The 72,089-nt window shown below is 36.5% G+C and overlaps 1 protein-coding gene across 1 annotated transcript; it reads right to left on the bottom strand.

Annotated features, from left to right (window-relative positions):
- Nucleotides 1-36,343: 36,343 nt before the first annotated feature.
- On the bottom strand, nucleotides 36,344-42,473 carry LOC115994090. Its single transcript, XM_031118117.1, has 5 exons — nucleotides 42,370-42,473; nucleotides 41,436-42,150; nucleotides 39,388-40,871; nucleotides 37,420-37,484; nucleotides 36,344-36,693 (listed from the first exon to the last, which is right to left on the bottom strand). The coding sequence occupies exons 2-4, from the start codon at nucleotides 42,025-42,027 to the stop codon at nucleotides 37,425-37,427; spliced, it is 2,136 nt and encodes a 711-aa protein (XP_030973977.1). The 5' UTR covers nucleotides 42,028-42,150; nucleotides 42,370-42,473; the 3' UTR covers nucleotides 36,344-36,693; nucleotides 37,420-37,424.
- Between the last annotated feature and the right edge of the window lie 29,616 nt (nucleotides 42,474-72,089).

Genomic DNA, 72,089 nt, shown 5'->3' with positions numbered 1-72,089 from the left:
TTATTAGAGATGGAGGTGAGAAAAATGGGCTGAGCCAAAGCTAAAGCAAAAGGACTTTCTTGTCCCCCAGAACCCCTAAAGCTTTATACTCCTACATTGAACGAAAAGTTTGTCAAAGCTAGAGATAGTCAATGCTATTGGGGATTCCCCAAACCAAGATTTGATCCTGTGACAAGGACAATGATGCTTGGGTTCGAAATACTACTTGATTACAACAACAAGGTTCCAGAACTGAAAAAGGAAGATACAACTTGGGTTCCTACTGATTGGGCTGATTACATGGACCTTGATGCCATAACTACACTCCTTAAAGATGCAATCTACAATATAGAAGGAGAAGAATATTGGGAGGCTTGCTAGCATGCATTGAAGAGCCCGTATGAACTAAGAGTTAATGATGAAGATGAGAAAGGGGGAACAGCCCCTAGTAATGATGATGAAGGAAGTGATGCCAAGAGTGATAGTAGTAGTGACAACAGCAGTAGTGACAGTGGACATAGTGATGATGACAGCAATAATGATAGTGAGAGCAACAACAGTGAAGACTATGATAGCCAATACAGTGGCAATGATTGGGGTGAACCCTCTAGTGATAGAGAAGATGAAGATGTAGAGCTTTACTATGAAGAATATTATGATGATGTAGACTACTACGATGAAGATATTGAAGATGATGTCGAAGCTAATAGGTGGAGTGACACTGATAGTGACCAATACAGGCTGATAAATGTATTAGAAGATGCAAAAGAGGAGGTTGAACAAGCCAATTATGTGGACTATAACGACTACCCCTTTGGGCGCCCCTCAGATTGGAGTTGTATCATTAATGTTAGCTCAAGGTCTAGTCCTTGATATGACAAGCATGTAAAGGAGATTCCAGAGTTAAGGTTATATTATGATTTAGAACCTGGCTCATTGACCCCATATACCGAAGAAGAGGATGATGTAGATGCTAGATTGGCCGCTTTAGACCAAAAATTAATAATCCACAGTCTCAGAATCCTAACACTTGAGAATGCTAGAGGTAATAATGAGAGGATGGAAGGAGAAGAGTCAGAGCATCTCCCTTAACACACCTACTTGGGCAACAAAGGGAAGCACGATTTGTTTAATGAATGGATGGACAGTATAGAGCGCCTGGATGTTTTTGTGACCAACAAGCCCACAGATATGGAGATTGATGATGAAGCCACAGATTATATGGATGAAGATCCCGCAATACTGATGCTGAGGGAAGAAGGAACTTACTGGGAGCCACCTGCCATCACTGAAGCCACCTGCCATCATTGAAGCCAGGACTGAGTTGAAGAATTGGGCATGGGAGGGAGCCGCCCACCCCATGGAGGACTCCGTAAAGAAGATCAAGACCTTCAAGTCAGTCACTCTTGCCAAGAAGATCAAGACCATTGAGCTAGTCACCCTCGCCAAAATCATTGTTTCTGTCCCTATTAAGTCTATTTCTGTTAGTATTTCTATTCTTGCTAAGTCTGTTTGTGATAGTATTTTAGTTGAGTCTATTGAGTCTATTGAGTCTGCTGAGTCTATTAAGAACTCTTTTCCTTATAATATGATTGCTAATTCTACTTATTTGTTGGCTTTGAATGTTTTTATTTCTAAAATTTGGTTTAAAAAAAAACTCTTAATAATAAGGAATTAAAACAAGGACATCTAGAACCCATAAAAGAAGAAACCCAGCCCATTAACCTGGGAATTGATGATGAACCTAAAATGATACAAGTGGACAATACCCCAACCATTTCTGAGAAAGATGCATTAGTGGCACTGCTGACAGAGTTCAATGATGTTTTTGTGTGGTCATACAAAGACATGCTTGGGATTGATACAGATATAGTATAGCATTGCATTCCAATAGATCCAACCATGAAGCTAGTCAAGTAGAAATTGAGAAGGATAAAGCCAGAGTGGACTCTCAAGATCAAGGAAGAGGTTGAGAAACAATATAATGTAGGATTCTTGAGGGTGGTCAATTATCCAGAGTGGTTAGCTAATATGGTTTTGGTACCAAAGAAGGATGGGAAGGTCAGAATGTGTAAGACTTTCGAGATCCGAATAAGGCCAACCCAAAAGATGAATTTCCTTTGCCTCACATTGATATCTTGGTTGACAATACAGTATGACATGCCTTGTAATCATTTATGGATGGATTTTCAAGATATAATTAGATTAAGATGGCTCTAGAAGATATGGAGAAAACCTCCTTTACTACTTCATAGGGGACGTATTGCTACAAGGTCTTGCCATTTGGCCTTAAAAATGCCGGTGCTACTTACCAACGTGCAGCCACCACTTTGTTGCATGACTTGATCCGTAAAGAAGTAGAGGTTTATGTTGACGATATGATAGTGAAGTCCAAAGACCATGAAAGACATTTGCCAGCTTTACAGAAGTTCTTTGAAAGGATCTGGGTCAACAAGTTGCGGTTGAATCCAAAGAAGTGCACTTTTGGTGTAACATCCGGAAAGCTATTGGGGTTTATGGTAAGCCGAAGAGGAATTGAAGTCGATCCAAAAAAAATCAAGGCAATTATAGAGATGAAATCTCCAAGAACTGAAAAGGAGATCCAAGGATTTCTAGGGAGGATACAGTACATTAATAGGTTCATAGCTCAGCTTACCATGACATGTGAACCAATCTTCCGACTACTCAAGAAGGAAGTTCCTACAATGTGGAATGAACAATGCCAAGAAGCCTTTGAAAAGATTAAGAATTATCTGATGAAACCACCAATACTCGACTTACCGGTACCAAAAAAGCCATTGTTGTTGTATCTCACCACTACAAATACAACAATAAGGGCTTTACTTGCTTAATACCTAAAGGAGACTAGAAAAGAGAATGCAATCTCCTACATCAGAAAGAATATTTTGCCTTATGAAGAAAAGTATTCACCACTAGAGAAGACATGCATAGTACTTGTATAGGCAACCCACAAACTCAAATATTATATGCTTGCCTACAAGGTTTTGTTGATTGCAAGAATAGATCATTTAAAGTACTTAATGGAAAAGCCTGTGCAAGATAGGAAGACAACTAAATGCGTTTTTCTTTTGTCAGAATTTGATATTAAATATGTGACTCAAAAATATGTAAAGGGGAGAGCAATTGTTGATCATTTAGCCCATTGTTCACCAGAAGAAGCTGAAGAGATCCAAGGAGACTTTCTAGGTGAAGATATCATGGGGATTGAGATAGAATCATGGAATATGTACTTTAATGGAGCAACAAATCAAAATGGGAGTGGTGTTGGAGTTCTCTTAATTTCTCCAAAAGGGACACATATCCCATTTTCTAGTGGACTCAACTTTCCTGCCACCAACAATGCCACTGAATATGAAGCTTGTATTATGGGGTTACAAGCAACCTTAAGCCTTAGAGTGAAGGAGTTAGAGGTGTATGGAGACTCAGCCTTGATCATCTCCCAAACTCAGCCTTATCATGAATGTCTTCAAAAGTGGGCCTCAAAATTTAGTAAGATCCAATACCAATATGTGCCAAGGATGCAGAACCAGATTGCATATGCTTTAGCAACCATGGCATTCAGACATTTTACAATACCTTAAGGATGGGACATACCCACCACCTGCAGACAAGAATGACCAACTAACCATCAGGAGGCTGTCTACTAATTACATTATTTGTGGTGAAAGGCTTTACAGAAGATAATATGATAGAATTCATCTTCTTTGTGTAACTGCTAAGGAATCATAAGTCAAGCTATAGGCCACATATGAATGCACACATGCTATCAAGGAAGGTAATGAGACAAGGCTATTACTGGACTACTATGGAAGCCGACTGTGCGGCTTATGTTCGAAAATGCCATTAATGCCAAGTCCATGGAGATCTGAAGCACATGCCACCCATGTTGCTACATACCATGACATCACCCTGGCCATTCTCTACATGGGGGATAGACATTATTGGGAAGATTCACCCAACAGCATCCAATGGCCATGAATTCATACTCGTAGTCATTGATTACTTCATTAAATAGGTAGAAGCTACCTCATACCAGGTTTTGAATTCAAATAAAGTTTCTTAATTCATCCAGACTAATATCATCTACAAATATGGGGTACCACATGAAATTATCTCTAACAATAGGCTGCATTTCAAGGGAGAAATGGAGAAGCTGCTACAACAGTTCAACATTTAGCACCACAAGTCTTCACCTTACCGTCCTCAGACTAATGGAGCAGTTGAGGCCGCTAATAAAAATATAGGGCAAATCTTGAAGAAGAGCATAAAAAATTACAAGAGCCACTCCTTATTCATTGGTGTATAGGATGGAAGCAGTCCTTCCCATTGAAATGGGTGTCCGTTCACTAAAGACAATATTGGAAAGTGAAATCCCAGAAGCAGATTGGTTGCAAAGTAGGTATTACCAGTTATGCATGTTGGATGAAAAGAGACTCAAAGCCTTGTGTCATATTCAAGGTTACCAAATGAGGCTTAGGAAAGCTTTGGACAAGAAAGTAAGAACCAGAGATTTGAGGTTGGGGGATTTAGTGTTGAAAGAGATTCGAGTCCTGGTTCAAGATGCAAATGGGAAGTTTAAGCAAAATTGGGCAGGCATACATTATCATGCAGATATACTCTAGTGGAGCAGTAAGATTGATGGATTTAGATGCAAACCCTTTTACCAAGCCAACCAACATGGATCAATTGAAAAACTACCACGTCTGAGGTGGTAGTCTAAAAACACCACGTCTGAAGTGGTTGTAAATTATGTTATTTCCCTTCCTAGGTTTGTCAAAGCAAAAAAAAAAAAAAAAAAAAGGAGTGTGAGAGAGCCTGCTAGGTTGAAAACCCAAAAGGGCAGCCTAGGCAAAAGTTAAGGCAAACAAAAAATAAATGAACTACGTGATGACCTAATCCTTCTACAAAGGGGGTATGTAGGAAACCATGCATTAGTTCGGTCACAATTTCCCAAAACCACCATTTGCCCATTAAACAAAATTTTCCAAAATTCAACCATTCCATTAAACCATGTCATTACACAAAATCAAAGAACCCAAACCTTAAATCAAACCAATTAAAAAAACAAACAAACAAACAAACCCAAGAACCCAAACCATAAAATAAATAAAAACCAAACCTCAAAAACCCAAACCCTAAGCCAAACCACAAAGAACCAAACCCCAAAAACATGAACCTTAAACAGAATCCTTAACCTGCAAATCCTAAATAATTCCTAAACATAAGAGTTTCATATCAACTTTTAAAATAAACGTGTTCAAAGCCAAAAATAAGGTCATTTTGTCTTTAGACTTTTCTCTTTTGGTTGATCATTGATTTCTTTTATGCTAGGTACCTTGTCATCTTTGTCTCTTCTTTTAAATTCATAGTTGTCATCATCATGTCTTTCCCGGTTGTCTCTGAGAAACTGCTTTCTCATAGCAACCATGTCAACTTCCTTGTCAACAATCTTGTCCACCAACCAGTTAAAGTTGTTAGGACATATGTGTTTCACTTGTTAGGAACATATGTCACTACTTTATGTAATTGGCTTATCTTTTGACAAAACGCATTTTACTTGTATTTGGGTAGATTTAGGATGTGTTTAAATACTTCAAGAAATCATGTTTCAAGATCAAGTGTTGAAGCCTTCAAGTCTGTCCAAGAAAACAAGTTTGTCCAAGAAAACAAGTTGATAGTGCAAATTCATTAAAGCTCGATAGCTGGCTCGACAGCTGCATCTATCGAGCTTAAGAAAGCTGTTTCAAAGACTGGTGTGCTCGACACCTGCTCGACACCTCCTATCTGTCGAGGTTTAAGGAATTCATAATTCTAAAATGATTTTCTTGGGATCCGTGAATATGTCTTTGAGCTTTCTTTTCTCTTAACCCTAGACATATAAAAGGATTGTTTTAAGGGCCTTCAAACAGTTCACAAGTTGCACAAGCATTGAGCAAACTCTGTTCAAGAAAATTGTGACCGGAAATGAAGTTCTTGCCCTAGTTCATCTCTTTCTCTTGAAGAAGTTGTTGTGTATGTGCACCGTAGGGTTTTGTGACCAAGCATCTTCTTGATCTTCATCGTGTGGATGAACTGAAGAACTTTGCAACCAACAACCTTCTTAGTTGGTGATTGAAGTCGCGTACTAGGATCCGCACAATTGGTTAGTCACGTACTTGGGAGTTGTGCATCAGAAAGGGGAACTGTCACTACAGAACAATTCCAATTGGATATTGGGGTAAGGGTTCAACTGTAGGTTGGTAAGGTACTTGGGATTCCTTTACTTGTAACCGCTTGTTGTAATAATAGTGGAGTTTCAGGAGTGGTGACCTGAAAATCACCCGGTGGGGCTTTTGTCGTTAGGTTTTCCCCATTCGTAAACAAATCACCGTGTTATTTATTTTCTGCTGCATAATTAGTTTATTAGTGATTTGTTTGTGCTACCACGTTTTTGCATGATAAATTGATTAATTAATAACTTGGCTAATTAATTAATTAATTTCTATCACAAGGGGTCATTCAGTTTGTGGCCTATCAAAAGTATTCTTTAGTCATCCTATGAAAGTGAACCTTGACAAAAGACTGATCCACTCAGTTAGCCATCTCCAAGCCCAACAACATGTTCCTTATAGAAGAAGGATTTGTGTCCACAATAGTAAAAGGAATTCTTCTTTTTCCACCAAGTATTCCTTGCTCATATTGGAACTGCCTCAAGAGTCTATTAGCCTTGTAAAAAGTCACTTCCGCCAATAACAATTTGATGAATGGAGGCACTTGATTTCTTGTTCAAGAATTTCACCTCGCTCTCAATTTGGCACTCAATTTTGATGAAAGTCCTACTAAGAAAACTACTAGGGCCATAATTACCAGCTGGGCCTGGTAATCATATCCAGTCGTTCCATCAGCCATATCTGTAAAGCTAAGGGACTCCCAAGAAAGTTTTAAGACTCTCCACCATGAAATACAGTGTCCAGTCCTAGAAGAGTTTCTGCCAAGATTAGAGAAACAAGATTATCACCATCCTTAATTTGACTCACAACACTTATGGCTCGAGCATCCGTAAAATCGTGCCTTCTAGAGCAAAGCAAAAATTCTCCCACGAAGTATAGGGCCAAGCCAAATTTTTTCTGCATATTGTCGGTCACTCCATAAGTACGTTTGTTAATCAGCCTCAAAATAATTGCACGAAGATTTACCATATGTCCTTCAACCATACTACTAGTGATGGAAGTAGGAAGACCGAGAGCATCAAACAAAGATTCCCTACGCCTAGGATCACAGGAAACTGCTACGGATTTCTTGCTTGGATCATAGCCCAGAATAGAGGAAAAATCTTCAATTGTGGTACAGAGTTCAGCAGTTTTAAACAGGAACACATGATCTTTAGGATCCCAGAATTTCACAATAGCACGAAGGAAGTCCCACTTGATTTTGACGTTCCTTAAAGCCTTATTTCCCTCTAGTTTGTAGGCTGTAAAATTGGTCTTGGTACTAAAATCAAAGCTACAAACGCATCTGTTGATATCATGAATTGTTGAATGAGAAAAATTTTGTTTGTTTGCCATAGATGACTCTTGCTTGTGATTATTGTGTTTTGCTATCCTTGATGCAGAGATTTGTTGTAGGGATGTATGCTACATCAATTCCTAATTAGGTTTTAAATAGGTTTCGAAGAGTTTGTAGCCGAGTAGGAAAGTGTTTCATGGTCACACACGAAGAAAATATTTTTCAAAAAACTTGAAAACGCAAAACACGTGTCCAAAAAGTGTGAGGAGTCGGCCCACCATGGCCTAAGCAAGGTGGTGAGACCAAGTGCCATTCAGCACCGAACGGCACTCCTTAAGTGCCGAATGGCACTCAACCCCACCAACGTTCATTCATGCAATTTTATGCCATTTTGCATTTTCAAGCACTCTCTTGATCCATTTTTGACCCTATTAAACACTCGAAAAGATTTTTTTTGGTTAAACTGGGACATTCAGATATGCCTAACTCATTTGTTTTCACAAAAATCATCACTTGCATTATTATTTTCAAAAATTGATCAAATCAAGATTATTCATGCTCATGAATACATCTCTCAAACTAGGGGCATTCGACCATGCCTTATTCATTTCAAAAAAAAAAACCACCATTATTATCTGTTCAAAAAAAAAAAAATCAATCATCAAAATTCTAAGATTTCCAAAAAAAAAAAAAAAAAATCATGCATTCATTTTTAAACTAGGGGCATTCAGCTCCGCCTCATTCAAGTAAGTGCAAATTCCATCAGAGCCAATCAAGATAAGTTCAAATTGGTACTACAAGACCTCATCAGGTGAATTCTAAACTTGTCTCAATATGATCAAAAGTAATTCCAAAGGACAAAGAGTTAAAAGCTGAAATTAATACAAGACTATCTAAGGAACACTTCCTTTTGTTTTGCAAGAAAAATTAAAAATACAAATCAAACATCATTGGGACTCCGGGTTCGCCTGCGTGAAGACCTCCTCGACCCACCTCTAGAGGAACCACCTTCAGTATTTTCTTCTTGACTTGCATAGAATTGAGGATCATACTAACAATTCTTAAGTTCAAGGTTTCTGATCCTTTCCTCCAAAGTTCTTCTAGTGGAACCAGCTGCTACCATTCGACCCACCTAAAAATCAGCAAAGTCAAGTGTTAGGTCCATTATCAAGAAAAAGTCCAAGCAAAAGACAATCAAAAAGCATCATTGCATACCCAGCTCACCTCATTGATCACATATTGGGAAGATTGAGTATGAGCCAACAATTGCAAGCCTCTGATCGTTTGCATACTTTCCTCCACAAGATCAACATCAACTTGAAGCACAAATCTACCAGATCAGGGGCCATTCAATAAGCTAAGGAGAAATAAGGACAAGGAACTAAAAAAATTCAAGAACACACCAAATCAGGCCAATGGACATTTAGGGTGTGCTCTAGCCTATCCAAAGGCATGGAACTATACGTTCCATCAGGATTCATCACTTCATATTGCCATGCCAAAAAATGGGGATAAGTCTCCATGAAAGAACCAAAAGAGCTACTAGCATGGTGAGGAGAAGGAATCTCTTCTTCTTCTTCCTCTCCCTCTTCCCTTCCTTCAGAAGATGAAGCCTAAAAGTCCAACATGCAAATATATTCACCAAGTAGAAATATGGAAAAGGAAAATACAAGATCAAAGTTTGACTTTAGAAGGGAAGGGAAATACCACGGCCACAAAAATGCCGGCCAAACAACCTTGTAGTTGAGTTTGAATCAATTCAAAATAAGTCCCTGGTACTCCTAAAACAACATGGCCAACACAAGCCCAAGCAATCTCTTCATTAGTTAGAAGGTCAGCCAACTAGATGGAAGGACAAGGAGGAACTGGAATTGTTGTAGGAGGATACACATGTTGAACTTGAGGGAACACCTAATCACCAAGATACCAATATCTCCCATGCCCACATTCAAACAATACCTGACGGCTATTTAGCTCCAAAGCCCGCTAACACTCATCATACTCCTCACATCCAACTCAAGGACTTAAACACATCTGAAAAATCACCAAAGAACCCAGAATGAGAAAAAGACCAAGCCATAATCAAACACCAAAGATCCCACAAACAAAAAGAGAAGGATTTATATCATCAACAGTCAAATTGTCAATCACCATGTGCCAAATCTCCAAAGAATGCCTAGAGGGCTTTGACAAATGGTATTTGGGCAACCAACGGAGATATCTAGGATAAATGTCATTAACCTCCTCCCGAATTTTAGGACCAACTCCAAAGTACTCATACATCCAGACTTGAAAAATTCACAACATCGTTACAATCTAGCCAAAATAACTTTCCAAAACCCACACATAGCCAAAAATTCCAAACCTCACCTGCCATACAAATGGAGCACCACCCAAGCTTGAGAGACTACGCTTGGAAAGTTGAGTCATGAGATGTAAAAGGGTAGCATAGGCCATGCCATCCCAATCATAATTTTTGATCTGCTCAATATTTCTCAAGCTCCACAAATAGCGTAGGTTCACTGTACTGCCTAAGTTTGGACACAAGAATTTCCCAATGAAGAGAAGCATGAACATGCTGGTGCCCATTGCCACTGTATCACATTTTGCAATGTTCTCATATAGCCACATCAAGGGGACATTTTTTACTCCTCATTTTGGAAGGCACTACGCCTAGAAGTTTCTTGATTTCCTTTGGAGTGATGGAGTCATTGACACGGATTCTTTCACCACCCAACCTCAAGCCGGTGATGACGGAAAAGTCATAAGGTGTCAACATCACCTCACCAATGCTTGGAAAATGGAAAGTACATGTGGTGTCCTAGAAGCATTCTGACAAGGCAAGGAGTACTTGGAGGTCCTTGTATTCATAAGTCTCCTGATTTAATAAAGTTTCAAAGAAAGTACTAAAGCCTGTATCATTAATGATATTCTTGATGTCAGGAGATAATGCTTCCCAAATGCCTTTCAACATTTGGAGACTACCTCGACTCTTGAGGCTCTGCAACACAAAAATTTAGCACATCATTCCATGCCAAAATTCTCATGCCAACAAAAAATCTCATTCCATACCAATAAAAATTTTCCATGACCAAAAAATTATATGCCTAAAAAATTTTGCCCCACCAAAAAATCAATGTCCCATCAAAATTTTACCATGACCAACAACCAAAAAAAAAAAAAATTTGTGTCCAAAATCACAACAACAAAAAATTTTTCCTACATGTCCATGACCATAAAAAATTCCTACATGTCCATGCACAACCAAAAAATCCCATCATGCCCAAAATCATAACCACAAAATTTTTCCATGATCTAACATCACATACCCAAAAAAAAATTTTCCATAGCCAAAATTTCATGCTCATAAATTTATTCCATACCCACAAAAATTTTCCAGACCCAAAAATTTATCCATACTCATACCCACAAAATTTTGCCATGTTCATGAAATAAAATTTACACATGCCAACAAAATTTCCCACATGCATCATGAATATATTTGTTAGGACATATGTGATTCGATGTTAGGAACATATGTCAAATTAGAATTGGCTAATCCTTTGACAAAACACACTTTACTTATAATTGGGTAGATCTAGGATATGTTTAATACTTCAAGGAACAAGGTTTTAAGTTCAAGTGTTCAAGCCATGCAAATCTATCCAAGAAACAAGTGAAGAAACTGTTGAATTTTAAAGCTCGACAGCTAGCATCTATCGAGATTTAAAAAGCTGCTGAAGCCCGAAGCTCAACAACTAGCTCGATAGTTACCCTATCTGTTGAGGTTTATGAAATTCAATTTTTTAGAGCTGATTTCACTCCAATCCGTGAGTATGTGTTTAGGATTTCTTTTCTCACAACCCTAAACATATATAAGGATTATTTTAAAGGCCGTCAAAGGTTGCACGAGTGTAAAGCAAAGTTTTGTTCATGCAAATTGTGACTGGAGATAGAATTTACCCTAGTTCATCTTTCTCTTGAAGAAGTTGTTGTGTTTGTACACCTCAGGGTTTTGTGACCAAGGAGCTTTATGATCTTTATCATGTGATGAACTAAAGAACTTTGCAGCCAACATCTTTCTCAAGTTGGTGATTAAGTCGCGTACTGGGATCCGCGCATCTATTGGTTAGTCACGTAACAGGAGCTGTGCATTGAAAAGGAGAGATTGTCACTACAAAACAAGTCCAATTGGGTATTGGGGTAATGGTTCAACTGTAGGTTGGTATAAGGTACTGGGATTCATTTACTTGTAACCGCTTGTTTTGATAATAGTGGATTGTTGGGAGTGGTGACCTTAAAATTATCTAGTGGGGTTTTTGCCGTGTAGGTTTTCCCCATTCGTAAACGAATCACCATGTCAATTTATTTTCCATTACATTTAGTTAACTGGGATTTGTTTGTGCTACCACGCATTTTGCATGTTAATTGAATTAATTAATTAACTTGGCTAAATCAATTGGTTAATTTATTACAAGGGGTCAATACATTCTTGGCCTATCAATATTCATACAAGCCTACAACACAAATTTTTCACAATTTCCACGTCCCTAAAAGTCATCCAACATCACAAATTACCAACATTGCCAAAATTCCATAAGCCACCAACATTGTCCAAATTACACCATGACCAAAAATACAACACGTCCAAAATGTTTCAAAGCCAAGATTAAATTCCAACAAGATCACACAATAAAATGACAATGTCTCACCATCAAACTTTCAATGAAACATGAAACAACTTTTTTGCAAACAAAGAAACCAAAGGAAAAACTCACCTTGATGTCCATGTGAGAATATGGAGCATGGGTCTTGGGGTCTTGAAGAAGCCCCTCCTTATTCAAATGATGGATAATATTTATTGCCATGAGAAGTAAGAAAAGAGGGTCCATTGGAAGAAGATGACATTTTGATGCAAAGAAAAGATGAGTTTGAAAATGGGTTTTACCAAAAATGGGTGTGTAGCAAAAGTGCTGAAGAACACAAGGATCTAAAAAATATTGAGGGGGGCGAGTGAAGGAAGGTTGGGAAGCTTAGAAAAGTGTTTTTTTTTTTTTTTTTTGGAGAAGAAATGGTGAGGTGAAGAAGAAAAGTTAAGTGGAAAAAGAAGATGAATAGTGTTAGTGGTGGAAGAAAGGGGAGGAAGGAGAAAGCAAAAAAGAAAAAAAGGAGACAAGAAAAGAAAGGGGCCAAAGTCAGCCCCCACACTTAAAACTCAGCAAGTTGCTGAGTCAACTCAGTCTATTAGGACATATGTGTTTCACTTGTTAGAAACATATGTCACGACTTTATGTAATTGGCTTATCCTTTGACAAAACGCACTTTACTTGTATTTAGGTAGATTTAGGATGTATTTAAATATTTCAAGAAACCATGTTTCAAAATCAAGTGTTGAATCCTTCAAGTCTGTCCAAGAAAACAAATTGATAGTGCAAGTTCATTAAAGCTCGACAGCTGCATCTATCGAGCTTAAGAAATCTATTCAAAGACTAGTGTGCTCGACCCCTGCTCGACAGCTTCTCGACACCTCCTATCTGTCGAGGTTTAAGATTTTTAGAATTCAAATATGATTTTTTTGGGATCCGTGAATATGTCTTTGGGCCATCTTTTCTCCTAACCCTAGACATATAAAATGATTGTTTTAAGGACCGTCAAACAATTCATAAGTTGCACAAATATTGAGCAAACTCTGTTTAAGCAAATTGTGACCGGAGACGAAGTTCTGGCCCTAGTTCATCTCTTTCTATTGAAGAAGTTGTTGTGTATTTGCACCGTAGGGTTTTGTGACCAAGCATCTTCTTGATCTTCATTGTGTGGATGAACTGAAGAACTTTGTAACCAACAATCTTTTTAGTTGGTGATTGAAGTTGTGTACTGGGATCCGTGCAATTGGTTAGTGACGTACTTGGGAGTCGTGCATTAGAAAGGGGAACTGTCACTACAGAACAAGTCCAATTGGATATTGGGGTAAGGGTTCAACTATAGGTTGGAAAGGTACTTGGGATTCTTTTACTTGTAATCGCTTGTTGTGATAATAATGGAGTTTCGGGAGTGGTAACCTGAAAATCACCCGGTGGGGTTTTTACTATTAGGTTTTCCCCATTCGTAAACAAATCACCGTGTTATTTATTTTCCGCTGCATAATTAGTTTATTGGTGATTTTTTTGTGCTACCACGTTTTTGCATGATAAATTGATTAATTAATAATTTAGCTAATTAATTAATTAATTTCTATCACAAGGGGTCATTCAGTTTGTGGCCTATCACAATCAACTCCCAAAAAAAAAATTCTTTTTCTTTTTCTTTTTCTTCTTTTCCTTTTCTTCTCTTCTTCTAAAAAAAATCATGAAAAAATAAGGGTCATATCAATTTCCACAAAAAAAAAAAAAGAAGAAAAAAAATTGTTGGAGCAGATTAAGAATAAAAGATTGACTTTTGAATTCTCAATGTTCAAAATTTCAAATTGCAAGTTTTCAAAATCTCAGGTTTCACAATGTCAAGTTGCAAATTTTCAAATCTCAAATTCCATGTTTCAAAATTCAAGATCTCAAATTTCAAGCTTCAAAATTTCAAGTCTCAAACTTCCAAACTTTCAATTTTCAAAATTCCAAGTTTCAAATTTCAAATTTCAAATTCCAAATTTCAACTTCCAAATTCCAAGTTTCAAATTTCAAGTTTCAAAAAAAAAAATTCTTTTTCAAGGAACCACAAAAATCCATCAAGGTTTTCATGCTAATGTAAAATAATTCAAATAAAAAAGGAACCAATGGAAATCACACATCTCAAAAATAGTGGGACCATAAAACCCTCATCATTTAAAGTCTAATCTCAAATTTTGACTTTTTGCAGGCGATAGTAGGGTCAAAGTTGAAAAGCCCTTTAATCGACATTCCAACAGCTGAATCAAAGTTGAAAAGCCCTTTGATCAACGTTCCAACAGTCAGATCATAGTTGAAAAGCCCTTTGATTGACATTCCAGCAATCAAATCAAAGTTGAAAATCCCTTTGATCGACATTCCAGCAACCAGATCAAGGTTGAAAAGCCCCTTGGTCACCATAGCTCCGGTTTCGAGGTTGAAAAGACCCTTGGTTCCCTTTCTTCAAGATCGAGGTTGAAAAGCCCCTTGGTCGCCACAGTTCAAGATCGAGGTTGAAAAGTCCCTTGGTCGCTACAGCTCCAGTTCCAAGGATGAAAAGCCCCTTGGTTCCCTTTCTTCAAGATCAAGGTTGAAAAGCCCCTTGGTTACCTTTCTTCAAGATCAAGGTTGAAAAGCCCCTTAGTTGCCACAGTTCAAGATAGAGGTTAAAAAGCCCTTTGGTCGCTACAAATCCAGTTCCAAGGTTGAAAAGCCCCTTGGTTACCTTTCTTCAGGATCGAGATTGAAAAGCCCCTTAGTTGCTACAGCTCCGGTTCTTACCTTTCTTCAAGATTAAGGTGTTTAAGGTTGAAATGCCCCTTAGTCGCTACAGCTCCGGTTCTTACCTTTCTTCAAGATTAAGGTTGAAAAGCCCCTTATTTGCCACAATTCAAGATTGAGGTTGCAAAGCCCCTTGGTTGCTGCAGCTCTGGTTCCAAGGTTGAAAAGCCCCTTGGTTCCCTTTCTTCAAGATCGAGGTTGAAAAGCCCCTTGGTTGCCTTTTCTTTAAGATTGAGGTTGAAAAGCTCCTTGGTCACCACAACACAGATCAAGATTGAAAAGACCTTTGGTTGTCACAACTCCAGTTCCAAGGTTGAAAAGCCCCTTGCTTACCATCCACATTCAAGATTGAGATTGAAAAGCCTCTTGGTCACCTCAATTATCAAGAATCATTTCAAAGATCATCAACTATCAAATAGGTCAAGTATTTACAATTTTCATTTTTCTTCAATAGGTAAAGCATTAGTTCTATGTTCAAAAGTTTTAGGTTCAAGGGCTAAGTAATCTTTGAAAATTCAACCTCAATTAAATCATGGCCGCTAAAATCAGTGTCTTTGTTTTACATTGACATTCGCTTTCCAAGCTCTGTCAATGAGGGGCATTCTATAGACACTCGATTTTGCACCCATGATTTAATCAAGGAAGATGACTAGAATGACTATTCATATACCCAAAAATCATGATTGCATTACATGCATAAATTTTTTTGTTGCATATCATAAAAATGATCTCGAGGTTCTAACGGTCGTGACGGTATACCCGATTTCCAAATCAGACCGTCGGATTGAAAGATATTGCAAGATCAAGTTTGCACGGTCAGCATGCATTGTGTCTAGGTGGAGTCGACCACACATGATTAATTTAAATTAATTCTAATTGGTTAAACAATTAAAATTAATTAAAAAATTTTTTGATTGGTTGATAGTTAGTGTCAAAAATAGGATTGCTTGCATGGGAATAAAGGGGTTATTAGATAACGACAAAATTGTGGATAATCTAAACTTTATCAAGATCTATTTTAGAGTATTTATCTACAAGATAATTGTTGTTGAAAAGACCTGAATTATCCAGAAAATAGTTTAAATTTTAGAATAGGATTAAAATCGCATCTAAGTGCAAGTCCCAGCTCAAGAAAACCTAAAAAGGAGTCCAAAATGCACCCGAACTCGAAAGCAAGATCGGCACATTCAAAGTGTTGAATGGCACAGATTAGGGTTTTGGCCCAATGGCATTCAGGTGACATTAAAACACATCCTTTTCAATTTTTTAGCGATAAGGACGCATCTCGGTTCGTATTCTAATCGTCTAAGCTATTTTTTCGAGTCTCCTAGCCTCTATAAACAAGGTTTTCAAACCCAGACCATTCATTGAACCGTAAAAGGGAAAGGTTCGAGATTTTTAAGGTCGAACCAAGGTTGAACCGGGATCAAACCGTGATGACGTCATGATTAATTTAATAATTATTTAAATATAAATAAATATATTAAATTAGTATAAATAGAAATTTTAACTAAAATAAGGATAAATAATTTTATATGTATATACACTTAACATTTTTGTTGGAGCTCTTAAGTCATGACAAATCTCATTTGAGTACCCAATAATTTTTATTTTTAATTTTATGAAACCCATAAAATGGTTAAGGTAGAAATTGGGGCAAAAATGGCCTATTACCATCAATTTTGGAAATAATTTGCTCAGAAACACTGTTTCCGAACTATATAGCAATCTACCACTTTTTCGGGCCTATAGCGGCGTTTTCCTGAAAAAAAATTTTATAAGTCCCATAACAGGTTTAAGGGGCCCTATAGTGGCGTTTTTAAGCCCTATAGTGACGTTTTTGGGCCCTATAGCGGCGTTTTCCTGCAAAATTTTTTTGTAAGTCCCATAACAGTTTCAAGGGGCCCTATAGTGGCGTTTTTAAGCCCTATAGTGACGTTTTTGGGCCCTATAGCGGCGTTTTCCTGCAAAATTTTTTTTATAAGTCCCCATAACAGGTTCAAGGGGCCCTATAGTGGTGTTTTTTAAGCCCTATAGTGACGTTTTAGGGCCCTATAGCGGCGTTTTCGGAAAAAGTGGTATTTTCCTAATTATTTCCGAAACAGTACTCTGTTGCTAAATATTTCAAAAATTAATGCTAATGGGCCATTTTTGCCAGAAATTGGTCTATCTGACCATGGCCAAGCCTATTTGACAATCCAATCAAAAAAAGTTTTATGCCCAAGCCCATTTGAATAGTCCACCATTTATGAATTAAAAAAAAAAAAAAAAAAAAAAAAAAAAAAATCCTATAGGATGCCTGCATTTTTTTTTTTTGGGACTGAAACAGGTAGAATCATTTTATTAAAAGAGAAAGTAAAATAAGTATAAGAGGGTCAATGGGCTACAATAGGCTGATCAGCTAGCCTGAGCCCGTGTACAAGACATACACCATTAAAATACAACTCAAAAAATCTAGCTAGGATGCCCGCCTATTTAAAAATGAGATAAACATAAGTTAAAAGTGCTTGACAGTAAAGCATTCGTGGTTGACAGTAAAGCAAATATTAGTGGCTGAGTTGAAGCAACAGAAAAAGGAGACTCCATTTACCAAAAAAAAAAAAAAAAAAGACTTTAGCGGGGAAAATGCAGAAACAGTATCGTCAAAAACATAGAGGGAGAAAGCAAAAAGAGTGCAAGCAAGACAGAGAAGAAGAACAGGAAGATAGGGGCGCGATCTCAAGTCTGATAGCATCTCATGGTGGTTGAGGTTTCAGCCTTCAACAATGGCGGTAAGCCTGTAAGTACCAAAAACTTTTCAAAAAAAAACCTTTAACAATCTGACTTGTAAGAACCGTTTACGGTTTTGAAACCCGGAAGGTTCAACCACGATTGGCACGGTTCACTAACTTTCTTGCATAGGCCGGTTCTTGGAGTTTAAAGAACCCTCTTGATGAATTGTTCCCAGTTAACCTGGTCGAACCGTACAGTCAGGTCCGGGTTTAACAACCTTGTCTATAAATAGAGATTGGATCTCAAAATTCAATACACTTTTTCATGCTCTCAAATTTCCTCTCTTTTTGACTCCCTATTCTAGTATTTTCTCTCTTATGTTAAAGAGGTTCTGGAGACTTTAGCCTTAAAATTTTCTTTTTTGTAAGCAATGAATTTTAGGTTTCAAAGATAATTGCATAAATTTCTTTGAACCCTAAAATATTCTCTCAAGAAAAAAAAAAAAAGAACATCCATGCAAGAGGTAGCTTTCCTTTACTTCTTCTTCTTCTATCTCTTTTAATTAGGTGATGTATGAATAAATGATTGTTTAGTTTTGATTTTTTAAATGCTCATATCATGTGTTGTCGATATTTTCTCAATTGGAATATGTTTTTTATTTTTTTGTTGTAAAGATCTTTTTTTTTTTTTTTTTTTTTTTTTTTGTTTCAAAAATCTGCTTGTTATCATATCTTTTTTTCAAAAAAAAAGAAAAAAAAACTGATTTGCATCTTCATTAGATGCAAATCTGAATCTTTTTCAAAATCAAAAACTGATTTGCATCTTCATTAGATGCAAATCTGAATCTTTTTCAAAATCAAAAACTGATTTGCATCTTCATTAGATGCAAATTGAATTTTTCTCAATCAAAAACTAATTTGCATCTTCATTAGATGCAGATCTGAATTTTTCTCAATCAAAAAATTGATTTACATCTTCATTAGATGCAGATTCAAAAACTGATTTGCATCTTCATTAGATGTAGATCTGAATTTTTCTCAATCAAAAAACTGATTTGCATCTTCATTAGATGTAGATCTGAATTTTTCTCAATCAAAAACTGATTTGCATCTTCATTAGATGCAGATCTAAATTTTTTAACAAAAACTAATTTGTATCTTCCTTAGATACAAATCTGAATTTTTTTAAATCCAAAAAACTAATCTATATCTTCTTTAAATATAGATCTGAATTTTTTAACATAGCAGATTTGAAATAAATAAAAAAGGTAATGAATAGTGTTGTTTGTTTTGTTTGATGCATGTACCATAGGCTTATTTTAAGAATATAGTCCTTTTCTAAAAAACAGGGCTGATTTTTCTAAACCAAATCAAAATTTTTTTTTTTTATCACAACATAAATCTAAATTTTTTAACAAAAAAGTGGATGCATTTATATATAGACTTATGTAGTTAAAGTGTTTCATGTGTACAACATATCATTCGTAGCATACATAAAAGGAGTACATTGGTCATAAGAGTCTAGAAGACCAGACTCTGTCTAGGCGAAATGGATGCCTAACACCTTCCCATTCCGTAACCTAGCCTCCGAATTTAGTGTCTTTAGATAGGTAGACCTAGACTTTATCTTTATTTTTATTTTGGGTAGATTGTAACTAGGACAAAAAGCCATGTATTTTTGGTAGTTTGTAACTAGGACCCAAAGCCATGTAATATTCAATTTACCAAATGTTTGTATTTTTATTCAATCAATGAGAATGAAACAATTCAGTCATGTATGTATTTATTTTTTTTCCTTATTTTTTTGTATAAAAAAATAAGTGGCGACTCCACACCACTTACCCAAAAAAAGTACCCAAATCTCTTTTTTGAGAACCCCTAATTTTGGCAGTCTCTCATAGGACCATACATAGTAGAGGAAGCATATGCAATAGGACATTATTGGCTAAAGGATCAAGTAGGTATGAAGGCGTATAGCCCCATTAGCAGAGCTCACCTTAAGAAATATCATGCTTGATTTTGTAAAAAAAAAAACTTTTTTTTTTTTTGGTGGCCATCATGTCAAAAATGCTTTTGTATTTTGCAAAACACATACTATAAACAAAGACTTATATGCAGCTATTTCATATGATGTTGTTCATAATACACATGAAAAGTCTAAATCGTCTGATGAAGGAATGGTAAGGTTATAAGTACAACACCATGGCCTTTCAAGACCACAAAAAAATATTACTACTTGAAAATTAGAGAATGTTTGTTAGAAAACTAAAATTTTCAAGAGAGAAGTCTAGATCGCTCAGAGCTCCCAGCTTGCTTTCCAACTTCTCAATCTCTTTCCTCAAAGAGTTACGTTCTGCGGTGACATCTTTTAGTTGAGTTTGAAGGGCAGAACTTGCTTCTTGTTAGGATGTTAATTCCACCTAAAGTTTGTTGATTGATTCCTAGAGCTGAGTGATTGAAGCGACATGCACCTGTAGGTCTGATTCTGCTTCTTTTGCTTCGTCAATATACAAGTTCTCCTTGTCTCTTAATTCATGAAGTAAGGAGAAGGAAGTATGAATAGAGGGTCCTGCCTTCTTTAAGTCCCTCAATGCAATGACACAGCTCTTTAGCCAGCCAATATTGACACTTAGGCTCTCAACCTTACTCAGTGTGGAAAGGAAATTATCAAAGGGGAGAGCTAGACATGCCTCTTTATCCTTTGACTGTAGTTGGGATATGATAGACCCAATTTGCTGTAAGAGAAAGCCCCTAAGTGACAATGTCCACTTTCTAGTATCCCTCATGGTTTCAGGATATTTTGAGAGCAATAAGGAACAAATTGTTCTCAAATTGGGAGAAACCAATGAGAGCAATGGATCAGGCTCTGTCAAGGTGCTTTCACCCTCTTGTTCCTTGGAAGTAGCTTCTGTTAAATCTTCTTTCTATTGGGGATTTTCGGCATACACCCAATTTGAGTCTCCCCCTTTCAGTGTTAGACTATGTTTCTTCATTAGAAGTCATTTCTTGTATGGAAACCTTTGGGGTTGAAGAAGTGACTCTTTGCTTTGGGCTGAGCTTAAGGAACAAAGCTTGTAGCCTGTCAAAGGTCATAAATAGAGTAAAGAAGAAAAGTTACTTGAGTTTAGGGATAAAAGAAGAGGTTACAAGAAACAGTCACTATAGAGAAAAGAATGTACATTGGGCTTCTTGATAGAAGGGGTTTTTGCTTTCTTCTGTCTCTTAGTGCTTGAAGATTTTGCTTTTGAAAGGGGCTTCAAAGTCAAATCTCCCTAAAAGATAGGTGGGACATCCACTCGTTGGGCACCACTTTCCCTAAAATTCCTAACACGCTCTTTGATGTCGGACCACCATGACTTAAACCTGGGGGAGGGTAGTCCATTTCTGGTAGGGGAAGTAAAGGGTATCTCTGGGCTTGACACCAAAATCTTGATGAAATTTTCCTTCTTAAAGGCTAGAAAGACCACAACAGCAAGCAAAGCTAGAGTAGAAAAGTGTCCCAGTATGCCTTAGTCTAAACCGAATTGGCGGGCAAACCTATGGGGATTGTAGGTTTGAGTTTCAAACTCAACTTGAAAGCATGCTTGAAGGTGAGAAGGAAAAGCACAAGCAATAAAAGAAAGTTCTTTCTCAGACCAGGGAGTATCTCTATAACGAGAAACAGAGACGCTTTCTTGGGAAGTGAATAATGGAGGAAGTCCACCTTCCAACATAGAGTAAGGTCTAGCTGTCCAATCAGTAGGGTCATCTAATACTTTGAAAAGGAAACTATTTGAAAATACTGCCACTTTGTTCCAACGCCAAGAGTGTGGCAGACCTTGGGGTGATGACAAATTGGTTTTATATAAGCTTAACACTCAAGGGACAGGAGCATAATTCCTAAAGTGTTCCCACAACCATATTTGTAAAAAAGCAACGGGGACAAAGGTTTCAACTTGGAATCTACCCCAAGAACATTGTAGGTCAATAGTAAAATGATCCAAGTGGGAATATAAAGTTCCTAGAAAATATGGAGCAAGGGGGAAAGCTTGTCCTCTAGTTTAACGACTAAAGGGAAATGTCTACTTAGAATCTTTTCATGAGGATAGCCCTCAAATAGATGGCAAGAAAGTAAAAAGGCAATAAAAGCTTCAACTTCATAGGAGCTAGAGTTACCTTCCCTAACAACATAGTCGGTGCCTTCTTTCAGGGAGTCTCCATTGGCTTCCCCATCCACGCCATCAACATATTCTCTCCAAAAATATCTGATCCATCCCTAGAAGTTAGCCCTGGAACCTTTGTCTCCACCAATAGTGGTATCTTCTGGTACTCCACTAGGGTCTTTCCCTTTCCTTGCTGCTTTTAGAATTGGCTTCTTCAAAGTTTTCTTCACTACATCCTCAAGGAACTTCACAGCTTTAGACTCATTAGGGGACAAAGAGATGTTGACTACCTCACCATCTCTGAATAGGGGAAGTCTCAATATCTTGTAGACATCTTCTAGAGATAAAGAGTTTTCATAACACCCTGTGAAAAAGATGTGAGTAATAGAGTTCCAACGGTATAGAAGGGAAAGTAAACTCTCATTGTCCTTACTAATCTCTAAATTGGAGAATACAAGAATGGTCTCCACAAGATATACTCTTTGTAGAATTTCCATGAAGGGAGGATGAGCCAACACTCTTCAACACTAGCTTCTCCAACCTCTGGAAACCGAGGTGTGGGATTTGAAAACTACATCTATGGTAGGGGCCAAAATCTCCCCTGCAAGTGCCAAGCCTTGGAATGTGCTTCAATTCCAGATCCATAGTTAAAAGATCATCAGGTTCCCCACATATTGTGTACAGAGTCTTCAGAGCAAAGAGTTAAGTCCCAATCAAGACTTTTATCAAATAGGTTATCTTCGAAGAAGGGAGGGATGATCCACTATTCTTCTATGGAAGGATTTTCCTCACCCCTTAGAAGAGGTTGGTTACCTTTTGGGGTAGAAGGTTCTACAAATTTAGCGAAACTAGATCGTAGACCGCGTTTTACACCCATGGTTTAATCTAAAAGAAAAGTTCTAGGTTCCGAATCGAAGAGGGAGAAGAAGAAGATAAGGGAAAAGGAGAAAAATAAGGAAGGAATTTTTTTTTTTTTCCTTTTATACTTTGAAGGTTTAATGTTTTTCCCTCTAAAAAAGATTGATTCAAAAAAAGAGACATTTTTTCAAAATCGACACGTGTTAGCATAGGGAAGAAACTGAATTTCTGACAAAGAATGGCAGTTAATGGTGCTAAAATCAAGAAAACCGCCTTTATAATCCAAGGGCAAAGCCGCAACCCTTCACCAACAAGTATAATTTAATTCATTGCATTTCACATTTTATTAACTGACATATTTATCCTTATGTGTTGTGTAGGAGCTTAATATATAATAAAATAAACATATAATACAACATTAAAGAAAGAAAAAATAAACATGTAATGAATAACTTTCTTTCTTTTATATATTTTTGTGTCTAAAAGTTTCTTTTTTACAAAACAGAAATGAGGGATTTACATGATTTGGCCCTTATGGCCTATCACCTCTTTTCTAATTAACAAAAGAACACAAAAATTTATATCCAAAATAAGAAAGATAAAGTTTTCTTTACAACCTAAGCCAAAAGATGGCTAAACAAAACAAACATAAACATAAAAAGTAAAAATAAAAAGAAATAGCAGCTGGTTCAACAACGAGCAACTCAAGGAGACCTTGGCGCATAGGCATTCGTGTCATCCCAGAGTCTTCTTAGGGATAATCCAGAGCCAAGTACTCCATCTCTTCATCATCATCATCATCATCATTCTCTTCTTTCTCCTCCTCGCCTTCATCATCCCCCGAGTCGAAGCCATCAAAAAAGCCTTTAGAAGAGCTGTCAGAAGAGTCTACCTCTAGGGAGTTAGAGAGGCCAAGCCTTCACCTTCTCCTACAGCAAATGGGTGCTCTCAGGAATGCAACAGTTGCTACATCCTCAACTTCCTCTTTGGCTACCAACCGAAGTTCCTCAAAGTCCTCTCATTCTTCATTGCTCTAGTTAAAAGGAGCAACCTCCTTGGGAATGAAGATTTAAGGAGGTAAAAGGTGAATAGGAAAAGGGAGAGGAGGGTGCACAGGGCTTGGCGGTGGGGAAGGAGTGTGATTAGTAGAAGCACTCTTAAAAGAGATTAAGGAATGTTGTAGGGAGTTAGGACCACCAGAAGAAGAAGAGTTGGACATAATTTTTCTTTTGTGGAGTTTAAGGTTTTTGAGAGAAAGCAAGAAAATACAAAAGCAATGAAGTTTGAAGAAGAAACATTCCCTATTTAAATCCTCAACTACAATTAAGTGAAGAGACATGACATTTATGAGGAGTAATGTTTGTCTACCAAAACGCAAGAAACAAAGAGACGCCAAAACAGCTAGGAGCACCCTTTTGAGCCACGTGTCCATTTTGAACATTACAAGGGTATGATTACTAAAGTATTAATACCTAAACCAATGTGACTGTCAAAGGCCTTTGCCATTAAACGCCATTGAAGTCAAGGGGCTAATGTACATAACACCACTAAGGCATGGGAGAATGCGTAAGTGGTTGAATCCAAACTTTACACGTGGAGCAGTTGTGAGGTAAGGGAGAGTAGGTGATGGCTAAGAGATTGTATCTTGGTCAGTGTTAAAGGCATGACTGTCTTGGGAAGGAAGTAAGATTTAAACCTGACATGGTACTCAAGCACTCACAAAAAGAGAGATAGTGACCTTCTAAGGTCAGAGGCTATAAAGACACCCCTTATTGGCTGAGTACACCATGAGTCACCATGGAAACACGTGTACCAATCACAATAATCCTAATGTCCCTCTCAATTTCTAAGACTTGTCTCCCAAGCCACTGCAAAGCTACTAACCCAAAGGTCCTAGTGCCACATTAGCACAATTCTTATCCCTTAGTCAGCAAATAGCGTCATAGCTGTAATATAAGCTAAGCCAAGCAAGAATGTTTTGTTCTTGCAAAAACATGGTTTTTTATCCCTTCTCTAGGGTTTTCCACGTACATCATGTGTTGTTTTCTTGATCAGCGTCATCTTCTTGTTTAAATGTGCGTCTTTTTCATATCCTACCATGGCTTTCTTTATTTCTTGTTTAAGTGTCATGTCAAAGCTTGCATCTTCTCGAGCTTTCTCATGTAAATGTATTGTTGGATAACTTATTTCACTCACATAAATAAGCTCAAATCTAACTTGCACGTACAACCATGAGCACATTGAAGTTAGAAATAACTCCACCTGACGAGCAGTGATTAAATGGTCGTCTATTCCAATGGACAACCAAAAGCACATTAAAGTCAGAAATAACTCCACCAATCCAGCTAGAAATGAGCAATGGCAAGAGGGCTGTTACAGAAGCCTTCTTAAGCTACCGTTCAGACGTTATGAATTAAGAGGAGACTTCATTGCCATTAATGCTGCAATTCACTTAGGTGCAACATCCAGGGGAGATTAGTGGATAAATGCATTAACTCGAGTATTGGTTATATAAAGCCAACTAACTTAAGTAAGTAAACACACTCACACATCATACTGCAACATATGCTATAGATTCCTAAAGAAATATTATCTAACTTAAGCATCAGAGGGCCCTTCGTTGGCACCACCCCGATGTCTTTCACCTTTACTCTCTTTGCTCTTAATAGGAAATTGGCTCTGTCCATCAAAATTGGCGAGGAACATACTGGCGAGGTGACTTTGTGCTTCATCAAAGGCATTGTTTCAAGTATTGCTAAGTGGATGAACCTACTAATATCTTGCTAGTTACTATTATATTTTGTGCTTCCCTCATTCATTGCTAGTTAAACTTACCTTTCCTTCTTTTTCTTATTTCTTTGTAGATATGAGCTGGAATTTATGTCCAATTCCAACCAAGAGAAGAAACAAAAATGGTGATACTATGGATGAAGAAAATGCCCAAGGTATGCTTCTTGAAGATGAGAAAAATCATCCTCGTCCATCATATAGCAAAAGAAGAAGAAATTTAGCATCATCCATCAAGCCAGCATCGTCCATATGATGAACGACTACAGCATATGTTAAATGGATTCCCCATAAATGACATGAGTAACGATTAACGTGCCAGATAGACAAATGCATAACCAACGAACCAACAGGCAAAAAACCATTGAAGTCTATAATGCCTCCACATTCATTATTGATGAGTATTAATTTATCAAGATCGTCCATCTCTCAATGGACGAATTAAATGCTATTCAATGCAAAGCGTAATGTACGGACATCAACGATAGATGAAGCTGTAAAATACATTCAATGCCTAAGATAGCTAGGGAGTAACGTACAAGCACCAACAGACAAATAGACATTAACAGACAATAAAAACCAGTCATTAATACCAACGGCTCCATATCCCATAAATGCAAATATTCATTGAAGTCTATAATCCTCCGCATTCATTATTGATGAGTATTAATTTATCAAGATCATCCATCTCTCGACGGACAAATTAAATGCTATTCAATGCAAAGCATAATGTATGGACATCAATGCCAAACAAAGTCGTAAAAGACATTCAATGCGTAAGGCAACTAAGGAGTAACGTACGAGCACCAACGGATGAATAGCCGTTGGCAAACAATACTAGTCGTTAATACCAATGGCTCCATATCCCATAAATCCAAATATTCATTCAGACAATGAAGATAAGGGTTATAAAACCCACAAAAACCAAAGCGCTAGAGGTAAACAATTCTCATCCCAAAAACTATTCCCTAGTTGAATTCTTTGGCAATATACTTCAATTTAATTCCATTCTAACTTAATCATTGGAGGGTGTTTGGCAAACACCACACCAGTGTATTTCTTTTTCTTTATTTCATATCTTATTGCAGGTTTGCCTTTGGACGAATCCAACGCCTTAATCCATCTGTACTGACAAGAAGTTAAATTGATGATTCTCTGCATCATTAGCTATAAAGTTAAAGAAGAACAACACCAAATGGTTCGTCTCTGGACAAAGCCAACACCTTCGTTCATCAGTATTGACAAGGAGTTCAAGTGACAATTTTTTGGCATCATCAGTTTGGCGCCATCTGTAGGGAACGTTTGCAAGGCTATACAGTTTCCCTTTTCTTGACGAAAGAATTTTTCTCGATACCAGATGGATTTCACAGTGCAGCAAATTCAAGCATTGACAACAAACATTGAAGAATTTACATGACAGAATTTGGAGTTAAGGCAGATCGCAGAAACCCAAAGTGATCAAAGAAATGAAGAAAGAAAAAAAGATCAAGAGACAATAGATCTGTTGAATCATTGAAGAAGAATTTCAGAAGGAGAAAACTCCTTTAGAATGGAAGAAATGTTTCGTAAAATAGAGAGAGAAATGGACAAACTAAGAAACGCAATGAAGGACAAATCTACATCCAACCTAGATGGTATAATTCGGAGAACAGATTCACCTTTCACTACTAAAGTCCCAAATTGTCCATTACCTCCCATGTTCTGGCTTCCACAACTCGAATCCTTCGATGGGTGGAAAGACCCCCTAGACCATATTGAGTCCTTCAAAACCTTAGTGCACCTATAGATGACGCCCAATAAGGTCATGTGTAGAGCATTCCTAACCACTCTAAAAGGTGCGACCAAAGTGTGGTTTAGCAAGCTATCACCAGGTACAATTGCTAACTTTGAACAACCAAACAAAACTTTGTTCATCATTTCATAGGAGGACAGCACCGCAAGAAGCCCTTACACCATCTATTGAATATCCAACAGGTGGAAGGAGAGTCATTAAGGTAGTATGTAGATTGCTTCAACAAAGAAGTATAACAAGTGGATGAGGCGGAAGATTAGGTTATCATGACCACATTCCAAGCCAGACTACTGCCTGGAGACTTCTTTTTCTCCATAAATAAGTCCCCGCCCAAGACCATGATAGAACTGCTTCAGAAGGTGTAGAAGTGCATGAATGCAAAGGTTGCATATGCGAGATGATCATACGAATCACCGTCCTGAAAAAAAGAAAGATCAATGGAATACACAGCATGGTTTTGAAAAGTAAAGAAGCCCTCTAGAGTAGAGGTCACAGTTCACTAATTTCACTCCTCTAGTAATGCCTATCAACCAAGTGTTGAGACAGATCAAGGACGAACTTGGTTTAAGTTGGCCCAGATCAATTAAAAAACTAGCCAAATCTCGAGATAAAAGTAAGTATTGTAGATTCCATCGAGTTCATGGCCACAATACTGACGAATGAAGGCACTTGAAAGAGCAGGTAGAGTCTCTAATTCGTCAAGGGAAGCTTCAAAAGTTTGTATGACAAGAAGATTATTAGAGACGATCCTATAGAGAAGCAAGAACAAAGAAAAAAGAACCAAGTCCTGGTCAAGTTAAAGACCCCATTGGAGAAGTACAAACAATCTCGGGAGAAATCATGATAAGAGGACCTTCCAAATCATTAAGGAAAGCCTACATGAGGGAAGTCAACAGCGTCCATTATTGTCTTCCATCCTCCAAAGCACCCAAAAGAGACAATCTAGATATTTCCTTTTCTAAAAGAGATGCTAGAGGGATTAGACAGCCTCATGATGATCCCTTGGTAATTATGTTAAGGATAGAAGAGTATAACATTCACCAAATCTTGATTGACAATAGAAGTTCAATGGACATCCTCTATATGCCCACCTTCCAGAAGATGATGATACTGAAAGAACAGCTTCGTCCATTCACATCACCTCTTGTAAGTTTCACAGGTGACAAAAATATACCATAAGAGGATTGTTACACTAACTATCATTGCAGGAACTTATCCAACCCAAATATCCAAGGATATGGAGAAGATATTGACAACCACCCGACAAGAGACACTTGACGGGTAGAAGCTACCTCACCCTTCGAACGCTAAACACTTGAGGAAGTACTACTAGTAGTTCACTTCCTGCGACCATGTTTACATTTACTTGGCTTGCATTTCCTTTTCATACATTGCTTATAAGTGTCATGTTTTGACACAACTTATATCTCCATTTGAGATGCATTGGGTAGAAGGAACTGAACGACCAAAGTCACCTATGGGTGAATTGTCTAAACACAAAGTCGCCTAAGGGTAGACGGACGACCAAAGTTGCCTACGGGTGGACGGTCTAAACACAAAGTCACCTAAGGGTGGACGGACGACCAAAGTCGCCTACGGGTGGACGGTTTAAACATAAAGTCGCCTAAGGGTGGACACATGAACAAAGTCACCTACGAGTGAATGGTCTAAAAATAAACATAAAGTTGCCTAAGGGTGGACGGACGGCCAAAGTTGCCTACGAGTAGATGATCTAAACACAAAGTCGTCTAAAGGTGGATGGATGACCAAAGTCACCTATGGGTGGACAAAAAACTAAAGTCTTCCTACCTACAAGTTACAACCTAAGTGGCTTCATCACCTTCCATATTCCAACCGCATCTGTAAAGACAATGGTAGGAATAGGGGGGCAACTGAAGAGGAGAAAAATCACCCTTGTCCATCATATAGCAAAAGAAGAAGAAATTTAGCATTTCCATCAAGCTAGCATTGTCCATATGATGAACGACTACAACATACGTTAAATGGGTTCCCCATAAATGACATGAGTAATGGTTAATGCGCTAGATAGAGTAACTGAAGGACCAACAGGCAAAAGATCATTGAAGTCTATAACGCCTATGCATTCATTACTGATGAGTATTAATTTATCAAGATCGGCAATCTCTCGACGGACGAATTAAATGCTATTCAATGCAAAGCATAACATACGGACATCAATGACGAACTAAGTCATAAAAGAAATCCAATGCCAAAGACAGCTAAGAAGTAATGTATGGGCACCAACGGACAAATAGCCGTTGGCAGACAATAAAGGCCAGCCATTAATACCAATGGCTCCATATCCTATAAATGCAAATATTCATTCAGACAATGAAGATAAGGGCTATAAAACCCACACAAACCAAAGAGCCAAAGGTACACAATTCTCATCCTAAAAACTATTCCTTAGTTGAATTATTTTGCAATATACTTCAATTGAATTTCAACCTAACTTAATCATCGGAGGGTGTTTGACAAACAACACACCAGTGTATTTCTTTTTCTCTATTTCATATCTTATTGCAAGTTCATCTCTGGACGAATCTAACATCTTTGTCCATCTGTATTGACAAGAAGTTAAACTAACGATTCTCTGCATCATCAGCTATAAAGCCAGAGAAGAACATCACCAAAAGCTATAAAGCTAGAGAAGAGCAGCACCAAAAGGTTCGTCTCTGGATGAAGCCAATGCATTCATCCATCTGTATTGACGATGAGTTCAACTAACAATTTTTTGGCATCATCACTTCTTATGGGATAAATCGATCTCATCTATATTTTGCTATACCAGGAAGTAAAAAATGGACTTATATATATATACACACACGGATTAGAATCAAGTTAATTACAAAGTACACAGTGCAGAAGAATTGATGGAGAAGTCATTAGGATGGTTCAATTGGCAAATTAAACACATTTTAGGAACCTTTTAATTGCTGAGTCATCAACTTTTAAGCTCAGGATCAAGAAGAGAAACAAAAGAAGCTCCGTCAGATGCAAGGAGATCAACAGCCGAAAGCGGTAAGAATCAAAATCAAAAAGAAACGAAAAAGCACCTTCCATATTGTTTTATCTTTCTCTGCTATTGTCCAAGTAATCATCATTCGTTTCACTAGTAGGACGCTATTGTTTTTTTATGAACAACATTTGCATTCATTTTAATAAAAGCAATGTTAGGGAATTAAGGGTGAGTATGGTTAAGCTTTTTGAAACTGAGCTTTCTGAAAAAAAAAAATGGGGTTTTCAAAAAGTGTGGTATGAAACTGGGTTTTTTATAAAGGCTGAGTATTTGGTAAAAGTTATTAAAAAGTGGTTTTTGAAAAAGTTTAAGTGTTGGGCTAACACTTATAAAAGTGGTGGTTTGAGTGAAAGATTACCAAAAAGGACAATATATATATAAAAGAGTTTATTTCATACTTAAATCAACTACATAATACTTATATCAATTTTTCTCTTTCTAAATTTTTTTTTCTCACCAATATTAGCTAATAATAATCTACCACTTAAGATTTATTGTGAAAATATTATGATAATTGATACTAATTTTAATTTGAACATACTATTAAAATTATTTTTTTCTCTTTCTAAAAAAATTATTTTTTTCTCATCAATATTAACTAATAATAACCTATCACTTAAGATTTATTATGAAAATATTGTGATAGCATTTCCTTCTTTTTTTTCCTTTCTTTTTTTTCTCTCTTTTTTTCTCCTCCAGACATGTATCATATTTCCTTCTTTTCTCCTTTTTTTTCCCCTCTTTTTTTCTCCTCCACACACGTACCCTTACTATTTTCTTTTTCTCCTTCTTTTCTTTTTTTCCCTACCACTTCCTCCAAACTCCAAAATGTTCTTGAGAGCTCTCTTTCTTCCTCTTTTTTCTTCCTTCCTTTCTTCCTTTTCTCTTAGCACTTCATCTGAAAGTTTCTTTCCCTCTATCCCATCAAAACACACGGACTTAAAGGTCACACACAACCACACCATTGATTCTCATCAAACGAAGATAGAGAGAGGGGGAAATCACTAAGGGAGGAATGGGTTAGATCGGTGCTTGATCTTTGCCTTCATAGCCGCCTGTCTTCCTTAACACACCTCCGTCGTCTACTAATCTGCTCTGCCTTCACCGCCGCTTGTCTTCCTCCCCACCACTGCTTGATCTCTTCCCCACTGCTAACAACATGCGGTAGAAATGGGTGAGATCGTTTTTTTTTTTACAAAATGAAGTAATGGGATTGAGGAATCCTAATTTGCAAGGGATTGATCTTTTTTTTTTTTTTTTTCCTTAGATGATTTGGGAATTTGCTATAGATTTTTTTGTGTTTGGATTTGGAAATTTGTTATAGAATTGAACCTGGGCTAGAGGCTATTTTTTTGTGGTCTTTGTAGCAATTAATTTATCAAAGGGTTTTGGGGCTGCAAATGACAATCTGCCTTGATTTATCAAAGGATAAAATTGTGTTTTTAAGAAAACACTGTGGGCAATTTGGGAAATAGCCAGTCGCTTTCCAATGGTAATGTTTAAAAGCCCTTTGGCTTTTGCCAAAGCAGATTAGAGCTACCTTGTGTAAAAGTGGAGTTCCTTCACAATTCAAAAATGTAGCTTTTGTGTAAAAGCAGCTTTTAAAATCTTACCAAACGCATATATTATTTATTTGGTTTCAAAAAGTACTTTTTGCCGGAGGAAAGTGTAAACAAACAAGCACTAATATATTTCATTGGTTAATACAACAATATGGTTGAATTTAATTGGGAAATTTAAGATACAACACTTAAATAACTGTATTTAAGTTTTACCCTTTCAAATATAATTTAGATTATTACAACTTTTGCAGAGTTGGGGTATAAAACTTTATTTTTTGAGATCAATTATTCTGCGTTTGTAGTTTGTTAAGGACTCAATGCCACCACATTTCTTCGTTAAATACAACAACAGGGGCCAAACCCCGAAGGATATATTTACAGATACACACAAAGACCTTGTCAAAGATGGCAGTGAATGGCTGAGCAAAACCTCAGAATCCTGCTCTGTAGTTGCAGCACTTATTGCAACGGTTGCATTTGCAACATCATCAACCGTTCCTGGTGGCGTCAAGGAGGGTATTGGTGTGCCAACTTTGGAAGGAAAGCCTGCATTCAACATTTTTGCCATCTCATCACTTGTAGCTCTCTGTTCCTCTGTCACAGCCCTAGTGTTTTTCCTGTCAATTCTCACATCTCGACCAAGAAGAGGATTTTGCTATGGACTTGCCTAGGAAGCTTCTGCTTGGTTTGACATCACTCTTCACGTCTATAGGATTTTAATAATGTTGATTTTATCTTTCAATTAAATATTTAGTAGTGTTATTCAAAATGGGGATTCTTTTTTGCCAATAAGTTGTTCATTTGGATTGTGGGGCTCCTTAATGTACTTTGTTCAGTGCATGAAGGAATTTCATTCATGACTTATATAGCCGTCTGTACAAGACCTTCCAAAAATTAAGTTGTTTGGACAGCAAAACTAACTCCTACTCATGATGTACAAATCCCTAATAAGTTCAATGCTCTAAGAACAAGCTTTTACAGTTAGTACACCTTGATGACAATGATAACGTGTCTCCACAACTTATTAGTGAAGACGTTCAGCAAGCTAGCTACAGAATAAAGTCGTCATCAATGACATGAACATAATAAACACAAAGTTCTGCATCCAAAAAAGAGCATATGTAGCCTGTTCATCTACGGAACCACTACAACGACACCTGTGGTGAAGACTAAAGCCTTCATCCACCCTTACTACCAACAAAGACCACTGAGTGGCCAACCACTGTATCGATTGAGATCCAGAAAAAGAACTTAATATATATATGGGTTGGGTTGGGTTTAAGTTATACCTGGTATAACTCTAAACAATATTACACCACTCAATATTTTTTAATTGGATGCAAATATTGATAAATCCACGTTAGATTATATTATCTTCGTATATTTTTCATGCTTGCAAAATTTCGAAGTGATAAAAAATTAATAGTCACATCATTAATCAATTGTTAAAATCCAAATTTTTGTAATTTAAAATAATGCATAAAAAATGAGTTTATAAATCAAATGATAAATAGAATCCGATTGATATGAAAATTGACATGCATGTTAAGAACATATAAAATATGCAATTCAACGGTTAGATTTTTAAAATATTAATTCAATAACAAGTTATTGAGTGATGTAACATTGCTTAGAATTACACCAGGTGTAACTTGAACCCAACCCTCTAATATATATATATATATAGAGAGAGAGAGAGAGAGAGAGAGAGAGAGAGAGATATTGGAAATGAAGGAAAATTGTTTGTAGGGAAAACTAAAAAACAACTTAAAGACAAGGGTCAAGAGGGGTATTTAGCAGGGACGGACCCACAGTAGGGCAGAGGGGGCCATTGCCCCCCCCCCCCCCCCTTCCCAAAAAAAAAACCTAATATATGCAGGCCTTAATACCAGCCCCTGGCAATTAAAAAAAAAAAAAAAACTGGTATAAAAAAATTAAGATTTGCACTTAAATATATATTTGTCTCTCTCCCTCTAAAATATTTAGATATTGCCCTATAAGGAAAGAAAGAAATAAATAAAATTCGTGCCCCTTTAACTATAAAAACAAAATAAATAAATAAATATGGACTAAACAAAAATCACGCACAAAATAAGAAACACTTATTTTGTATATTATATTTTGTTGATGTATTTTATAATATGAAATATTTAAGAAATACTTATTTTGTATGTAGTACTTTGTTGAATATGAAATAGATGTTAGTTTTTATTTTCATAATTTTTTTTTTTGGTTTTAAGCTTTGGCCCCCCCAAGGTACGAATCCTGGTTCCGTCCCTGGTATTTAGAAATGAATGAGAGTTTGAGATTCAAAAAAAGGAGCTAAAAAGTTCTTGTTTAGCCCTCATCCATTACATTTTTTTTTGTTATAACAAGAGAATTTGAACCTGAGATGTCTCGATCGAAAACAATAGAAGGTACCGGTTGAGCTACAAAGCTCTTGGCATATATAGGATACTTGGTTACAAGGAATTGGGAATATTCTTGACAATGACAGCTGGTGAGGGAAACCTCATCCCTAGGACATTTTGACTCTTCCATAAAGGTTATCACAACTGTATATACAATATAAACTCCTATAACAAGGTTCAAAGGGCTTTTGCGTATAATGCAGTAATGAGAGCTTAGCAATTTTGATAATAGTTTTTTGAACGTCTCCAACAACGAATTTAGCAAGGCGGTATGGCTTGCAAGTCACCAAAATAATTTGAAAACAAATAAGAACTTTATATTTTGAGCAAGAATATGCCAAAGAACAAATGTCAAGAAATAACCTAATCAGCTCCAGCTTGCAAACGTTTTTAAGTTACGCGACTCAAACTAAAAAACAAGAAGCATATCACAACGTATTCAGTTCTGATAAGCGCAGATAATATAGCCCTCACTAACTTAAATCCCTAGAAGAATGAATCAATAGGCTACCGTCACTCATTTTATTAGGTTATGTTCACCAAATGCTATAGTGCCCGTTTGTTTCAGCTTTTAGGGGCTGAAACACGCGTTTGTTTAAAAGTTGGACAAAAATTACCGTTTGGTGAAGCAGAAACGCAACTTTTATATAAAAGTTGCGTTTTGGACGAAGGCATAAACGCGCAAGACAATTATGGACCTCTGGAGGTCCATAAACAAAAAGTCGAATGTGCGTTTGAATGGTATCTGTGGGGCTCTACCGAAAAATACCAAATTACCCTTGATAAATGGCTTCAGTTCTCACGCGGTCCTCATTCTTCTCATCTCATCTCTCTGCTCTGCCCTCTCAATAACAAATTTCCAAATCCAAACACAAAAAAATCTATAACAAATTCCCAAATCAACTAAGGGAAAAAAAAAAAAAAAAATGCAATCCCTTGCATGGGTGTTTACAGACGATGTTCTAAGAGAAGGGAAAAAAAAGAGAGGAAGAATGACTAAAGGAGAGCTCTGTGAGTCTGTGGAATGTTCAGGGAAAAACAAAGAGCAGAAAAGAGTAAAGGAAAAAAAAAAAAAAAAAAAAAAAAAAAAAAGGAGAGCTGGAACGTTCTGAGTTTGGAGGAAGTGGTAGGTTGCAAAAGAGGAAAGAAGTAAAAAAAGAAAAGTGTAAGGGTACGTGTGTGGAGGAGAAAAAAACAAAGGAAAAAAAAATGCGGTATGTGTGTGGAGGACAAAAAAAGAGGAAAAAAAAAAAATGGTATCACAATATTTTCACAGTACTTTCACAATAAATTTTAAGTGGTAGGTTATTATTAGTTAATATTGGTGAGAAAAAAATAATTTTAATAATACGTTCAAATTAAAATCAGTATCAATTTTTATCACAATATTTTCACAATACTTTCCCAATAAATCTAAAGTGGTAGGTTATTATTAGTTAATATTGGTGAGAAAAAAAATAAATTTTTTAGAAAGAGAAAAATATAATTTTAATAGCACGTTAAAATTAAAATCAGTATCAATTTTTATCACAATATTTTCACAATAAATCTTAAATGGTAGGTTATTATTAGCTAAAATTGGTGAGAAAAAAATAATTTTTTTAGAAAGAGAAAAATTGATTTAAGTATGATGAAGTAGTTGATTTAAATATGAACCAAACTCACATCCAAAGAAAAAAAAAATATATATATATATATATATATGAAATAAACTCTCTTATATATACATTGTCCTTTTTGGTAATTTATCCCTCAAACTGCCACTTTTATAAGTGCTAGCCAACCACTCAACTTTTTCAAAAAGCACTTTTTAACAGATTTACCAAACACTTAGCTTTTTGAAAATGCACTTTTTCATTATACTCTTTTTGAAAACTCAACTTTTTCATTATGCACTTTTACAAAAAGCTGAACCAAACTCACCCATAGTCTGTTGCAAAATTTGGGAAAGGGCAAAATAAATCACAAATGAGTTGAAGCCAAAATCAGGTATATCAAACTGCTAAAATGATATAATTCTTTAGGAACTCTATATAATAAGTTTGACCAATTCTAAACTATCTTGTAGATTCTCGATAAGAACCAATTAAACCAAGTGTACTATACATCAGGCAGAAAATTGCTGCTTCTCCAGATCATTTTTCATAGTCTTAAATGTAAGATTAATCTATATGACCACCCCCTTCCAAATTTATTGGCAATGCAAGATATGATAATCTTATAAAATAATGAAATCGACAACAAAAACTTGTCACAACAAACTTCATCTTTATTACAACTATTATCTACACAGAAACCCAAACTCATGTGAAACAACTGTTCACGATATAGGAGATTATAGTCAACAGAAATTCTATTCTGAAGCGGCACCTAAAAGCACTAGAATGTGGTCAAAATCACCATTTCTACACTCATAAGCTAGGAAAACAGTATAGCTTCCATCCCGTTATCTCTAGCAAATTATCCAGCAGGCGGCTTCATACATACCTAATGAAAGAAACAACATCAATAACAGGCTCTAGAAGATTTTGATCATCAGGCTTTTTTTGCTTAGAAAGGAACCCAACATCACAGTTTAGATAGCTGCAGAACTTTACATTTCAAGTGCAAAGTATATAGAAAATTCAGAAAGTGGCACCCAAATATCACACTCCCAAGGAATCTATATCTAAAGAATTTCTTTTTTCTCTTTTTTTCCTTGTGGGTTCAGGGTAGTAAAAGAAAACCCCATTTTAAGTCTTTTCATTCTATCAACTTGAACTTTAAGTTTCTGTGGCAAGCAACTGTTGGAAATTTGATGAAAATACAATCATATGTACCTATGGTTGAGTGACATTTATCTTTAATTATTCTTCCCCAATATATTATTTAGGAACACCACTGCTTAAACAAGGTGATATTATTGTAATTGTGATATTTTAGCCTTGTAGGTGAGGCAGAAAACATTATCATAAGAAGTCACCAAAATAGTCCCTTGAGGCGCACGTAACTGTTTTAAATTTGTTTTAGTTTTAGAAGTGGCAAGATGGCAAAAAGTGTAAAGTGCCACAAGTCCCCTCTACACCACCACCCCCCCCCCCCCCCCCCCCCAAAAAAAAAAAAAATCCTTTATTTTTTCTTTCTTTGGTGGGGGAACGTGATCAGTTTAACTGGAGCTCCATTTAAAGTATCCAAAAGCATCATAATCAAAGCCATCATGTAGGTGTGACATACCTTGTTTAAGTGCTTCCACGTAGTCCTAGAGATGCACTGCGCCAATGTCTTTTCTGTGACATAATCTGCTTATACATAAGCTGGTATCAGCAACCATATTTCAGGGAGCAATAAAATCTTCATGTGGAGCACAAAAAATTCAAAACAAAAATAATTTTTGCTAATGTGAGTGTCCAGATCTCTTCAAATACTTGACTATTCACTTAGGTGTGTGTAGTCCCCCCATCTTACATACACCAAGTGTTAACAAGGAGGAATCCCTTGGTGGTGGCCCAAAGATACAAGCTAGGAGTTTTAAACCTAGAACCTTATGGACCTCACAAGGCCTCGACAACCCTAGACCAATCCATTGAGGTTTAAAAAAACAATAGTACAATTGACAAAGTAAGGAGTTGCTCTAAGAAATATCATATCAAGAAAATATTTTCTTGAATATTTAAGGTAGGGCTTTAAAGTTTAAAAATTGGCTGACAAAATTCTCAGAGAACAAATCTTAAGGAAAGACATGTCATTTAATTCTTGTGGCCAAGTACCTCAACACCCAGCTGAAAACCTGAAACTCTACGGATAATTGATCCTACAATCTCCCACACAAGCTGCAGCAGATTATTGCACCTAGATACTGTATACAGATGATTCAATATATAATGGTAGCCTCTTCACATGCGCTACGGGTGTTCAAAGGCTTTTTTTTTTTTTTTTTTTAAATAAAAAGAAATTTCTTAAGTCGTACCACAAGTAGATAAAGTTTAAGTATAAAACATGTGTCCAAATTTTATGAAATTTGATTTTTTTTTTCTTTTTTTTTTCACTTTTAATTACCTTTTTATTCAATCTTTTGTTTGATAATGTAGCTATATTACGTGGGTGTGTGTATCTGGGGTTAGTGAGTGTAGAATTTGGTGGGCACTTTTAAATTTCTCAATTTGCCTTTGTGTAGTTAATTTGTCTTATTGTTAAATCACTTTTGATGAATTACTGATTTTACTAAGGATATATTTGGTAAACTGTAATAAACCTTATAATTATAATGTAATAGTTATTCTTATGATTTAACTCTTCAATGCCTTCCAAAAAAAAAAAAACTCTTCAATAGTTTGGTTATATTTTTATTACAACGAATAGTCATTCCTTATAAATAGATATTCTTTAAAATGAGAAATAACCATTCCATTCTAAAAGGGTTATTCCATAGTAGGTGTAGTAATTTCTAAAATTAATATATTTCCAAATAAATAAACTTTCTATATGCATATAACAATTATGAAAATAAAAAATATCAAAAAATAACCAATTTCTCTCTCAAATTCAAAAAATATTATTTTTTAGGAAATATAATTATGAGTAAGATATTTCCTAAAATATATCTTAAGTTTTATTCTAATATTACATCTCACAACCAAACTTATGAAAAATTTTAGTTATTCTGTTACAACACATTTTATTCCTAGTAGGGGCTGAACTATGAACCTCTTGTTTTGATACCATGATAAATAACCAATTCTTTCAAAAGTTTAAGTTATTAGGAAGTGTTGAATTTAATTGTTTAACCATAATTCTAAAACTTTCAATTGAAATTTTATCTCTTTTTCTATCATCTTAATTGGCTTGCCCACAGTTGAAAGGCTAAAAGTAAGGAAAAATTGAATTAGAGTGAAAATAGGAGTGAGGGTATCTTATTATTAGTGGGTATTGTGTTTTTTGGGCATTTTAAGATATTTTAATTTACTTTTCTATCCTCATTGTTTGATATTTCTATTTAAGTATTTTTAACTACATAATGGGAGAAGTTTTAACCAAATAGAAAAATGGAAACCAAAGAGATTTAGTCTCTTACGTAATAAATATTAATGCCACTAATATAGAAGAATCTGACTGTCGGGAATAATAAGCTAGTATTGCCACTCTAACTATTTGATAAAGAAATAGCCATGCAGTGATTAATGAAAGAAAAATTTTACAACATACCTTAGAGGATGGAGGGGGCAAAGAAGCCTGACGAATGGCTTTTCCAGGCTCTGTTAACTGCCGAATCTCTCGAAGCTGGCTTGCTATATCCTCCAGAAGTTGCAACTGAAAATTTTCCCTTCCCTTGTTCCCCAAACTGAACTTTAGCTTCTCTCTTCCTTCTTGCACAATCCTTAGTCTTTCATGAAGCATCTCAACTTCGTTATCAATTTTTAACCTTTCATAATCAATTGAAGACATTGAATTTCTGCGTAAATCAATTGCAGACATAGAATTCCTCCGTAAATTAGAAACCAAAGTTTTGCCGCGCAAAGGAACTTTTGGAGGCAGTCCACTAGTTAAGTCTGACCTGCTTCTGTTGAAGCCTAGCCCAGTCTCCAACCTACTTAGGGTTAGACTATCATCTATTCTGTGAAGGTTCGAGGAGGCATTCCTTAAAAGCTGTTCAGTCTTATTTACTCTGACTTCATTAGACATACTAGACTCATCATCAATGACATGAACATCATGAATATGAAGCTCTGTATCAGAAACTGAGTTATGTGAAACTTTGGTTTCCCGTTTTGTTTCTTTTTCAGGCATTTCTGCATAATCAACATTATGTGAAGTAACCTTATCTTCATTACGTGATTCGATTGTCGTTGTTGCCAGTCTTTGGGAGAGAATTATATTATCACTTTGCTCCCATCCTTCCCCAGCTGGATTATTGCTTTCCACATGCAAATTAAATCCCTGAGTACTTGACTGATTTGATTGTGAGCAAGCCTCTTGTGTTTGCAATTCTCTTTGTTGAGTAAGAGAATTCTCATCCATGGAGACCATACCCTTCTCTTGAAACCCATCACAACTTACAAAATCTGGATGCTTGTCAGTACTTGGATGCCTATGACTACAAATGTCTCCTTTTGAAATGTCAGCATCTTCATCCAATTCTGGATATGGCAATTCTTTACCAAAAGCAATAGTACGATTTTGCAAATCAAAAGACTCCTCATCTCTAGAACTAGTTGTGTTTTTCACCATTTCCTTCTCATGCATGGATGAGCTAATCTGCCGCAGCATTAGCATCGGGTCTTCACTTGAATACAACAAAGATGATATTCCTTGTGTTTTTGTGGCCTCCACGTCAGCATCCAATTGATCATTTCCAAATATCATTTGCCTGCAAGCTTCAACATCCTTCTCTAAAAAGTGTTTTTCCCTTTCTCTCCTCAGTAAGATCTCTTTGAGAATGTTCATTTCCTCAGCATCATAAGCAGATTTTTCTTCTATCAGCCTCTGGTATTGCTTAGCTTCCATTCCAATCAATGCCTTCTCTTCTTGTAGACGCAATATCATAGCCATGGTTTCATCTGCTGCAGTAGCAGAAGCACTTCTCTCTTTCTCAAGTTCAAGGTACAGAGCAGCATGAGCAGTGCGCTCTTCTTCAAGTGCTTGTTCCAAGACTCGGATTGTATTTGTCTCATCACTATTGCTCATGAACTCTGCAACAGGTAATGCCTCAACATATTTATTTTCGTCAACAAATTCATTCAATTCAAAACCATGTAAAACTGTTTTGTCTCCAAATTCAAGAACAAAGTTACTCTGCTTCTTCTAGGAAGCTTCAAGCCCCATTGAGCATCTACTAAGGGCTACATTCTCTTTTTCATATGCAATGTGTGCATTGTGTAAGAAAATTAGTCAATTGGAATGGAAAATGTGGCAACTTCATTTTACTCTAGACGACAAAGATGTTCGGTGTGATAGATTCATCAAATAGGCTCATTTGAAAATGAAAGTCTTCTTCTTACTTTCATTGGTATAAATTTAGATATAATCTTATGCTTAATTAAACAGCAGGTCGTTTAAAATAGGATGTTTTAAAATGTCACAATAATATATTAACGATCATTTTACTACATGGGCATCTCCTGCATTCATTAAACAGCATTTGTTATTAAAAAATAAAAACACACAGGTAAATCATAAAACTTGTAGAATCTAGTATTATTGTTTAAAATAAAAGTTGATTATAGCAAAGTAACATTAACATGAAAGACCATCACCTCCAGAATTAACAGGAACAGAGGTGCCTTCTTCAGTAATCTGAATCCCTATTTTACCAACACTAGAAGGAGTCTGAGTTGCATCCAAAGAAAAAGGCGAAGACTTGCCACAGTCAACAGCCTTTCCTTTGTGCCGGTGGCGAAGAACAAGTCTCTTCCTCTGAACACCTCCCTTAAAATGAAACCTCCCTTGTTCCCCAGCTGGAGAGGTACCAAACACAGAAGCAGCTTCATTATTATTCCCTTCCACCAGACTTCTTCCCCCAGTAGATGATGCTTCACCGACATGCCTCTTCTTGTGATTCCTCTTGGGGTGTTCAGGATCAGAATCAGTATCAGCCCATATTGAATTGAAAGGAAATTTGTGCTTCACCAACAACAGAACCGAAGCGGTTTTCTCAGGTGGCCACTCCACTAATGCTCTTTGTCTAATGGGGTCCCCAGGCAGACACAATCCGAACAAACCCAGAAATTTGGAGGCCAAATAAGCAATTGTTGATGCAAATAGCAAGAAAAAGGCTATACCCAGATCAAGAAATGCACCCACTAGTCCACCGAACGTCCAACAATGTATTATTGCATCGCAACTCATTTTCTCTCACTATTATTATTATTTTATAATAACATATATACAATCCCACAAACCAATTTTATTGAACGCTCTCTCTCTCTCTCTCTCTCTCTCTCTTCAGTAATCAATTGCACAGAGATATATCTGAAAAACAAACAAACCATTTTCTTTATTTAACAATAAAATTGAAGCTTTGTTTATTTGGTTACTAATAAAGAAATGAAACTGGAAAGTGTTTTACATAATACTATTTTACTAAGGTGGTATGGGTCATACTCATAATATAATATGAAGTCGAAAAAAATAATTGAAAAAAATAAAAGAGATGTGACAGAAGAAAAGGAATGAGAAAAAAACAAATACCAGTGGCGGTGGAGAAATTGGAAATGGATTGAGGTTGAGGAAGGTGAGATTGATTTTACTCTGCCTACCCTATATCTTCTTCTTCTTCGGTGCTAACAGCCAACTCTCCACGAAAAAAAAAAAAAAAAAGTGGATTTCGATTTAAAACTAAAATGCCCCGATATTATCGTGACGAAAGCTGTTTACGTTTCCCAATACCAATACAGATACGATTCTCTAGGGAAAATAGTCAAATGCAAAAATAGTCAAATACTGTTTTGACAAAATTTATAATAAATTAACACTGTTTTAAAAATATATAACAATTTATCATTTTTTTTAATAAAAAAAAAGTATAAAAAAAATAAGGTACTCGATTTAAGTGAAATTGAGTAGTCTACAGTACTCAATTTCCCTACATTAGTTTTTTTTTTATGCACATTTTCCATGTTAGCATTGTCACACTCACGACTTACATAGGAACTCGAGTTCACTGAACTCGAATACCATTTAGAACTCGATTTTGGGAAACTCGAGTACTAAAAAAGTGGTACACTATTATATATTTCTAAAACAATGCTAATTTATCACAAATTTTACCAAAACATGGTATTTGCCTATTTTCACCCGATTCTCCCTCACCACCTCAATTCTTTATTTTACCTATTTTGGGCAAAATGTAAAATCACCCCTGCCCCTGCCATCATTCTGCACAGGCTGAAGAATTGTTCAAATTACTCCTTTCTTTTTTTAATCTTAATTAGTTTCCTTAACTATAATAATAATTGACTACTAAAAAGTAAAAACAGGGCTGTGTTGTACATGTATTATTATTTTAAAATTAGTTTTATTTTTTATATACTAAGGTAGACAATTCTTAAATCTCTAATATCACATGTCAATACTCAATATAATAATACAAAATTAATAATATAGTGGTCAATTTGCAACTAACCTAAACCTAGACATGGCAAAACGGGCGGGACGGGGCGGGGCAGGTTCGGGTTGGTCAATCGTTGTGGGTCAAACGGGTCACAGGTCATTTTAAGCGGGTTAAAAACGGGTTCGGGTCAATTGAGTTGTGGGTCGGGTCGGGTTGACCCGTATTTTTCACATAATTTTTTTTTTTTTTTTTTATAAAGAAAACAACATGTATTTGCCATTTGGAAAAGCTATGCAACAAATTACTTAATGTAAAATGCATTATTTTGAATTCACCACTTATATTAAGAATGAACTCAATTAAACTTATTAATACTTATTCAATAATTTTAAAATTATACAAATCCTAACATTGCTATCTAAAACAAAATAATACAAAGATAAGTAAAACAAATACACAAGTTTTATTTTTACATAATATCAACATTCCAAAATATAAAACAAAATTATAAATGACTTATTGGATAACTCATTTGATAAAGAATAAAAACATATAAGAAATTTATAATCTTGAAAATTAATTTTATAATTTATTATTAACTGTGGCTGGCACTCTATTTCAATTGAGATATACATTAAAGTTTGATTGCTTACTTATTTGTAAATGGTCTCTTTTATGAATATCATATCATTGTTAAGCAACACACGCTCTAGGAAATATCATAATTTATTTTGAAAAGTCGTTTATTTTGGATATAAATTATTTAAAAAATATGTCTAAGCATTCATAATTTATGCTAATTTGATACTTTGGCTTCACTATTTTCACACTTGTGAATGTTTCTCACACATGTCTATAATTTTAAACCTATGTTTTTAACTCTACTGTAACCAGATTATCTTGGCATGTACTTTACTTTTTGATATCTAAAAATCTTTACTCATTACAGAATGCTCAACCATTTATCTTTCAATTAATTTACATACAGTTATGTAAATATATCAATTGTTTCCTTAAAACTCACAATAAACAATTAAACCAATGTTGTCTTAATTTTACTTTTTTTTTTTTACCAAAAAAAAAAATTTTAAAATAGTTCAGATCGGGTCACGGGTCAACCCGTTTTTGCTTCGGGTTAAAAAAATCAGGTTCGGGTCGAGTCAGGTCAGAAAATTCTAACCCGTTTTGCCATGTCTACCTAAACCCCGAGGGGTCTTCTTTTTACACTTTAGCTTTTAAAGGGAAATTAATTAAAACTTCTATCTATTCCATTTAACATTTAATTTTATTATTTTAATCATCCAGCTTTCTCTTTCCATCACTTTTTTTTTTTTTTAGGCTGAAAGGAGAAAATTATATTAAGTTAAACTTCGAGAACAGGTATAAACAAATCCTTTAAATAACTTTCTAATTTTTATTAAATTAATAACTTTCATAAAGGAGCTGAATGAAACCAAAGTTTCACGTTCAGTTTTGAATTAGAGATGTTAAAAATGATGACTCAACGTCGACTATAACCCCTAGCCTTCCAAGCTAATGATGTGGGTTCGATTCTCGCTACCCACTTATGTCTCTATATTATATATATATATATATATATATATATATATATATATTAATTTATTCTCTATATTTCTAAAATTATATATTATATTTAGAATATGCTTAAATATTTAGAATATGTTTAATAGTAAAAGTTATATTTTTTATCTATTATAAAATAATATATTATTTAAATTCTATATTAAATAATCTCTAATATAGAGGATCTAATTATAATTATTCATGTAATGAATCTAATTTAATGTAATTATTTATGATATCTATCTAGTGTGATGTATGGAATATATGACAATGGTATTTCTATTGATTGGTCATGTCATATAGGCTCGAGTCCGGCATCCAATTACTTCGATTTGAATTATCCGGAGGATGCTTTATATCAAAAAGATAGACAATCAAACCTATTTCTCGATTCAATAAAAGCCCAAAGAGATGAATAGGGTCCTAAATAACGAGAGAGAAGTAAAAGGCAAGTCCAATTATGCCTATTCCTAATCCTAAATGGAATGTAACAACGTAGGGATCCATATGTAAACATAGTATCTATTTAGATACGCTCGAATAACACCTTCTCATAATTCAAATGTATATAACCTAACCCTATCCCGGTCTGTCCTGGTATGGAATGAACTTAGTTCAAGATCCCTCTTAACCTAACTAGAATATTTGTAGATTTGTTCCACCCAAAATGGGAATGGGCTAGGGTTATGAACTTATAATCATGGAATCGACTTGATCATCAGATTAGCTGTGGAATGAGGGTCGCAACCTCAAAGTGGAGATGCTTACCATGAGTGAGTATAGCATACATGCGCTGGTTAAGGTACCTTCTCAATCCCATAATTTTCTTCTCACTGCTATTTATGCTTCTCCTAATTTTAATAAGAGGAAAATGTTATGGGAATATTTAAAAAATCTAGCTCCATCGGTTAATTTACCTTGGGTTTTATTAGGAGATTTTAATGAAATGCTTGCTGAGGATGAAAAAATGGGAGGTTTACCTTTAAATAGAAATAGAATTTCAGCTTTTAGAGAGTGTATTAATCAATGTGGGCTAATGGATTTAGGTTTTCATGGACCCCGATTTATGTGGACAAAAAAAATCCGATTTGGTATCGTAATATAAAAGAACATTTAGATAGAGGTCTAGGAAATGCGGAATGGAAATATTCATTTCCCCAGATTGGAAATTCATCATCTTCCTCATACTAAATCTAACCATTTCCCCATATAGCTAGATACCGATCACTCGAATTGTAGATTGCCTAAGCCTTTTAAGTTCAAGCAAATGTGGCTCACAGACCCCTCTTTCTCACACCTTGTGAAATAGAGTTGGACTTCCTCGAAAGCTCTCCCGTCCTCCTCCTCTTCCTTATCTACATTTCCACAATGCCTAAAATTTTTAACAAGTAGTATTATGGATTGGAATAAAAATATCTTTGGAAATTTATTTTAGAGAAATAATCGTCTTTTAGCCAGGCTTCAAGGTATCCAAGTGGCTTTATCAAGCAAATCATCTACCTTTTTATTTTCTTTAGAACACCAGCTTATCTAGAAATACAATGATACCCTTCACCAAGAATATTTGTTTTGGAAACTTAAATCTAGAATCTTGTGGTTAAATTATGGTGATGCTAATGCAAAATTCTTTCACCTAAAAATGTTACAGCATCAAAGCCAGTCTCGTATTGTCAACCTTAAAGATGGAATTGGGATATGGATGTCAAGCGAAGAATTAACACTACATATTCGAGGCACGTTTAAAACGTTGTTTACATCCACCTCGTCTCATCATAGATCTAAAGCCTCCTTAGGTCAGCAACATAGTCAAAATAGTCCTTTCTTATTGCATTACCAATGGCTCACTAGCATTCCCCAACCCGAGGAGATAGCTAGGAACATGTTCTCTCTTCCTCCCTTGAAGGCCCCCGGGCTGGATGGATATCATGCAGTTTTTTTTCCAAAAAAGTTGGCATATAGTAGGCCCGAGTGTGATTCAGGTCATTCAAGAAATTTTTGAAAATATGACGATCCCGGTAGATTGGGGTCTCACCAATCTCGTACTTATCCCGAAGGTGTCCCACCTGGAGATGATCACTCAATTTCGGCCAATTTGTTTATGCAATACTTTATATAATTTGGTCTCTAAAATTATCCTTCAAATACTCAAACCCTATATTGCAAATATTATTAATCCTTGTCAGGCAGGGTTTGTCCCGAGTAGTAGAACTAGTGACAATATTATTTTGGTTCAGGAGATTATTCGTATGTTGGTCTGTAGAGGCAGACAAAGGGGTTACGTAGCTCTAAAGCTTGATCTGGATAAAGCCTATGATCACCTAGAATGGTCATTTTATCCAAGAATCGCTTGAGTTCTTCCAAGTCCTGCCAACATTAATTACACTTATTATGAACATGGTCTCCTCTACTTGATATTCTATTCAGTGGAATGGATCTCCACTTCCGAAATTGATCCCTAGTAGGTGAGTGCATCAAGGAGATCCTTTATCCCCGTATCTCTTTATTTTCTGTTTAGAACGCCTCTCCATTCTGCTGGAAGCGGCGGTAAGGGACAATACGATCCATCCCATTGTGTTCAGAGGGCAAATTCGGATATCACATTTATTCTTTGTAGATGATATATTTCTCTTCACCAAAGCCAAGTTAACGGTATGCCAGAGCCTTAGAAACATTTTACAGAAATTTTGCTAGTGCTCGGGCCAAATTATTAGTACTCATAAATCACGTATTTGGTTCTCACCTAATACCCCTCGAAGAACAAAGGATTTGATTGCGGGAACATTTGATATCCCAACCACGATGCAAATAGGAACCTATTTAGGAACCCCTATTTTTTCCACATGCCATATGGCCAACGCATACCAATATCTTGTCGATAAAATCCAAAAGAAAATTCAAGGTTGGTAAGCCAAATATCTGTCTATGGTCGGTCGTGTCACATTGATCAAATCCTCAACGGCTTCCATTCCCCTCTATACTATGCAAACAACGCTACTCCCGCAGAAAGTAAGCCGAAATTTAGATAAAATTAATTGCCAATTCTTATGGGGAGATACAACACAGCACAAAAGTTGACATACTATTAGCTGGGATACTATCGTGTCCCCGTAGGAGGCCAGGGGACTGAGCTTAAAAATGAGTCGACACATGAATATGGCTATGCTTATGAATCAGGCTTGGAGACATCAACAACAGCCGAATATGTTATGGGCACAAGTTTTAAAAGCCAAATATTTTCCCCACACAAACCTTTTTCAAAGTGTTAGGACTCCTCAAGGGTCCCACATTTGGAAAGCCCTACATGAAGGAATACAATCATTACGGCGAGGGATGAGATGGATCCTAGGGGACGGTCAAACTATTCAGGTATGGGAGGATCATTGGATCCCTAAGGGCACGCTACAAAGTCATATTGTAGGGCCATTAATGCCAAATGAGGTGCAACGATTAGTGTGCTCTTTGCAAAACAATCATGCATGGACATTAGATTTCCTTCAAGTCCTCTTCCCTGTGCAACTCAAGCAACTTATTAAAGGTATCCCTGTGGTGCAACTTACTAGGATATTTGATTCCTTTGTGTGGCCTCACAATAATGGTATCTGCTTGGTTAGGTTAGCCTCGAAATATTTATACCAACAAGCTAAGGTCCCTATAAATAAACAATTGTGGAATTGGATCTGGAAGCTCCACTGTCACTAAAAAATCCAAGTTTTCGTTTGGAAAGCTATGCGAAATCAGGTTCCTACAAGGCAGTATTTAGCCTTCTGTCATCCAAATGAGAATAATATATGTCCTAGATGCAACTCTCCTGAAACCATGATCCATATTTTAAGAGATTGCCCTTAGGCCAAGGACGTATGGGATCATTCCCCGGGCATCTTGCCATTATCTTTTTTTCAAACACCCTTACAATCCTGGCTGCAAACCAATGCCATTTCCAATTGAGTCATACTTGCACCAGCAACTTCCTTGGAATATATACTTTCCATTCCTATGTTGGCATTTATGGTTATCTAGAAACGAGCATATTTTTAAAAACCAATCTAGATCCTAGCATGGAATTGTCCACAAAACGATTTAAGTTGCGATCGAATTCTTTTACTTGGCCAACCCTATTAAACCCGTTAGGAATAGTATTCCTCAAACTATCAAGTGGATTGCCCCAGTTGACCCATTCACTAAGCTAAACACGGATGGTAGTGCTTTAGACAACCCAAATAGGGCCGGGGCAGGGGATCTGCTATGAGATTGCTTAGGTTTATGGATATCAGGATTTTCTTTAAGTATGGGTATTACTACTAACAATATGGCCAAATTGGGAGCTATGCGTCAAGCTCTCATGTTGGCGTGGGTAGGAATGGCAATGAGTCGGGTTCGGGCCAGGTTTCTTTATACTCGAACCCGACCCGCAGGACTATGCCTGTTACCTGAACCTGGCTCGTTTAATAAACGGGTTTTTTTTGTTGCACCCAAACTCGCCCCATCGAAGCTTGCAAGGCCCGTGGGCCCCGGCTCAAAATCATAAAAAATGAAATCGATACAAACCCAAAATCACAAATCATCACAGAACAATATTTTCTTGGCATCCAAACGGATGCCAAGATCTAACAAACCAATCTGTACAAAAAAAAAAAAAAAAAAAAAAAAAAAAAAAAAAAAAAAAATCCAACAAATCCTAAGAATTTTACAAATCCAGAAATAAAATTAGCAAATCTGAAAGTCCCACTAACAAAACACCAAAAAAAAAAAAAACCAACAAATTTGGCTCATAAAAACAAAACCCAAACCCAAATTTTGCTCACAAAAACATGAGAAGAGAAAAAACCCAAACCCATCTAGTTGTGGGTCTGTAACAGGTGAAGGGTAGTTCACGGTAGTTGTGTGAGATTTTCTTGATTGTTGAGAGTTTCGACTTGCTGGCGAGGTGCTTGATGCTTGATTATGGCTAGGCTTGTTGGCAAGGATTTTCTTGGTCCCTTGAGGGAGGGCTTGGGGCTTGATTGCTTGAGTTGAGATTGAAAGTGGAAACTGGAAACTGAGTAAGGTTGAGGCGTGAGAGGGGTGGCTGCTGAATCAGAGAGTGAGGTTTAGAATGAGAATGAGACTTAGGGTTAGATATAAGGTAATATATATAGTTAGGTTTTTTGGTAAATTTAGCTAAACTAAGTGGGTCGGGTCTAAGTCCGGGTTTGGGCCAAGTATTGGAAAAACCCGAACCCGACTCGGACCCGTTTCGAGTTTTATTTTAAAAACCTAGACTCGACCCTACTGTTTATTGGGTTGGGTAAAACTCGACCCATTAGGGTCGGGTCGGGCCAGGTACCCACAGGTTGGTTCACAATTGCCATCCCTGGGTGTGGGATTTGGGTTTCAAATTTATCCAACTAGAGCTTGATTCTGTGATAGTATTATCCTGGTTAACTGCTACAGTTGACAATTTCCTTCCTGATGTATTTCCTTTAATCTGTGATTGCAAGAGTCTTATGGAACGGGCATGGGTGGTCTAGGTGCGCCACATCTACCGTGAGGCCAATGAATGCATAGATGCTTTAGCAAAACAGGGAAACCACCAGCAGCAACTTTTGACCATCTACGACACCTGTCCCAATTTTGTATTCCATTGTTTTGTAAGGGATATGGCAAGCCTAAGGATTAGTAGAATATGTCCCATAAGGCCGAATATAGTTGTGTCTGTATAAACTTTGTTATAATTAAATAAGACTTTCCTGCTTCTACCCAAAAAAAAAAAAAAAAATCCATAATATACATATCATATATAACAAAAGTGGTGGAGAGGACATTTGTTTGGACCTCCCAATCCCACTATACATTTTAAGATGAAGGGCAAAGGCAATATAAACACAAAAAAGCTAAAGCATCATCAACACATATATTGGTTTGTTGATATGTGCCAGATAATAGCCTACTGATCTCTAGTGGGTAATTCTTAAGGGAAAATACTTCGGTATTCTCAAAATATAGTGAAATAGTGCTCATTTCTCTCACATTTATAGTGGGGTTCACCATTCACCATGCTTCAAGAATACTTAAAAATTACTCATTTTTAAGAGGTGAAAAGGGTGATAAAGTCTTAGTAAGAAAAATTAAATATACTTGTATAGAATATTATGTTTCAAGTAGTATAATTAAGATTTTGATAAGCTAAATTTAAACCATCACGAATGGCCCATAATCCAGTAGCTAAGCTAGCCTATTGGTTATAGCCTATAATATTAAGAGATAATTATAATCCTACTATCCAATTGCCAAAGTGGTCCTTTATTATATTTCTAGCTCCTAATTCCAAAGGGGACGATGGGATTACCTTTAATCAGAGTTGAGTTTAATAAGAGATGGAGATTATTGAAAGGGGATTTTCAACCTGGTAGTAAGCATGTAGTAGATTTTGGTGATTTGATCTTTGATGGATGATTAAGTGAAGTAGTTCAAAGATGGTGATTATTGTGTACTGATCAATGGAAGATATCCATAACAGCTAGCCAAAATGGTACAGGTGAAAAGTAGAGGCCAGGGAAGTCCTAAATGAACAATATGACAAGACATGTGTTTGAGCGGCAGCCCAAGAAAATATGAGGTTTTGAAAAAAAAAAGAAAAAAAGATGGAGACTGGAGTTGGGGAAGGGGGTTGAAGCTGATGCCAAACAACTTGAGACAAATGAAAAAGATGAATAGGTGACAGTGACAAGGAATGAGGAAAGATTATATATAGTGTTACCCTTGCAATGCACGGGAAGGCTGTTGGGTTAATCAATTGACACATAACTTCCCTAATATGAAAATAAAAATTCAATATCAAGGTATAAATTATATACCAAAGCAATAAAATTTCAATGTAATCTCCCTCCTTCCCTCCCTTAGCCCCATCATTCCATACTCATTCAAATATAATTCATACATTACATTAATCATTCTTGATGTCCAAGATGTATCTAAATTCTAACATTGCCAATAAACAAATATGCTACACCATAGTGGGATTGAAAAGGCAACACAATGCCGGCTTACATAATTGTTGTAATCATCACTTTTCACTTTAATGTGTGTGTGTGTGAGAGAGAGAGGTGGTTGTTGTGTTGCATCTCTTAAGATGATTTTGCTCTGTACATTTTTCCTTTTGATAAGTAATTGATTTGAAATAAAATAGATGTACCACTTTTCAGAGTATGCACATTTGGGAGATTAAAGGTAAAGAAAAATGAGGAAATGAGCCCACCTAAAGATTTCTTGCTCTTCTCTTGATGTTAACTTCTTCAACATCATCCAGAATCAAATTCATGTACTCCTCGAAGCCCTGTAGAGCATAAAAATTAACATTTGAACAAATTTACACGTATTCAATTAAAATTGTGCAAGATGCTAGTAATTATGTTGATATCAACCTTTTAATGGTTCGAGTCCAGATTTGTTTATGAATAGGAAAAACCTACACGGTAAAAACCCCACTGGGTGATTTGAAGGTCCCTACTCCCGAGAATTTACTATTATCACAACAAGCGGTTACAAGTAAAGGAATCCCAGTACCTTATACCAACCTATAGTTGAACCCTTACCCCAATACCCAATTGGACTTGTTCTGTAGTGATAATCTCTCATTTCAATGCATGGCTCCCAGTACATGACTAACCAATTTGATACGCAAATCCCAGTACGCAACTTACACACCAACTTGAGAAAGATGTTGGTTGTAAAGTTCTTCAGTTCATCCACACGATGAAGATCACGAAGCTCCTTGGTTACAAAATCCTATGGTGTACAAACATGGCAGCTTCTTGAAGAAAAAGATGAACTAGGGCATATGTCTCTAGTTCACAATATGCTTGTGAAAAACTTTTACATTGAGGTGCATCAGCTGTGATGACTTAAAACAATCCTTATATATGTTTAGGGTTGTGAGAAAAGAAAGCCAAAATATCTATACACAGATTGGATTGAAATTAGATTTGAAAAAACTGATTTTCTTAAATCTTGATAGATACCCTATCTATCGAGCAGCTATCGAGCATTGGGCTTATATAGCCTTTTAAACCTCGATAGATACTAGCTGTCAAGTTTTAAAATTCAGCACTTCTTCACTTGATTCTTGGACAGACTTGCATAGTTTTAACACTTGAGCTTGAAACCTTGTTCCTTGAAGCATTAAACACATCATAGATCTACCCAATTACAAGTAAAGTGTGTTTTGTCAAAAGATTAGCTAAATTTATATTGACATATGTTCCTAACATGATTCACATTTGTCCTAACATCCACAAGTGGACGAGTCCATCCCATTAAGAAGCCCTTTAAATTACCAAGCCCACAAATGGATGAGTTGATCCCATAAGGATGCATTAAAATTATTAAATCTACAAACGGACGAGTTCATTATTAGGTCCACAAATGGACGATTTCATCCCATAGGGATACCATTTAAATTATCAAGTCCACAAGTGGATGAGTTCACTATTAATTGCACAAGTGGATGAGTTTATTCCATGGGGATGCCTTGAAACTATAAAATCCACAAGTGGATGGGTTTATTATTAGGTACTCTAGTGGACGAGTTTATCCCACGGGGATCCCTTGAAATTACAAAATCCACAAGTGGACGGGTTCATTATCAGGTCCATAAGTGGTGAGTTCATCCCATAGGAATGCCCATAAATTATTAAGTCCACAAGTGGACGAGTTCATTATTTAGTCCAAGTGGACGAGTTCATCATTAAGTCTATAGGTGGACGAGTACACCAAAGTAGACGGGTCCATCCTAGTTATTTACCAAGTCCTTTTAGGGAACAAGTACATCCTAACATATATGCACAAAGATGGACGAGCATATGCATATAAAAAAAATGATCAAACACATAGCAAAAAACATGCTAAAAGCGACAGATGTAAAATAAAAACTAAAGAACTAAAGCTATACATTTGGGGAGTCTTGGGTGATTAGGTTCTAGGCATCTTGAGCAGAGTTCGGGGCATCCTGGGCAGCGAAGTTCAGGGCGTTAGGGGCAGAAGGGTCTTCAGCAGACGGAGCCAAGGGAGCGATGGGCCCTTTGACTGCAAGTTGGGCAAGGACAACACCGTCATCTTTTGGATCCTGCTCTGACTGAGTAGAGTCGTCGGTCTCCTCACTGATGGTGTCACCACCTACAGGGGTTATTGGCAGAGGGTTGTCCATGGTGACTTTGGATAAATCCAAGTTTAGGTAGACGGACTTGACCTGCTTCAGGTAGTCCTCAAACCCGTCACCAAAGTAGAATGCGTAGGCATCAATGAAAGGCTGGGAAGCCTTGAACTCTGTTATGGCATCAGCCTTGGCTGTCTCGACCTGCCCACAAATGGCCGCTAGCTCCGCCTCTAGATTCTCCTTAGCCTCTTGCGCCTTCTCTCGGAGAATGGATTCTTGCTTCAGTTTTTTAGTGACAGCCGTTAGCTCCTTGTTGAGGGTGTGAATGGCCTCCTTGTACTGATCCTTCTCCTTGTTTTGGATTTCTTGACGCTTCCGGAGCCGATAGATCACTCCCTCTTTGGCAACGCACCTGTCCTAGAATGCCTTCATGCTCACCAACACCTAGAAGCAAAAACAACCATCAGCAAGAGAAGAAAATACAAAATAAAACAAAGTATGAGGAAAACATACCCTGGTCAAAAAGACCCAATGCCCTTAAGTCCTATGTCAACTGCTCAGCGCAAGGGTCCAAGTTCGTCTCCTTGATGATTGACTCAATCATCTCAGTGGCATGTTCCTTGTGCATGAGAGGACGACATTCAGTTCCCTGGATGATGGGACCAGCCAAGGTCATTGGATTTTTACCGGCTCCATGGCTGGGCTTTGGAGGTGATGGCTGCTTTGACTGTTTTTCAACAGTAGGAACGCCCGGTCCTTTCTTGAGCGGACGATCATCCTTTCCATCGCTCTTCTGCTTGGATGTTCCCTTCCCGACGCCCTTTGGAGCTGACGAGGAGGCCCCCTCCTTCTTGCGTGCCGCAACTAACACCCTTACCAAGGCTCTTTGCCTTATTGCCTCCATTTCTGCAAAAGGTAAGAAACGAACGTTAGATAAGTAGAAGAAAATAAGAACAACGTAAAGAAAGAAGCTAAGGAAAAGGAACTTACATCGACGGGAGTATGTATTTAATTTACGAGCTGCAGGCATCGGCATAAGACCATCGTAATAGGCGTGCAGTGTATCAAGGGTGATCAGGTCCCTGCACTTCCTCTCGTCAAAGGGTATCTCAAGCACCCGATGGATGAAAGCCTCCTGCTCATTGATTATACATGGACGAACGCTAGCTGAAAGAGAAAAAGCAGACGATGTTAAAAACTTAGAAAGATAAATAAAGAAAAAGTAAAAGGATAGACGGTGCTAGATCTGAATCCTTGACAATACCCCAAGTGTTGTTAAAACCATGAGGCATCTTCACCCACTCTTCCTGATGGCATACCCAGTCCGTCCTTTTAACAAAAAAGTATATGCCCTTCCAATTTCTATTGGAGTCGGGCATGTCCAACACCAGCCTAAGTGTCTTCTTTCTCGTTGCAAAATGATATATCCCCTAAGATAAGGAGATATGTTGGGGTCTGTAACACCAAAAGAACTCGTCCAGTGTAAGTTGACGGTTCCCCCCACTAAGACGACCCCAAAGGATTTCAGCCCCTATGAATATCCTCTAAGCATTTGGGGCAATTTGGCTGACGGACAGACCAAGGAAAATGGCCAACTAACGGTGTAGCGTCATTAAAGGCAATCTCAATCCTACCACGAACATGGCATTATACATGCCACCATCCACGGTCTTCTTAGAATAGTACTTTTCATACTTTCCAAGTAGACGGATTGGTATGCTATCAAGGATTTGGTAATGGTCCCTTCAGTTGTTAAAAATTTTGGTTGTCATCGTTGTCTTGAAGTCGTTGTCGGTCCACATGGCAAGAAAAATGAAGGGACAGGTATGACCATCCCTTGGGCTTCCTGAACTTCTCTCCACAGAAGCTCCCCTGTTGCTCTCATCCTCATCTTCGTCATCTTCTCCCTCTGACTCCCCCTCATTCTCTCCTCCACCCTCGTCATATTCATCCTCATCTCTCTCTCTTTCCTCTACTTCCTCTTCGTCATAGTCTTCCTCCTCGTCGACAGGAGAATGGGTAGAAGATTCCCTCCCAGATGACTAGGATAAACCTTCCTTGGGCCTATGACCTGACGGGAAGACTTCATCGTAGCCCGCTCCCTCACGGACTGACGACTGCTTACTCGTCGCTTCACTATCTCCCGACATCTATTCACCTATAAGCAACGGAGGTATTCTAAGAACCTAAGTTGACGGGTCTCTCTATAGAAGTAATGACCAACTAGAAAAAAGGAAATAGAAAAGGAATGAAAAAGAGAAGAGGACTTACAAGGTTAGTAAACGAGTTTGTAGAGGTGACAAGATCAGCAAGTAGATAGCAGCAAAAATGTCGAAATGACAACTCTCTCTCTCTCTCAAGATTTGCAAAAGATGAAATAAGGAAAAATGAGAAGAAGAGGTGAACAATTTATAAGACAAAAATACACGGGAAACGAAGCAACACTCTTGTTTAGAAACAAGGCCAACCAACTTGTGCCACGTGTCCTAGCATTTAGTGATAGCTGCTCGAGGAACCATTAATGAGCACCCCTTTTTTCTGAATAAATAAAAATAAGAAAAAAATTACAAATTAAACTCCATAACCCATTAGCTAAAGCCGACAAAGCCATGGAGTAGGGGGCAGCTGTTAAGGGTAATTTTGGAAGAAGGATAAACTAATTCACGTATGAGGAGGCCGATAGTCCCAAATGAACCCACTAGCTTTTGTTGTACATTCAGTAAGACGAAAACAACGATATCATAAGCTGAAGACTCCATCTCAATGTCCGACAACATCTATGTGAGACGATGGGAACGGCTAGACGGGATAAGAGGCCGATGGGAAGAAGCTGACAGGGAGAAAGAGGTCTATGACGGGTGCAGCGTGGCCTTGCTCAGCCTCCACGAATATGTATGTAAGGAAAAATCTTGTGCCCCACGGTTAACCCTAATCGAGAGGATCTCTACAAGAAAAGGATCCCGCAAGATATGCGTACTAATGAGAATATTCCCTACAAGGAAAGACCCTCTCTGCCAAAAAATAGATGTCAATTCTATACTACTATAAAAACCCCAAAGCCCTTACAAACCAAGGTACGCATAATTTACCCTAGCTCTAGCACTCTAGAGTTGTGAAAGTTCTCTAACTTGACCTTCGGAAGGTATTTGGTCGGTACCACACCGATACTCTCTACAAGATCTTCTTTGTTTCTGTTTCGCAGGTGTTGTCTAGAGCACTTGAGGACTGTGCAATTTACTAACGATTTTTGACATCATCTGGTTAAGAAACACAAAACATGGCATAAAGAGAAATCATTGTTTCTATGAAGAAGAAAAAAAAGTAATTACAAAATCATATAATTAAGCAACCCAGATTCTCAAATTTCTAATTATCCTAATTGTTATTCAACTTTTCCTTTGGAGTTTGGATCAATTTGTAGAGCACTAAGTGAACTATACATGTAAAAATTTTAAGAGACATAATGATATGTATGTAGAACATATCACAGGCGTAAGGAAGAAGAAGGGTAATATTGTTTTTAAATGTTAAAAAAGAAACCTTATACATCCTAGTCCTGCCAGACTCTTCCGCTAAGTTTATAGATTTAATAAAGAAGTGCCAACTACATTGCAGGTATCCTATGAGATTTTACTAATACCAATCAATGATTGTTGTTAAAATAAATCCACACACGTTAGGAATCTTAACATGAGTCTCTTTCTTTTTTCTTTTTAATCCTAACGTGCGTTATGTAGATATAATTAATAGAGTTTTACTTAAACTAAATTATTGTAACACTTGATAAGATAATTACATGTTGATGAGAAATAATAAATATATAAGATATAAAACCTAAAATAAAAAGAAAATAGTGGTGACATGAAAAATTGTGAAACCTCCAGAGGCTTCGGTTTTTTATATATACCAGTCGTTAACCCGTGTGATGCACGGGAAAGATATTGAAAAATAGATTTAATCTTTCTTTTATTCTATTATATGTCATGAATATATAATTGTGTTTAGGTCTATTGATAGAGAGCAATCATTGTGTAGCATACTCCATAAATTAATATTATACTAAAATTAAAAAATTAAAAATTAAAAAATAAAAAGAAGAAAAGAGATAACACCCTCTTCTTGAATTATCAAATTATTAAAAAAAACTAACCCTCTTCTTCACTTTTTACTCAAACTTGTTTTCATGGCTCATATTTAAACAATTGCACCAGAAAATTTTCTATTAATAGTGAAAGTTCAAAAACGTGTACAAAAACACCTTTGAACGTTTAGACCCCCAAATTACAACTTAATCAATTCAAGCAATATGTCAAACAACTAGTGTGCGGAAACTTAACATATGCTATCATACGAAATTGATTAAATACTATCTAAACCATAACAGATTAAAATCCACAGCAGATAAATAAAAGGCAAAGATAGAGAGGAAGGAAGATGCAAACACAAAGACAACATGCGATGTGTTATCAAAAAGGAAACCGAAGCCCTCGGCGAAAAACCTCTCCGCCGCCCTCCAAGCGGTAATCAATCCACTAGAAAATATAGTTGGGATACAAGGACAGCAATAGACCCTCCAAGCCTAATCTACCCAGTGCACCTAAGCCCTCCAAGCTTCTTGCTCCAACGAGGTTGCGCCGAACCTTTTTCTTTTCTAGCTTCCCGGATTCCACTACTAAACCGTAGCATCAACCAATGAAGATTGGCTCCTTCCTAACTGCTTCCCAGAAATCCAAACAGCAGTCTCACAATGATGATGATGGTGAGAACCTGGTTTGGTATAATGCCTCTCAAGGATTTAACAATAGAGAGGAAGAGAGTTGAGGAATTTGAAAAGTCTCTAAGGTATAGATTGTGTGTGAATCAATCTTGTTTTTCTTTAGGGTTTCTCTCTCAAAATTCTCTCTGGAAACTCCCTTTCAATCGTGGGTAATAGGGGTATTTATACTGGAGTGGAGAGGAATGTGAAACGTCAGATTTTTACAAAACAGGGGTGGCTCGCGGCTTGACCTCGTAGCTTGACTAAGTCGCGAGATCCAGTCGCGAGATAACCGTATGGCCAGTTGTCCTGTTTTGTCCTGTAGTGCTTCAGCTAGCATGACTGTTCATCTGCCAGCATGCTTGGCACGTGTGCTACTTCTGGCGGCTTGCAGCCGCGAGTCACCCACGAGTCCCAGCCGCGACTCTCTGTTTTCTTGCACACTCTTGAGCAAACTTCACTCTATCTCACTCACTACCCTTACATCAAACCCACCTAAATACAGGGTTACTAAATGCTGAATTACAAGCAAATTTGGCACGGAATAAAGCCAATTAGATGGTTGAATAAATTCAACCTTACAATCTCCCCCTTTGGCTATTCCGTGACAAAACCCTAAAACAGACTCTAGACTTAACATGTGAGTTGGGAACAGTTGAACAAAACTCACTCACACCTAACTCTAGAAGCTGTGAAGCACTTGAATCATATGAACATAATACTCCTGAAATACAACAATACACCATGATCATTGTAAGCAGAAAATTATATAATGCATATGAAACATGCAATATGTGATCAAGCAAAGATGGAGTTATGAAACAAACTATGGCTTGATCAACCAAGTGAACACCACAAGGTAGTGATCATAGTGCTCATTCACACTTGGAATGAACACAAGGACATACAAGTTAACAAGCACAAGGCAAGACACTTGTATGCTCAACACTCAACCAATGCATATCACACAAGGCATATGCATCTAGGAACAATCCTACAAGGGCACAAGAGTGACAGTACATAAACCAAAATGCATACCATTTAGATTAAAGTACTGATTTCAACATAGCATAAAGGCTGCATTAAGCAAGGTACATACCATAAAGCCTACAAACTATGCAAAAGACATAAACCCTAAAAGCTTACACAAGCACATGGGTACAAAACACAAACATCCTGAATAACATCATCAAAATATATTAAACTTTAAACCAAGAGAATAAGTTAAGAGTTAGAAACAATACACTAAAAACATAGTGTATCAAACCCAAAAAAAAACATTAAATAGTATGTTTTCAAACCCATAAAACCACTAAGAGTACTCAAAACATAAATATATATAAACAAAGTCTTAGAGTTTGACATGACTCCCCCTCAACACATTACTCCCCCTTAAGGGCTGCTTTTCTGCTTCTCAATCGATCATCAATGTCATTATCAACAGAAACATCTCCCCCTTTTTGACAAGAATGGCCAAAGGGTCAGTGTTCAGGCTGAGTGGTGAAGCTGTCAAGTTTTGCAGACAAAACATCAATTTGATCTTGCATAGCTTTCATCCTCTCAGAGTGCTCAGTCTAGACTTCTCTGATCCCATCAAGTCTTTCCAGAATGATTTGGAAAGCATCTGGAGGTGTATCTGAAGAAGTTGATGCTCTGGGTCTTTTGCCACTCCTCCTGGGTGTTAAGGTTGATGCATGTCCTGCTACCTCTGCTTCCGTCTCCATTAGGACACCTTCTCCTTCATCACCTTCATCTTCTTCTCCTGGAAGCCTAACACTTATCCTTTTGCAGGTAAGCTTGTTAATTGCAGAAGGTGTGGACATAGGACTGATGTCTTATGGGATAGGAACACCCTTCATTCTAAAAATCCTCATTAGCAAACTGGGAAAGATCAATTTTGGCCTAGAGGTTGTTCTTGTCTCATCCACAATGGTGTCATATATGTGGGAACTTATGTCTATGAAGTTCTTTTCTTTGAGATCCATCAGAAAGACTGCTCTAGCACAATTGATGGTAGTCAACTTCTTAATGGGATAGAGGTTAAACATCATGATGATTGTTAGACACCTCATGTCCACTGGAAAGGCAATGGTATTCAAACATTTTCCTTCTCTCTGCCCACCTATCCTTTGTTGGACTGTTTCAATGGAGACACTCCTATCCTTATAGTTGATAAATTCCTCATCATCTAATCCTTCAAGTCCTAATGCATCATCTATGACATGAGCATCCAAAATGAATTCTTTACCTCTAACCCAGCAACTTAACTCATTCTCATTTATCACAGCATTTGAGTAAAATTCCCTAATCAGGGGTTCACACACTACAGGGAAATCACTCAGAAGTTTTTCCTATCCTCTTCCTTCAAAACAGCTGGGGATAAAGGTTTGTCTCAAATCCTCCAAATCTACAAATCTTTCTTGAATAATTCCTGCACTCATGAAGTTATCCCTATATCTCTCAAAATGATGAACTGACCTAAATAGCTTAGAATCCATTTTCAACCTTTTGTCAACCTTCTTTGCAGGAGTTTTCTTCTTAGGAGGTGAGGGAGCCATCTGTGATCAATCAGAAGAGGCCACAACAGTACAGAGCAATATATGTGTAAAACAAGTCAGTCTCATGTAATTATCAAAGAGATATCATCCATACAAATGAACTTGAAGCATTTAAACACAAGCTACTTAGATCAATCACATGGAAAAGCAAGCCTAAGATAGGAAATACACATAAACGCAACAGATATAGAAACTAACTTAAAGGCAGTTATAAGTCAATGAGACAAAAACTGGAAAATGATATGTCACATAAACAGTATTGTGAAGCACACATATGCTCCCAAAAGATTAACACAAAAGAGCAGGCATATTTAGCACATTAAACTCACAGCCCAAAAAAAAAGGAACAATTTGAAACAACTCAACAGCTCAAAGTTCAGTTAAAATCAAAGAATCACATAGCTAAGCACAGAATGAAGAGTAATAGTGAAACAACTAAGAACAAATCATATTCAAGCAGCAGCATACGCAATCTAAGCATGAACAAGGAGCAAAATCCGAAACACAAACCCATTTCTAAATCACAAATATATGCGAAAGATCAAGGGGAAAAGCACAAAATCAAGTAGAAAAGAGTGGCAAAACTGAAAACCCATACCTGTGACTTGAAGATTTTGAGCTACAAGTATGCAACAATGGAGATTGGAAATGGGAGCACGGAGTGTTTGGGAGGGAGAAGATGAACAGTCACAAATATTCGAGGGAAAACTGAAACAAGTTTTAAAACTGCTCCTATTTCTGCCAAACACGCGAATTTCGCGACTGGATTAAGTCGCCACACAGTCGCCAGAGCAAGCCGCCAAAGCACTCAAGAACAAAAATTTGAAAATTTTTCTAAGTGTTTTTCGCCACTGGAAGGTCTACCCACAAGTAAGTCGCGAGCTGAGCCGTGAAAATCTCTGAGTGAACCTCGCGACTGGACCTTCCACTCGCGAACAAGTCGCCAAAAATGACCAGCGAAGATGCGACTGAGGCTCGCGACTTGACATACCCGCGACTGAGCCGCCAAAACAGGGCAAAACTGGATTTTTGAAATTTTCAGATTTTTCAAACAAAATACTTTCCAAAAACACCTAAAACACTTAAAAATCTTTTTGTGCTTGAATTAACAAAGATTGAGCATGTGAAAACACATTTCATCAAGTACAATCACACAAATGAATATAGCATTTATTGAACATAAACTTGTGTGTTGTGTGTGGATATCAACAATGAGATAGTCCTTCGTCTAATGTGAAGCTTCAATGATCAATTCAACCAAGGCATACACAATTAGCACTAGATCATGTGACCCAGCTCAATTATAGAAATATGTATATATGACCTCCCACAAAACTTGATAACATGATTTGGAGCTTTACATTTGACTCCACTTTCAATCATAACAATTGATCTTTTTGATCTTTTGAGTCAATCACCTCTCATTGTGAGAGTGATATATGATATTGCACTTTAAGAAATAAGCCTTTGGCTTTTTGAATAAACATTCACTTCAATATAAGGTCGCTTACCCTTTTTCCTAGTCAAATATTAGAATGTGCGACAGGCTTTTGCAGCTCAATATCTCTTTTCATTTGGAGATTTACATTTGGTGAGCTCTTTTTAACAAAACAAAAATAAAGAGTGGGAAGATATATAGACACAAGTCTATGCAAGTCTTAAGATCAACAAAACCATTCACTAATCATTCATGACAAGTTTGAAGATCTATTTACAACAATCACAAAGATTTCAAGATTTTTCCCACAGTGATATAAGTGCATGAAAACAAGCAATGCTCGAAAATGCACAAAGCCATTAGCACAAAGGTACAAGGCAAAACAAGTTTTGAGACAAAAACTCAACAAAGTCAATCAAGCTTTTTGATTTTCTAATTTTTATGTGGTTTTTGGATTTTTGACACAATAAACAAAAAGATTGATACGACGAAATTAAATATATTCACAAGTAGACAAGCAAACAATCAAACAGCAAAAATAGCAAGCAAAACAAACAAACATAGTCACAAAGCATAGGAAGTATTAATGCATGGACATGTTGTAATGCTTATGCATGAGTACCCTTATTCACCCTCACGTCACTTGCGTTTGGGGTGATTTCCTTATAGGATTGGGTACGGGAGTTAGGGCTTTCAAACCTTCATGAGAAGCTTTCCAAGTAGTTGGTGAATGCACCAATCATCTTCATCACGTTCATCATTCCGGGATCACCATTCTGATCTCTAGATTGATCTCCAGCCCAAATTCTTCTATCATTTCTAGGTCCTCCTGACTTTTGAGGAGTTGCACTATTCTTTGCTCTCAGCTTTTGGCAATTTGGTCGAGTATGCCCTTGAAGTCCGCAATAGTGGCACACATAAGTTCCTTTAGGACCTCTTTGTGGTCGAGGACGTGACTTGGCACGAGATTCAGATCTGCCTACAAACTGATTGCGAGGATTTAACATCCGTTGGTTCACCAAATTCTTCTTCTCCTCCACCTCGAGCTTCTCACCAGTAAGGTTAGTTACAACTGAATCTTTAGCCTTTACAAACTTCACTTCTTTATTGACATTTCCAGACGAACTACCTCCTCCGGTATATCCCAATCCGGATTTGTCTGAAAAGCTCTTTTGAGATGAGATAACATCATCTAGTTTCTTGGTGGTGACCCTCTCTACTCTAGCATTTGCTTGCACAACCTCACTCTCAAGAAATCTTACTTTTGTGTAAGTTTCGGACAACTCTCCATTCAGAGTTTCTATCTCACATTTGGCCTCCCTATATCGGATTAGGAGCTTTTGTAGTCCTCCTCAGCCTTCTTCATTTTTCTCACAGCAGCCTTGGCCACCCTTGTGTATTCCCCGGACTTCTCCAAGAGTGAGTTGTAATTCTCCTGAAGATTTGCTGTGCTTCCATCTTCTTCAGCATCCGATTCTTCAACATTTCCTAGTGATTCATCATCACTATGTTCTCCAAGGTCTCACACAAGCAGATTCAGCTCATCTGAAGACTCAACATGAGCAATAGTCATAAAAGCCGAATAGTTCCCCTCTCCATCACAGCTCTCTTCAGATTCTGAGTCAGACGAATCCGAGTCACTCAAGGTCGTGGCATACACTTTACCTTTCGATTTCAAATAATTCGGACATTCCTTCTTGAAGTGTCCATGCCCGTTACATTCGAAACAAGTGACACCTTGTGTAGATTGGGATTCTTTTCCATCTTTCCTTTTGAATTCCCTTTTCTCCCTTTCAGAACTTTGGAATTTTCTTTTATCATCAAATTTGCCATTATTTTTGAATTTCAAAAACTTTTTGAAATTTTTGACAAGGTATGCAACATCTTTGTCAACCACATCTTCTCCCGATGAGTCTTGATCTTCCACCTTCTCATTAATGGTCTTTAGAGCAAGAGATTTACTCTTCCGTTGATTGGGCAGCGACATCTCATAAGTCTGCAGAGAACCAACCAGCTCCTGCACTTTGATGTCATCGAGGTCCTTGCTCTCTTCAATTGCTGTCACTTTAGCTCGAAAACTTTCCGGCAATGATCGAAGGATCTTCCTTACAATCTTTGAGTCCTCCGTTTTCTCCCCCAAGTTGAACTTGCTGACAACCACTTCATTTAACTTCCCATAGAAAGAGTCAAAAGACTCATCCTCACTCATTTTGAGCTCCTCAAACCGAGTGGTCAGCATTTGTAACTTGGTGTCTTTCACTTTCTTCGTGCCTTCATAGGTAGTTTCCAAAATCTCCCATGCTTCTTTGGCCACGGTAATATAAGAAATCCTATGAAATTCATCTGGAGACACACCACAGAAAATAGCATTGAGTGCTTTACTGTTAGCATTAGATGCAGCAAGTGCTGCCTTATCCCATGTGGATTTGGCTGCCTCTGGTTTGGTCCAACCAATCTCAACAGCATCCCAAACGGATTCATCAATAGAACACAGAAAAGCTCTCATTCGAACCTTCCAAAAAGCATAATTACTACCATCAAAATATGGAGGTGCATTTAGGGATTGAGACCTATCCATCTCAAAAGAGAGTCAAGGATCACACAATGGTAATGAAACCAATATCAGTGTACCCGCTCTGATACGAATTGAAAGTTCAAAAACGTGTACAAAAACACCTTTGAACATTTAGACCCCCAAATTATAACTTAATCAATTCAAGCAATATGTCAAACAACTAGTGTGCGGAAACTTAACATATGCTATCATACGAAATTGATTAAATACTATCTAAGCCATAACAGATTAAAATCCACAGCAGATAAATAAAAGGCAAAGATAGAGAGGAAGGAAGATGCAAACACAAAGACAACACGCGATGTGTTATCGAAGAGGAAACCGAAGCCCTCGGCGAAAAACCTCTCCGCCGCCCTCCAAGCGGTAATCAATCCACTAGAAAATATAGTTGGGATACAAGGACAGCAATAGACCCTCAAAGCCTAATCTACCCAGTGCACCTAAGCCCTCCAAGCTTCTTGCTCCAACGAGGTTGCGCCGAACCTTTTTCTTTTCTAGCTTCTCAGATTCCGCTACTAGACCGTAGCATCAACCAATGTAGATTGGCTCCTTCCTAACTGCTTCCCAGAAATCCAAACAGCAGTCTCACAATGATGATGATGGTGAGAACCTGGTTTGGTATAATGCCTCTCAAGGATTTAACAATGGAGAGGAAGAGAGTTGAGGAATTTGAAGAGTCTCTAAGGTATAGATTGTGTGTGAATCAATCTTGTTTTTCTTTAGGGTTTCTCTCTCAAAATTCTCTCTGGAAACTCCCTTTCAATTGTGGGTAATAGGGGTATTTATACTGGAGTGGAGAGGAATGTGAAACGTCAAATTTTTACAAAACAGGGGTGGGTCGCGGCTTGACTAAGTCGCGAGATCCAGTCGCGAGATAACCGTATGGCCAGTTGTCCTGTTTTGTCCTGTAGTGCTCCAGCTAGCATGACTATTCATCTTCCAGCATGCTTGGCACGTGTGCTGCTTCTGGCGGCTTGCAGCCGCGAGTCACCCGCGAGTCCCAGCCGCGACTCTCTGTTTTCTTGCACACTCTTGAGCAAACTTTACTCTATCTCACTCACTACCCTTACATCAAACCCACCTAAATACAGGGTTACTAAATGCTGAATTACAAGCAAATTTGGCACGGAATAAAGCCAATTAGATGGTTGAATAAATTCAACTTTACAAATAGTAAAATTTGTGTATACACAAATTACAGTTTCATGTAAAGTGTACATACACATGCTCTATACCTCTAAGGAAGGAAACATCACAAACCCTTTACATATGTGGGTTAGATTTAAAACAAACTACATATATTCCAAGTCTGATAAGCCAACTCAATGGTAGAAAAATGTTCTTTATAAAATTAGATAGTAACATATTTTACAAAAGGAGGCAATTCTTTGTAACTCTATCTTGCTGCTCATATTCTACAATATACAACAAAGTGATTTATCTATCTAGGTGCAATGGGCAATAGCATTGGCTGTTCTTAAGCACAATTCAATACAAACAAATGAGATAGAAAAGGAAAAAAAAAAAAAGTAACATAACAAATACAAAAAGTACCACTGTTCCAGCCCTCCAAAACTCCATAAACAAAACCCTTTCCTAGCCCAAAAATACAAAAAGTTCCCTCATTTCCCACAAATGCAAGAGGGCTGAGACCACCAACAACTCCCCACACTAGTCAAACAAACCTCTCAAAGAAACCCAGCATGACCAAAAACATATAAAGCTTCTTCCTTTTTCTTATTGAACCAAAAAACCCAGCAAAGGCAGTTCCTTTTCCCATTCACTCTCAAAAACCAACATGACAAAACAGCAAGAATATATACAACAAAGCAAGCAGCAAGGCATGGGAGAAAAAGTAAAAAAGGAGATATGAACAAAAAGCAAGGCAAAGAAAAGAAAAGAGAAAGAAGCAAAGATGAATCAATAACATTTCCCCACTTCGTTCTTACTTTCTTTTGTTTCTTCTCTAAATTCAGCTATTGATGATTTAGGAACTAATTTATGTGGGAAAACAAATCATGCCATATGAACACTATTTAGGAATTCTATCAAACTCTTGTGAGAAGCCAATAACAAATTCGGAAAAGATTTCCAGTTTGAATTCTTTCAAACTCAGGTTCATTTGCCTCCATCTAAAACAACATTTCTAACAAAAACTTAGCAGTCTCAATTTTCAAAAGAGAAACGAATACTTATCCCAATGAAGAAAAAATTGGAAACAACTGGAGCTTTTCATAGGAGTATATTGTTCTCAACAAAATATATTTTGCCAAAAAAAAAAAAAAAGGAATCCAAAATATTTTGGGGTTTATGTGATTTGTGACTGCTTGAAACCAAAACAATATGAGCCATACTATAGTATTTCCAACCACCATAGTGACTTGTTTTGTGGAAGGTACTTATTATTGCACCAAGCCCAACCTCTAAATCCTACCCTTATGTTCAATTATAAACTACATCTAATCCATATTGGCTTTTATGTTTAGAATTATATGCAAAACTAAATCAATTAGGCTCCAGAAATAAATATATAAATTCTAATAAAAAGTTAAAATTTTATAAAACAAACATGAATTCTAATATCAAACTCCAAATAAATTATATAACATGCAACAAAGAAACCCAAAAAAGAAAAAAAAAAAAAGAAAAGAAAAGAAACTATAGTAGCTAAATATACAAATAAAATAGTAATTAAAAGACATTGACATGCATAAATTAATATCTAAAACTAAAGAAGCATACCTTGCTCAAAAACTTTTTTATTTTGATAAGATCAAACTTGGCTCAAAAAACTTTAAATTAAAAGAACACAATTTAAATAGATTAGTAAACCCAATGGCCAAATAAAGAAAACAGGTAAGAGGGAAAATCATAAAATTATATTAAAAACATCACTAACCATTTTAAAAACTCCAAGCAATGAAAAATGGCAACCCCCCAACTCAACAACATCTTTGCCAAAGAATGCGTACTATGACACATCTCCAAACCTACAATTTAAAAAAAAAAAAACCTCCATATATAAGAAAGACATTTAATGAAATTAATTATTCCCAATGAGAAAAATACACACACAGCCTTGCATGCTTATATACATACAGGGCAGGACAATAGCTAATCATAGCCTCACTCTTAAGCCATTTTTGAATTCAAACATGTTCCAATTTTCTATAACAAAATTAAAAATATTTTGCTAAAATCCACATCATAAAACACAAATAAGTCATTCTATCCACTATAGTGACAATTCGTGAATGTAGTATTATACAAAATACGAATGGTTTTGATTCATGGGCAACTAAACAGGCCTAAGAGATGTGCCTAATGAGGGAAACATGCAAAGAAGAATCCATTATCAAGTCTAATGTTATTTGTCTTAGTCAAATAGTTCGATAGTCAATAGATTCATAATTTCTCAACAACTAAAAGTAATGGCTTATAGGTATTTATCATGAGTTATGAACATGACAAAGACTAATTTTACAACAAAAGGCTTGCATTTCTTCTCAGCGACAAAACAAAGGTTATTGTTTCAAATTTGTTGTTAATTAATATAACACCATGGTATCATCCAAACTCACTCAAGCCCCTAATAGGTGGATTTCACACAAGTTAGGAGAAGTGTTCAGTTGGTGAATGGTTTATATGTAGGCTTTATAAAGTTAGAGGAAGCACTAAACATTATATACCTATATTCATAAAAAGCAAGGACTTCACATAGCGTGAAAATACCAGAATTGTTTTTCTCAAGAGAAATACCTGTTGGGGAATGAGTCGTGGGCAACTCATTCCCTTCGTGTCCTAAACAAAACCTAAAATCTCCTGAATAACAATAAAAAATTAAGCTATAATCAAATCAAGAAATACAACTTTGACTAAAACAATCAAATTGGGGAGGAGTAAAATAAAAATCATATAATGATTCATAGATATAAAACCCAAATCGCCCAGATTATAAACCAACCAATCAAATCTTCATTAATTTTGACCCCTTTTTTCAAGTAGAGAAATCCCCTGATAGGATTAAAATCAAAAGCACATTAAATTATCAAGTGGATTATAAAGTTAGCCTAAAAAAAAAAACACAAAACCCCTTAGTAACAATCGGAAATTAAGCGAAAATTAAAATTTGTAAATATATCTTTGACTAAAAAAATCAAAATAGGACGGAGGAAAACAAAAATTAGATAATAAGTCATAGATTAAAACCCAAATTGCCCAACAAAAACAACGAAATTTCCCATTTTTAATCAAATGAAAGCAAACCCAGATTATAAATCAATCAAGACTGCCCAAATTTTGATCGCATAAACACAATAAACCTAAAAACCCTAGAATATGAAACTAAGATCAAAAACCGAAAAATAAAAGGCAAATAATAGAAAGATTCAGAGAGAGAGAGAGAGTAGAAACATTGTGGATTTGAAATATCTTTTCCCTTCGTGGCCTGTGTTTGCTTCACTACTTTCTTGTCTAATAACCCAGATATCAAGCCAAATAAATAAAAACAAAAAACAAAAAATAAAATAGAATCGAACAGAACATGAAATTGAAACTTACCGACAACTGTGTGGAACTGGAAGATGGAGGGAGATCGGTCTAACAGTAGTGAAGAGGCCTCCCTCAGGTTTCTCTCTCCAACACTCTCTGCATCTTATCAGATTTCTAACTCTGTGTTTCACGGTCACAAATGCTCTCTAGTCGTTTTTTATTTAATACAGAGAAGCAGAGCATCGGGCTTAGCATCAGGTTTAGGGTTTAGAAAAGTTTTATTATTATTTTTAAATATTGTGCTGACGTAGAAAATTGTAGGTGTTTCAAAAGTTTCGGTTTTATATATATATATATATATATATATATATAGATGATACTTGGATCATAATTGGGTCTAATTGGATACCCAGTTAAAACCCAATAAATATTAATGTTAATTTAATTTAATTGGGTTAATACCCATTTAACCCAATTAATAATTTAGTGGATTTTGGGCTTATTTAAGTGGATGGATTTGGGTGGGCAAATGAATTTGAGCTGATTTTGCTACCCCTAACACTATTTCCATGTGGAAATCAATATATTCTGATAGAACGGTCTGAGTTTTGATGATATCTTTGTCAAACTTCGATCAATCTTGATCAAATTGGGTTAACCTTGGTCATGGGGACTCTAATTTTATCAACAAAAAGAAAAAACATGAGTTTTGAGGTTTCTTTTTGGGTTTTGAATTAATTGGACCTTGGGTCAAGCCCAGTTGGACTTTGTTGATTGTAGTTAAAGTTGATTGAAAAATCACCTAAGTTACGGTTTTGGGCTTTTTGATCCTTGATATGAGTTTCGTTCAATTTCATTGTCTTAAATTGATTTCACTGAATCCATTTGAAATGGTTTTGAGGGAAAATTCCACTCAAAGTTATCAGGTCAAATTAAAAATTTTGAATAGAATTCTAGGGTAGACAAAATACAATATCGACAGTGTTGTTGCATTATTTTTTTATTTTTTTGCTTCAAATAGTGTTGCGGCATTATTATTTTTCTATTGATGGATATGAGATATTTGTCATTATTGAGTTTATATCTTACATGGATGCTACTGTTGGAAGATGAGACGCGTCGGCTATCAGAACTTTTTTGAGCTGTCTATCACTAGACTTTTCTTATACACTGACTTATGGCTGGGATTCTTTTGTGTTGAGTCATTTGTTGCAGGGTGATAATCTAGGCCATATTAAAATCATATCAAGGCCTTGCAAAGAGTAATTCTACAACAAGTTAGGCCTTGAGCTGGTACTTTGCTTTGAGGTAAGGATGTCATCACTGACATCAGTAGCAGGTACTTCTTTTGGCCCAACATTGAGTTATGGGCTAAACTCCCAAATCTATTCCCCCCTCTCCCCTCAAAACAATGGATATAATAACTGAATGAATTTTCATATTTCCCCATAAAAAAAAAAAAAAAAAGGATATAATAGCTGTCATCCTATTTCTGACTTCTGAGAAGATATTTTATTTCTTCTTAAAGTTTTTACAGTAAATTAAAATTAAAATCCTTTATTTTATGAGTAATTTCAAATTAAACCCTATAGTCTTAAAATATTCCAAATAAACTCTCTCTTTTTTGCTAAATTATTCAAAATAAACTCTGAAGTTTAAGATAACCTTTATTTATTTATATATAGGTAAATACTGTGGGAGACACCTATAAAAAATAATGAGTTGATTCAATTTTTTATTTATTTTTATTTTAAAGAAACAAACCAACTGCTAAATACATGCACTCAATTACACTTTCTCCCCCAAACTCAAACATATTACTTAACCTAAAGTACCATTACAAAAGGACCTAAAGTTGATTCAAGTTTTTTTTTTTTTTTTGAGAATAAAGTTGATGGTAAAAAAAAAAAAAGAATATAAAGGAATATAAAAAATAACATTAATTGTAGTAAAAATTGACATGTCAATTAAAAAAATAACAAAGAGTGTGACTTCAAAAAGAATAAAATGAAATAAAAGAATACATATGATTGACTTTGACTAATTTGCTGACTATCTATAGTTGACTCCAAAAAATTTGAAATTAAGACTTTATTGTTGTTATTGTTGTAAGTAACGAGGGAGAAAAGTAAAGTTCAAACCACATTTATGAGACACCACAAATAATGCTATTACAACTCAATTATCACTTAAACTCCTGAAATTAACCTTATAATTTTACTAGTTTTAAATTCATCACTCAACTTTCAAATTATACAATGCAAATTTTAGTGCAAGAACTGCGCAAAATTTTTTGTCGCCGAAAATTTCTGTTGGAGAGAGAGAG

This window comes from Quercus lobata, chromosome 6, assembly GCF_001633185.2.
Source record: "Quercus lobata isolate SW786 chromosome 6, ValleyOak3.0 Primary Assembly, whole genome shotgun sequence".
Classification (NCBI taxonomy): Eukaryota; Viridiplantae; Streptophyta; class Magnoliopsida; order Fagales; family Fagaceae; genus Quercus; species Quercus lobata.
Note: the sequence above shows the minus strand (reverse complement) of the source record. Positions and strands in the feature narration are given on the sequence as shown.

What these genes read in the sequence shown, in the direction of transcription:
- LOC115994090 (XM_031118117.1), bottom strand. Translation starts at nt 42,027, where the DNA reads ATGAGTTGCGATGCAATAATACATTGTTGGACGTTCGGTGGACTAGTG. An exon ending in TGTTCCTGTTAATTCTGGAG is followed by an intron (nt 40,872 to 41,435) that starts GTGATGGTCTTT and finishes TACCTGTTGCAG; the next exon opens with AGTTCATGAGCAATAGTGAT. An exon ending in TGCCCCCTCCATCCTCTAAG is followed by an intron (nt 37,485 to 39,387) that starts GTATGTTGTAAA and finishes ATGTATAAGCAG; the next exon opens with ATTATGTCACAGAAAAGACA.